General features: G+C 39.8%; 2 protein-coding genes across 2 annotated transcripts; one reads left to right on the forward strand and one right to left on the reverse strand.

The window, feature by feature from the left end:
* Window positions 1–18,095: 18,095 nt before the first annotated feature.
* Window positions 18,096–21,304, reverse strand: rps28 (ribosomal protein S28). Its single transcript, XM_057857650.1, has 4 exons — window positions 21,192–21,304; window positions 20,863–20,910; window positions 18,331–18,453; window positions 18,096–18,223 (listed from the first exon to the last, which is right to left on the reverse strand). Exons 1-3 carry the CDS (start codon window positions 21,228–21,230, stop codon window positions 18,331–18,333), a joined length of 210 nt encoding a protein of 69 aa, XP_057713633.1. The 5' UTR covers window positions 21,231–21,304; the 3' UTR covers window positions 18,096–18,223.
* Window positions 21,305–24,826: 3,522 nt separating this feature from the next.
* Window positions 24,827–40,330, forward strand: si:rp71-39b20.4 (potassium voltage-gated channel subfamily V member 2). Its single transcript, XM_057856564.1, has 4 exons — window positions 24,827–25,525; window positions 30,509–31,142; window positions 36,000–36,125; window positions 39,812–40,330. Exons 1-4 carry the CDS (start codon window positions 24,999–25,001, stop codon window positions 40,127–40,129), a joined length of 1,605 nt encoding a protein of 534 aa, XP_057712547.1. The 5' UTR covers window positions 24,827–24,998; the 3' UTR covers window positions 40,130–40,330.
* The last annotated feature ends 22,817 nt before the right edge of the window (window positions 40,331–63,147 follow it).

The following is a 63,147-nucleotide window of genomic DNA, read 5'->3' on the forward strand; positions in this document are numbered from 1 at the left end:
ATGTGTATTTTGCTCTGGGAATTTGATTTATTTTGATTTGTTATCTCACATTGCTTAACTCTTTAACTGCCATTGACGGCAATAAACATCCAACTTATTTCAGAAGATGAAACAGATTAATTTGTATTTTTTTAAATTTTAGTTTCATTCAAGCGTTAATGCCATGAGCAACTGAATAAAGTCAGCAAACCACACGGATGTCTGTAACTGTCATTTCGGAGTTTAGCTCTGTGTTCAGCTAGGACTTAGCTCCAATGTCTTGGCAAGGACAGTAAATCGACGTATAATACATATTTTTGGATAGTTATTTTGAGATTTGGGGGGTATTTAGGGGTACTTAAAGGGTTAATTCCGATTCAAGCGGAAATTCAGGTTACGTCGCCAGCGTAGGAACTGAACTCGTTCGTAACCCGCGGTCTACCTGTATTTAACTATTCAAATTAGGAACTGTTTTCCCCACTCATGCTCTTTGGATGAATGATGCTTCTTCTCTGTAGATTTGAGAATTTAATGATTTTTTTTGTATTTCTAACATCGTAAACCCTCAGTTAAATACTCATTACTTGAGTATTACTTTCACCAAATACTTTTTTACTCGTACTTGAGTACATTTTTTGGATGATCACTTTTACTTGAATAATATTATTTTCAAGTAACGCTACTCTACCCACCACTGACCACAACACCTACTCTGTGACCTGGGCTGGCATTAAATGTGTTGCACTAATGATTACTTTTGAATAGATATCCACTGTTGTGACCATTGTTCCTGAAAAGGGTGAATGTAATTTCATAAATTACCTACTTGAATGATCACTGCCAGCCCCTCCTAGTCCAAATGGACTGGACATCTATCTCCGTCAATGGCAGTGAATGAGGTAATGGCCTTAACATTCACATCAATAGGGAAATAGGATTTAAGAGTGGTCGGACTTAGGGTTGTCATGAATGTAAAATAGTCATGTCTAAAAATGTACGACATTCAAGCACGCATGAACAGAAAATTTGTTTTTTTTTTCCCATTCTAAACACTCACTTCAGCACCTTGTCAAGGTGCACATGTTGAACATAATGTGCTAATCTTGCCTCAACTTGCTTCAGTTCTTTGAAGCACAGTGTCAAATATTTTTTTAAAAAACTATGTGAGAAAGAGAAAGCAACAACAGATGTGGCAAGATAAGTAAGTGGCGGCCAATGTCCTGTAGTAACCTCCCGAGTGGAGTTTATAAATGGCCTCCTGTGGGCCCCATTTGTACAGTTATGAGACCTGACCCGAGTCATAGCCCAGTTTGGAGGCCTCTCTACCCCTGGAGGCTCCATTCCTGCTGTGCATCCTGTGAGCCAGCATGGGAGAGACAAAGCTTTATAATCACCTGCCAAGTTCCACTCAGTTGTATCAACAAGACAAATATAGCTGGGATATGTCGTCATTGCAAGTAAAAGACTCAACATTGTTGGGTTTGTCTGCTTTTACTCACTTTTAATGGTAACACCTGAGTTAGTAATTTGTAGGCTGATGTATGTGTTGTGGTAGTTAGTAACATTGATCGTAAAAACATCTGTTAAATAGACTAGATTAGAAATCCATGGCAGTCAATGGCAGCCATAAGAAAAGAGAAAACTAGAGGAGCACTCTGAGAGAGCAGATTCCCGCCTAAGCAGCCAAATTCAAAGCATCGCCTTATTTGATACCGTGTGCATGGTAGCTTTGCCCTCATGCTCAAAGTATCATCACTCTTTCTTTGTTCATTATATCACAGCAAATGTGAGTTGAATAGGCTAATCTCTTATCAAGTTAGCGCATAATTCCTTGTCTGACCTCTGTGATCTTTGACCTAATTCCCAAATCTAATCACCACTACCGTTTCATATTTCAGACATATCCTGCAAATTTGATAATAATCCCTTAATTTGTTCATGAGTCATTTTAAACACATACATACAGCATTACAATATTAGTAAAAGAAGACATGAGCTGCCGCAGAAAAAATATGGACCACAGCAAAGAGAACAATGACAAAAGTCTTGCAGGCGAGACTCCAATTCGTTTTTAAATTTTCATTTTTATCACAATTTGATATTTTATCCATAGGTACTGTACATATGGTCGGTGTGAATGGCAAAGACTCCGAATGGACCACGTCCGTCAAGGCTGCGTGCCTGCTCCTGATCTTTTCCACTGCATCATCGACCATTTGATGTCCAGGGTCTGTGAACGGAGTGTCCCTTGGCAGCTACCAATTAACTGACCTAAAGTACGCTGACGACACCATCTTGCCCAGCACATCCCACAGTCTGCTGAATGATGTTCTGGGCAGAACAGTGAAGAGGCAGAAAAGCTTGGACTTCAGGTGAGATGGACAAAAAGTTTCTGTATGGTGGTGATGGATCAGATCCATCTCCCCTTTGGCTTGGCAGTGACTTTGTAGAACCTGTCAAGAACTTTGTTTATTCAGGGTCCACAGTTACCAACAACGGCGACCTAAAAACAGAGATTACCCGCAGAAGAGCCCTGGCAGCCTTAGCGTCTCTGGAAACCACTCTGACGGCACAAGACCATGTCTCGTAAGACGGAGCTCAGGATTTACAACTCTGCCATATTTTATCCTATATGGCTCGGAAACATGGCCCTCAAATAAGGCTACGTTCATACTACAGGTCTTAATGCACGAATCCGATTTTTTCGTGTTTTTCCGACTCGAGTGAGGCATTAATTTGATGGTCTGAACGTGACAAGTCGCATAGAACGGGACCATTTCAAATCCGATCTGGGTCACTTTCGTATGTGGTCTAAATCCGATCTGGGCCACATTTTTCCAGACTGTCGCGGCGGTCTGTACTGTCCAGTCCCGCAAATCGGATTTCATGCAGCAATTACGTCATCAAATAGCGAGAGAGTCGTTACCGTAGCGATGCACCTGTGCGTTATTAGCGCCTAGCTTGCAGTGAACACGGCTTTCGGGGAAGGGCTGGGCTTCACAACAGTCATAAAAAATAAAAATGGGTTGAGGATAAGCCTGAGAATGCTCAGTTTTCTCTGTTACAAGTGAGCAATATTTCAACATTGCTTACACGGCCGAGAGAGAGTCGGGGCAAACTGCCCATATGTGTGTGACGTGCACGGACAGTGCGTGCATGCTATCGATCCATATAAACTTTGAATATAAGCCTAAACGGGGATTATTTATGTCTGTTATTTGTGTCCTCCTTTTGAAAAGCAAAACATGATATCCCTGGAATGACGGATGACGTGTGTCATTTGTTTTGATGCTTCTGCGAATGCGGGTCTTCTTGCTTAGCGCGTGTCGGACTGCGAATTAGTGCGCATGCGTAATACTTGAAAGGTCTCAATGGATAAAAGCAGTCTGAACGGGCATGCCAAAAAAAACGGATATGACAAAAAATCGGATTCGTGCATTAAGACCTGTAGTATGAACGTAGCCTAAGACTCTGGTGGCTAGACTAGATGGCTTTGATGACAGGGCCCTCAGAACCATCGAAAACATCAGGTGGCCCCAGTGAATTTCCAGTGCTCAGAGCTAGAGCATCATGTCTGGTTGGACAGCTCTGCTGGTTTGGTCATGTCCTCTGCCTTCCTCCCGACCATCCCACAAAGGCCATTCTGCAGTTTGACCCATACGTCGCTGGCTGGAAACTACCACGAGACAAGCCTCACGTTCGATGGCTCGATGTCATTGCGGATATCCTCCAACACCATGGAGTTACTCTAGCGGATGCAGAACTCCTGGCTCAAGATCACCAGCAGTGGAAAAAAATGTTTTTTCTGGTCGGCTCAACGCACAGGGACGGGACACCGCCCTAACCGCAAGAGTTTTATTGATTGATTGATTGACATATGGAATTACATACAGTGATCCCTCGTTTTTCACCTTTAATGGGAACCAGAACCTGCCGCGATAAGTAAAAAACCCCGAAGTAGCACTTCCCCCCCAAAAAGTTTTTTTTTTTGTGTGTGTTCAATGTATGTATTCAGATTTAACGTTGGAAATAAGACATGTCTTTTCACTTTTTTTTTTCCAAAGTACATATATTAAAAACTCATGTACAGTGGGGCAAATAAGTATTTAGTCAAAAACTAATTGTGCATGTTCTCCCACTTGAAAATGTTAGAGAGGCCTGTAATAGTCAACATGGGTAAACCTCAACCATGAGAGACAGAATGTGGAGAAACCCCCCCCAGAAAATCACATTGTTTGATTTTTAAAGAATGTATTTGCAAATCATGGTGGAAAATAAGTATTTGGTCAATACCAAAAGTTCATCTCAGTACTTTGTTTTATACCCTTTGTTGGCAATAACGGAGGCCAAACCTTTTCTGTAACTCTTCACAAGCTTTTCACACACTGTTGTTGGTATTTTGGCCCATTCCTCCATGCAGATCTCCTCTAGAGCAGTGATGTTTTGGGGCTGTCGTTGGGCAACACGGACTTTCAACTCCCTCCACAGATTTTCTTTGGGGTTGAGATCTGGAGACTGGCTCGGCCACTCCAGGACCTTGAAATGCTTCTTACGAAGCCACTCCTTTGTTGCCCTGGCTGTGTGTTTGGGATCATTGTCATGCTGAAAGACCCAGCCACGTTTCATCTTCAATGCCCTTGCTGATAGAAGGAGATTTTCACTCAAAATCTCTCGATACATGGCCCCATTCATTCTTTCCTTCACACAGATCAGTTGTCCTGGTCCCTTTGCAGAAAAACAGCCCCAAAGCATGATGTTTCCACCCTCATGCTTCATAGTGGGTATGGTGTTCTTCGGATGCAATTCAGTATTCTTTCTCCTCCAATGACGAGAACCTATGTTTCAACAAAAAAAATCTATTTTGGTTTCATCTGACCATAACACATTCTCCCGGTCCTCTTCTGGATCATCGAAATGCTCTCTAGCGAACCGCGGACGGGCCTGGACGTGTACTGGCTTCAGCAGGGGGACACGTCTGGCAGTGTAGGATTTGAGTCCCTGGCGGCGCATTGTGTTACTGATAGTAGCCTTTGTTACTGTGGTCCCAGCTCTCTGTAGGTAATTCACTAGGTCCCCCTGTGTGGTTCTGGGATTTTTGCTCACCGTTCTTGTTATCATTTTGACGCCACGAGGTGAGATCTTGCATGGAGCCCCAGATCGAGGGAGATTATCAGTGGTCTTGTATGTCTTCCATTTTCTAATAATTGCTCCCACAGTTAATTTCTTTACACCAAGCTGTCGCGTTCTGCTGCTTGTCAGAATTTGTTTTTGTTGCAGAGCCGGCTGTGGGGGCGTGCCGACGTCGCACCTGCAGCTAATCCCTGCTCGTCAGCTATAGCATATAAACGCAGGCTATCCGGGAGAAGAACGCCGAGATATTTCCCTTGCTGGTCGCCATTATCACGTACTGCTTTCGAGTCGCTTCGTATTTGCCTTCTAGTTCGTCGGACGTCTTAGTTTTGTGATCCTCTACCTTGTGCAGGTATTGAGTGTATTTTTGTTTGTCTTTTTGGCTCTCTGCCCTCCGCTCGGTTTTCGCGTTTTTGATCCCCGTCGACCTATTTGTCACGGACCCCTTTTGTATCCCCTTTTTACCGCGTTCGCGTGTTTTTTTATTTGTGATTTATAAATCCCCGAACGCTTCCCCTCTGTTGTCTGTTTTTTGGGTTCAATCTTGTTCTCCGCATCCGCGGATCATAACAGAATATCTCGGCCATAAAATGGACCCCGCAGACAGCAAGCGCATTGCCCAGGCGTCTTCGGACCCGAGGCAGCACGCTATCCCACACGATCGTGTTCTCCATGAGATCATGTCGGCGTTGAACGCATTAACAGCTAACATGTGCTCTCTCGAGGCACGGGTCGACAGAGTTTGTGCTTACCGTGACCGTCCCGCTTCACCCGCTACCGCGGCGTCAGTGCACTTTCCCCCCGTGGCGCCGTCCGCCCCGACTTCCACTCCTTTACGTGAGCCAAACATTCCGCACCCGCCACGCTACGATGGGGAACCCGGCTCGTGCGGGCTTTTTCTGCATCAGTGTTCACTAGTTTTTGATCAACAACCCCACACATACTCCTCCGATAGATCCAGAGTCGCTTTCGTCATGAGCCTTCTTACCGGAAAAGCGGCAGCGTGGTCCATGGCGACCAGCAACCAGTCCCCCGAAGTTCGTAACTGCTTTCCTGATTTCGTCGAGGAAATGAGGAGGGTTTTCGATCACCCCATTCGGGGTAAAGAGGCTGGGAGTCGCCTGCTAGACTTAAATCAGGGCAAACTTTCCGTCGCAGACTATTCGGTGTCCTTCCGCATTCTCGCAGCTGAGAGCGGCTTTGATGACGCGGCTTTACGCTGTATATTCCGGAGGGGGCTAAATCCGCAGGTGAAGGACGAACTAGCCTCCCGCGATGAAGCGGTGGATTTGGAGGATTTGATTGGACTTTCGGTACGTTTGGACAATCGACTTCGGGAGCGGGAGCGCGAAAGAGGCGTGGAGTGGCACGGCCGGTCAACAGGCGCAGTCATCAGGAGGGCTGCCCCAGCGGCGCGCATTGCGGTCTCCCATCCGGCTTCCCTTTCTTCGTCGGACCCTGAGTGGCAGCCACCGACTGAGGAGGAGCCTATGCAGCTCGGCGGGAAGAGTCTCACCACAAGGGAGCGTCACCGACGCATGGCATCGCGGCTCTGCTTGTACTGCGGTGAACCCGGCCATCACGTCGCTTCCTGTCCCACGAATCCCCGTGCAGCCCCCGGCGGCCATCTTGCCCAGGTACCGACGTCAGATAGTGGCCACGCAGCGAGGCACTTCCCCTCCAGTGGTACACCACCGCCTCAATGTGAGTACTCACACATGGCTACTAAGACTGCCAAACCGCTCAAGAACACAAGACTACAATTGCCTGGGATTATTACGGGAGGGAAACGCAGTTGTAAGGTAACTGTTTTGGTAGACTCGGGGGCTGACGACTGTTTCGTGGATTATTCTGTTATAGATACACTTGGTGGTTCCCTGATTAAATTGAAGGAGCCTCGGGAGGTACGGGACCTTAACGGGGACTTGATTTCCACCATAACACATGAGACCGACATTCTCACCTTGGTGGTATCTGGTAATCATAGTGAGCGTCGGCCATTTTTTGTCATGCCCACCAAACTGGCTCCGGTTGTTCTTGGTTTAACCTGGCTAAAGCAGCATAATCCAGACATTGACTGGGAGGTCCCCAGGATAAATAATTGGAGTGTCCATTGTCACTCGCATTGCTTGCGTGCAGCCTCATCTTCCTCGGGAGCGTCTGTGACTCGTAAACCACATTCGATTGACTTGTCTTTAGTGCCCACTGAATACCATGACCTCAAGTTGGTTTTTAGCAAGGACCTAGCACAGTCGCTTCCACCACATCGCCCCTATGATTGTTCTATTGATCTGATTCCCAATTCTAAGATGCCCTCCTCTAGACTGTATCAGGTGTCCAAACCGGAGCAGGCAGCCCTGAACGAGTATATAACATCGTCTATTGCGGCCGGGCTAATCAGACCATCCAAATCCCCTGTGGGGGCTGGTTTCTTTTTCATTGATAAGAAAGATAAATCGCTCCGCCCATGCGTTGATTATAGGGGCCTTAATGAAATAACTGTTAAGAACAAGTACCCCCTACCTCTCCTGGACGCGGCATTCGCACCTTTGCAGTCCGCAACGTTTTTCACGACTCTAGACTTGCGCAACGCTTACCATTTGGTGAGGATAAGGGAAGGGGATGAGTGGAAAACTGCGTTTAACACCACTATGGGCCATTTCGAGTATTTGGTTATGCCGTTCGGACTAACGAATGCGCCGGCGGTGTTCCAAAACCTGGTTAACGACGTGCTCAGAGATATGATCGGCCGGTTTTGTTTTGTATACCTTGATGACATCCTTGTTTTCTCCAGAGACCTCGATGAGCACAGACAGCACGTTCGGCTGGTCCTACAGAGGCTGCTCGAGAACCGCTTGTATGTTAAAGCTGAGAAGTGCAAGTTTCATGCTCAGTCGGTCCAGTTTCTGGGGTTCATTGTGGAGAAGGGCCAGTTGAGAGCAGATCCAGCCAAGATCCAGGCTGTGGTCGAGTGGCCTTCTCCGACAGCAAGGAAGCCCTTGCAAAGGTTCCTCGGGTTTGCCAACTTCTATCGGCGCTTCATTCGTAACTACAGTCAGAAGGCCGAACCTTTGACAAGGCTTACATCCATCAAAGTTCCGTTTGAATGGACCCCAGAAACTGAGACTGCTTTTATGGCACTAAAACAGGCCTTTACGCGTGCCCCTGTTCTCACGCACCCGAATACTGATTTGCCGTTTGTTGTTGAGGTGGATGCCTCAGATTCAGGAGTGGGGGCGGTCCTGTCACAACGTTCCCCAGTCGACCAGAGGGTTCACCCTTGCGCCTTCTTCTCACGTCGTCTCAGTCCCGCCGAACAAAACTACGACGTTGGTAACCGGGAGCTGCTGGCCATCGTCCTGGCGCTACAGGTATGGAGGCACTGGTTGGAGGGAACGTCAGAGCCATTCCAAATCTTTACAGACCACAAGAACCTGGCATACATCAGGGCAGCCCAACGGCTGAACTCCCGTCAAGCGCGCTGGGCCCTCTTCCTCACCCGCTTCAACTTTACCATTACGTACCGCCCGGGGTCTCGCAACACAAAGCCGGATGCCCTGTCAAGGATCTTCAGCCCTGTTCACCACGAGTCCGTTCCGGAGCCTATTGTGCCTGCAGTCCAGGTGGTGGGAGCACTACAGTGGGAGGTGGAGAGGAAGGTCGCCAGGTCGTTGCAAGACGGGGCTGTACCAGTCGGGTGCCCCAAGGACAGACTGTTCGTGTCTCAGGAACACAAATCAGAGGTCCTACAATGGGGACATGCCTCGAAGGTAGCCTGCCACCCAGGGGTCTCACGGACCCAATTCCTGATCTCCCAGAAGTTCTGGTGGCCTGGGATGAAAGACGATATCCGGGCATTTGTTGTTGCTTGCTCAGTGTGTGCCCGCAACAAGGCATCCCATTGTGCCCCCTCTGGTCTCCTGCGCCCACTACCGATACCGTCCCGTCCATGGTCTCACATTGCGTTGGATTTCGTCTCGGGTCTTCCTGTCTCCCAAGGAAAAACCGTGGTGCTGACTGTCGTCGACAGATTCTCAAAGATGGCACACTTCATACCTCTGCCTAAGCTGCCTACCGCTCTAGAGACTGCAAAATTACTCGTAAGGCATGTCTTCCGCATCCATGGCATTCCTACGGACTTGGTGTCTGACAGGGGCCCGCAGTTCGTGTCGCAAGTATGGAAGGCCTTCTGCAAAGCCATGGGGGCCACAGCAAGCTTGTCATCTGGGTACCACCCTCAGACGAACGGCCAGACTGAGCGGGCAAACCAAGATCTTTCAGCTGCTCTTCGGTGCGTGTGCCACCAGCACCCGTGTTCCTGGTCCTCCCACATCCCCTGGGTGGAATACGCACACAACACGCTCGTCAGCACGGCCACAGGTATGTCGCCTTTTAAGACCGCATATGGCTACCAGCCTCCTGTGTTCCCTACTCAGGAGTCGAACGTCTCCATTCCGTCGGTGCAACAACACCTGAGACGAGCCCATAGAGTCTGGCGGGACGCTCGTGCAGCACTTTCGAGAACAGCAGTGCGCAACCAGCAGTTGGCTGATCGTTTCCGGAGACCGGCCCCTCAGTACCAGCCGGGGCAAAAGGTGTGGCTCTCGACTAAGGACTTGAACATCGCTGGGGTCACCAAGAAGCTGGGTCCCCGTGTCATTGGACCGTTTGAGGTGGAAAAGGTTGTCAACCCGGTGGCCGTGAAGTTAACGCTCCCTCCGTCCATCAAGATTCATCCGGTCTTCCACGTCTCCCTGCTGAAGCCTGTCTCCCTCAGCCCTCTATGTCCCCCGGAATCACCTCCTCCACCTCCACGCCTGATCGACGGTGACCCGGTCTACACCGTGAGGTCCATTTTAGACTCCAGGAGGAGGGGCAGGGGGGTTCAGTATCTGGTCGACTGGGAGGGCTACGGCCCTGAGGAACGTCAATGGGTCCCCCGCTCCTGGATCCTGGATCCCTCAGTCATCCGCGACTTTCATGCGCGCTGTCCCGGGAAGCCAGGTGGGTCGCCAGGGGGCGCCCTTTGAGGGGGGGTACTGTCGCGTTCTGCTGCTTGTCAGAATTTGTTTTTGTTGCAGAGCCGGCTGTGGGGGCGTGCCGACGTCGCACCTGCAGCTAATCCCTGCTCGTCAGCTATAGCATATAAACGCAGGCTATCCGGGAGAAGAACGCCGAGATATTTCCCTTGCTGGTCGCCATTATCACGTACTGCTTTCGAGTCGCTTCGTATTTGCCTTCTAGTTCGTCGGACGTCTTAGTTTTGTGATCCTCTACCTTGTGCAGGTATTGAGTGTATTTTTGTTTGTCTTTTTGGCTCTCTGCCCTCCGCTCGGTTTTCGCGTTTTTGATCCCCGTCGACCTATTTGTCACGGACCCCTTTTGTATCCCCTTTTTACCGCGTTCGCGTGTTTTTTTATTTGTGATTTATAAATCCCCGAACGCTTCCCCTCTGTTGTCTGTTTTTTGGGTTCAATCTTGTTCTCCGCATCCGCGGATCATAACACAAGCGTTTTACCTATTGCAGATTCAGTCTTCCCAGCCTGGTGCAGGTCCACAATTTTGTCTCTGGTGTCCTCCGACAGCTCTTTGGTCTTGGCCATAGTGGCGTTTGGAGTGTGACTGACTGACTGAGGTTGTGGACAGGTGTCTTTTATACCGATAATGAGTTAAAACAGGTGCCATTAATACAGGTAACGAGTGGAGCCTCGTTAGACCTCATTAGAAGAAGTTAGACCTCTTTGACAGCCAGAAATCTTGCTTGTTTGTAAGTGACCAAATACTTATTTTCCACTCTAATTTGGAAATAAATTCTTTAAAAATCAAACAATGTGATTTTCTGTGTTTTTTTTCCACATTCTTTCTCTCATAGTTGAAGTTTACCCATGCTGACAATTACAGGCCTCTCTAATCTTTTCAAGTAGGAGAACTTGCACAATTGATGGTTGACTAAATACTTATTTGCTTCACTGTATTTTAATAAATAGTTTTTAAGCACTTTAAATTTAATAATTATGATAAATGCTTCATTGAGTGAGTCCACTGAAATCCGCTCAAGCTGTTCACTTACACACAATGAGTTGCCACAGCAACTGTTTATTAAGTTATACGATGATTGACGCATGCTGCGCCTTGAAATTTGCTTTTCTGGTAAGATCAAACATCAACGTCTGTCAATCATTTTTTTTACCTTAATAAGCAACTCCAGTGCACTAACTGCCTGACCAACAAAGAGCAGGGAGAGGAAGGGAGGGACGGAGGGAGAGTGAGACTACGCGATGTTTGCGTTTGTCTTTGTTGTAAAGCACTTTGAGGATCTTACGGGTTTAGTAAAGGCTAATCTAAATTGATTGATTGATTGATTGATTAGCTCGGGAAAGCTCATCTGTATTTTTTTTAATTCAATCGAAAAAAAAAAAATCGGCGATGGACTGACGGCGCGAAGTGTGCAGCGTGAAGTAGCGAGGGATCACTGTATATTAGTACTTCTATAAAACATATGTGCGCTGTACGTATTGTATTTATATGTCATGGTCGGTGGATCGGCATCTTCCTAAAATGTCCGGCCAGTTTTCCATATAGAAGAATACACACACTAGTTTATACCACCAGTCTTTAAAAAAAAAAAAAAAAAAACATCCACGCACTGACGACACGGTGGCCTTGTTTTTCTGTTATGAGGAATAATGTTGCCGATAAGCGTGTGAAGACATGTTTCACTGCTGTTGTTTTCTAACTAGTTGAGTCTGACCTTGGTGGCCTGGAGACAAACAGGGAGCTGGCCTTGCTTTCTTTGAGGTAGAGGGTGGATGATGAAGAATGGAATGAAGAAGATGACATAGTTCGGACATGTTTCTATAACTTATCAAAAACCTGTTAAATAATGGTAAAATACTGTAATGGCAGCTCTGATTGGCAGAATATTACTGTTAAAAGAATATTGTAAAATAAAAACATAAAAACAATGTAGTGCTTCAGTAACAGTACATTTTACGATAGATTTTTTAGATGCTTTTAACTGAATATCATGGAAGGAAAAAAAATGCATAGACTTCCTAATATATTGATGGGACATGGAGTGCAGGATGGATGAATAGGGGGCCTATCTCCGTCAAAGCTGACCGAGTTTTGCGTTGAAAATCCTTGTGAATAAATGCTTGCTATAGAATTTGCTATAGACATGGACGTAAAACAGTCTCGATTCTTGGTTAAAAGCAAAAAAAAAAAAAAAAAAAGGGGCAGTTAGCATTTATTTTACTTAATATGTTGAATGTGCTTCTAGTCTTTAAGCCACTGTGGCAAAGGAGAAAAGGAGTCCAATACTTTTTATATCTATATCTTGTTCAGTGCGATAGTCAAAATACCAATGGCAGCCATTGAGAAATAGTGATTGGGATCCCAATAGCTTTCAGATTATGACCAAGTTCAATGTTAACTTTCTCATGATCATCCTCACTTCAGTTCTTACAGTTGTGCACATGAGAGGTCAAGCAATGGCGTTCTGTGCTTTAATCTGCTGTGTTCAGGACTCTGGAGTCCAGTCAAGTTCATCCATACAAATTTATCCCATCCATGTCGTTAAGGGCCTTGCTTTGTGCATTGGTGCATAGTTATGTTGGGACAGGATGTGGCCATGCTCATAGTGTTCCCACAAAGTTGGAAGTATGTTATTCCCAAATTTTTTTTTCAGTTAAAGGACCTCTGAATGCTTCAGTTTACAAAGAGATTTTGGACAGTATAAACAGTTTGGGAATGTCCCATTCTTGTTCCAACATGACTATGCACCAGTGCACAAAGATATAGATGGGAGAGTTTGGTTTGCACAAAGTCCCAATCTCCACCAAACGGAGCACTTCGGGATCCATCTATTCTGGAGTGTCAGGTGTCTACATTACATGTGTGTTGATTTACTGTTATGCCAAGTTATCACGTGGCAGGCCTGGGCTCACTTATCGGCTGTTGACTGGCATTTCTTTGTTGGCTTTTTTTGGAGTGGGCATAGCAACGGGTCATGTTTACTGGCTGTCTGAAAACATAAGCGAAGGTATCATATCGGCATGTGCCAGTATGACATTCTGACGGTATGATAACATTAAACCAAAATATCACCGTTTCACGGTATTGCAATTACAGCTCTAACGAGTGTTACTTTGAGATACAGTATCTGGGTTAAAAAAAAAAACCTTTCCCATTGAGCAGGATTTTTATTTTTCAAAACATATTAGTCAATTGGAATTTAAGTATAATGTTAAGTTAAAATATTTTTTTTCAAAAATGACAAAAAATAACTGAAATATTCATAATAAAATCAAAAGAAATGCAGACCTTTAGGTGAACCTAAACCCACTGCAGCAGCTCAACATTACTACCATCAGAACACAAATACTTGAATTATTTTCCATAAAAAGGACGTATGTATCAAATTTACATTATACACACACTCACTTTTTCAACACATTTACACCAGAGAGAAAAAAAACACGTTTTACCACCGCCAGACACACTGGAGTTAACTCGACGTACCCGGTGGGAAACGTTGATGACAGTGTTTACTAACCTTTAATTTTGTATATAAACAAAATCATATTGGAGGTATTGCCTCCTCGGCGTTCACCCTCTGCAAACATGTTTTACATGTCGGTTGGCTGTCTGTAAGTTTTCTGTAGCCGAAATATTCCCCTAGAAGCGATTTTTTTTTCTTCGATGGGGGAAAAAGTTCAGGAGTTTCACCTCCTCCAGCCATCGTGTAGCACAGCTGACTCAATGACACTGACCAATACCGGTGGGGGAGGGTTGAGCCTTGGAGCTGCAAGCAAAGGATTTCTCCCTGCATTTTTGGGACATAAAAAAATAGCTAATACCGTAGGGACGGTATGACAGAAATTTTTTGCGGTTTTGAAACCGTGACGTTTTCATACCACGGTATACCTTAGGTGTCAGGAACCTTTTTGGCTGAGAGAGCCCCAAACACCACGTATTTTTAAAATGTAATTCTGTGAAAGCCATACAATATGTTTAAAACTAAAAATACTAGTAATATGTGCATTTCATGTAATTTTAACACTTTTAAAGTACAATAAGTCTCTGAATTATTTTTAATGACTTATATAAATAATAATTAAATATAAATAATAAATCATAATTAAATAATATTAAAATAATTATTGTAATATTTTGTAGTTGTAGTGTCGACAGATAGATTCACCCTATATTTAAAATCTTTCATCTTATTTTGTTGTGTTCGTGGAAAATATGCACACAAGTTTCAGCCTGAAAAGACTGTTGTACTTATGGATTTAAACCAGCAGGGGGAAGCGTTCGCTTCTTGGCGTGCATGGGCAATAAGTGTTCGCATTTTAGAGCGAATAAGAAATAAGCTGTCTATACAGCAATGCGAGACGGACGTCGTTGTTAAAAGTATTTTTTTCTTGTTTCAGGCGAGAAAAAGTATAATTTGAGTGTGTGTATTAGTGGATCGCTATATTTCAGGATAATTGTGATGCGTACTGTGTGCTAATATAGTTTAGAAATAGGTTCATCGTTAAGAATGTTTATGTATGACTGCAGATGTGTTCGTAATGGCGAGCAGACGACGAGTGAATGCTAGTCTAGTTAAATGTCACAAAAACTTGTTTATTTTTATATATTATTTATTTATTATAGTATTTGTTTATTAATATAATTATATAAGAATTCGCATTTTAGAGCGAATAGGAAATAAGCCATCTGTGCAGCAATGCGAGATGGACGTTGTTTTTTTCATGTTTCAGGTGTACAAGAAAAATGGAAAAAAAAAAAAAATTAAATGTGTAGCAACAGACTGAAGCATTTAATTTCTCCTAGTGTCCTTTTCTTTACATAACGAATTTTTTTTTTTTTTTAAATACTTGAAGATTTGTCTCCGAGTCAGATGCAGCCGTCAAAAGAGCCATAGCTTGCCGACCCCTGGTATACCTTGAAACCGGTAATCAGCACATGTCTAGTATCATGTTAACTTTTAAAATGTCCAGAAAACAAACATTAAAGACTTGCAATCAGCATAGGCCTATCTGTCAAGTGTGGCCTGTTTTGCACTTAAAAAAAAAAAAAAAAATCGTTGCTGAAATGTGTTCAGGCCAACATTAACTTTATTATTCAGGTCAATTTGAAAGGAAAGATAAAACTTGTACAAACTGGAGTTCAGGATTTTGTCAACAACACACAAGTGAAACTGACCTGCTTTCCTGTTCAAACAGCCACTGGAATCCAAATACATTCTTTCATGGTGAAAAACAAAACAAAATGCGCAGAAGCCTACAATGTCAAAAATCCATATACTTGAACAGCGGTTATGCATTAAAAACAAACAGTGTGAAGAAACATGACACGGACCTTTTATCCTGACTACCAAGCCTAACTAATATTAAAGGATGTTGAATAAAAGTTTTCCAACATTGTTTAACTTGTTCAGAGTATACAGTGACTAATGGATCAATGTCACTCAAAGCTGAGCTAAAGTGCTGGCATAGAAAGACAGTACTCCTGTTCCCACAGAGAGTAAATAGACATTTTTTAGATGGTATGTTTGTGGATAACCGCAGCCAGACAAGCCTTGAGTTTGATGGTTTGGCAAACAAGCAAGAAAAGACGAAAAAGGATGAAAGAGTTGTGGTTACATATAATGCACACGAGGTCTTGTTATAACAGTATTATATACAATTGACTTATTACATTAACTCTCTGGCTAGACGTCGCTATCAATGGTCATGCTCTGTTTAATTAATTGAGGGCTTGTGAACGTGTTCTTACAGCGTCAGAAAGCCATTGGTAGTTTTACTTGATATATTGGTCCTCCTAAAAAAAATTGCATATTGTGATAAAGTTCATTATTTTCTGAAATGTACTGATAAACATTAGACTTTTATATATTTTAGATTCATTACACACAACTGAAGTAGTTCAAGCCTTGTATTATTTAAATATTGATGATTTTGGCAAAAAAGAAAAAAGAAAAATCCCTATCTAAAAAAAATAGCATATCATAAAAAGGTACTCTAAAGAACCTACTAACCTAATCATCTGAATCAACGAATTAACTCAAAACCCCTGCGAAAGATTCCTGAGGCTTTTAAAAACTCCCAGCCTGGTTCATTACTCAAAACCGCAATCATGGGCAAGACTGCCGACCTGACTGCTGTCCAAAAGGCCATCATTGACACCCTCAAGCAAGAGGCTAAGGCACAGAAAGAAATTTCTGAGTGAATACGCTGTTCCCAGTGTGCTGTATCAAGGCACCTCAGTGGGAAGTCTGTAGGAAGGAAGAAGTGTGGCAGGAAACGCTGCACAATCAGAAGAGGGGACCGCACCCTGAGAAAGATTGTGAAGAAGGGCCGATTCCAGACCTTGGAGGACCTGCAGAAACAGCGGACTGAGTCTGGAGTAGAAACATCCAGAGCCACCGTGCACAGGCGAGTGCTGGAAATGGCAGGAGCGCCTGACCTGGGCTACAGAGAAGCAGCCCTGGACTGCTGCTCAGTGGTCCAAAGTACTTTTTTCAGTTGAAAGCAAATTTTGCATGTCATTCGGAAATCGAGGTGCCAGAGTTTGGAGGAAGACTGGGGAGAAGGAAATGCCAAAATGCCTGAAGTCCAGTGTCAAGTGATGGTCTGGGGTGCCACGTCAGCTGCTGGTGTTGGTCTACTGTGTTTTATCAAGGGCAGGGTCAATGCAGCAGGCTATCAGGAGATTTTGGAGCATTACATGCTTCCATCTGCTGAAAAGCTTTATGGAGATGAAGATTTCATTTTTCAGCACGACCTGGCACCTGCTCACAGTGCCAAAACCACTGGTAAATGGTTTACTGACCATGGCATTACTGTGCTCAATTGGCCTGCCAACTCTCCTGACCTGAACCCCATAGAGAATCTGTGATATATTGTGAAGAGGAAGTTGAGACACCAGAGCTAACGCTGTGGATGAGCTTAAGGCCGCTATCGAAGCATCCTGCCTCCATAACACCTCAGCAGTGCCACAGGCTGATTGCCTCCATGCCACGCCACATTGAAGCAGTCGTTTCTGCATAAGGATTCCTGACCAAGTATCGAGTGCATAGCTGATAATTAATTGAAGGTTGACTATTTTTGTATTAAAACTCACTTTTTTGTATTGGTCGGTTGAAATATGCTAATTTTTTGAGATAGGAATTTTTGGGTTTTCTTTTCTGCCAAAATCATTATTAATAAAGGCTTGAACTACTTCAGTTGCGTGTAATGAATCTAAAATATATCAAAGTCTAATGTTTATCAGTCCATTACAGAAAATAATCAACTTCACAATAATTTTTTGAGAAGGACTAGTAATTTAAATTTTGTCAAAGCTGCTGGATTTCTTCATAAAAGCAATATTGACCTCTGCTGGTAGGAAGGAGAGCTACATTATTTATGTCCGACACTTTTTTGATCGTATTTGAATTATTTTAGAACTTGAAAGTTCCTATTTTCTGCATTTAAAGACGTTCTATTACCTGATCACATTTGCAATTTTGCCAAATTAAAATGTAATCCCAGTATTCTGTGAAGCCACATAATTGTCATCTTTGCTTATTTTTTTTTTTAGAGCACTTGAATATATTCATTGCCACCAATCGTTACGTATTTAAAAACGTGGCTACTTCTTCCATAACTCTTCAAACTTTAGCAGCCCACTAGCATTTTAACGTTCTGAACAAGTAATATTTTTCTAATAGGCTTGTAGTGATCGTGTGCAGTTCAGTATTTTGTCCCACTACAAGCAGTGCCACGTCTTTGCATCTGAAGTTCATTTTAAAAAAAAAAGTTGAATACACATAAAACTCTTGTTTTGAGGATTCTAAAACAGTTATGTTTAGAACCAAGTACAAGAAATTGTTCTTGAAGTATACATACAGGTATAACTGACAGGTGTATAAGTTTAAAAAAAAATCTTTTCATAACCTAGTGATATCAAAAAGTGGGAGAAAAAATGAGAGGTTTGCACGTTTCTCTCATGGACCACATTTATTTGAAAAACATTTTAACAAGGGAGATGTCAGCCTTGACGTGTGAAACATGAAAATCAGCTTCACAGCATCTGGTCAGCATCACAACTTCAGTGGGCTCTGGATGGGGGAGAAAAAGGAGCATTTAGAACATCATCCGACATTTCACTTGATGTATTTCAATACAAGCGAGAACTTCTTTACTGCATGCATCTAAGTGAGCTCACCTATCGCAGCCTCCTAGCTTCTCTTTCAGACTCAAGAAGCGTTAGAACATCTCCTTCCCTGACTGGGCCCTTCACGTTCCTGATGATGGAACGGTTGCTGTCGTCCATGAACTCAACACGGACCTATGAAGAAGACGGCACATTCATTACACATTTTGTTGCTGCTCCCAAATCGTGTAATGACTTGCTGTTGTGCATCAGACATACATGCCTGACGTCATTCAACAAAGAATGAGATTCTGCTTGTTTTATTTGTTTTCATCCTTGTTACCCAATAGCATATTTTTGCACCCAAGTCAGAGTCAACTGATTGAGAATCTGCCAATCTTGAGTACCAATCCGAAAAGCTTTGTTTTGGGGGGGAACAGAGGTTCCAAACATGTTACAATACTGTTTACAGTACGTACTCTTCCTTTTGTTCCAGGAGTGTTGCAGAGTATAATATGTACAGTATATTTAGTATTTTTGTTTCTTTTGGCAATGCCATCGCGTCACTGGATTCCCCCCCCCCCCTTTTGAGCCATTAAAAAATAAAAAAAAACTGATCCTTTTCACCCAATTTCGATCCTGATCAGATCGGGGACATCACCAGTTTTGTCTGTGTCTTTTAGTTTCTTTTATATCTCTTGCTTTTTTGTTATTGTACAGTAGGCCTGAACGATATTGGAAAACTATCATTGTGATAGAAGAATTTTCAACAGATGAATTGCTCTGTTTGGGATAGGCCTGAATGATTTTGGAAAATTACCATTGGCAAGGCGCCAATCATACGTTTTGCATTGGTTGCACTGGTATGTCAAACTTTTTTTAAAGTGCAGCACAAAATGCAGGCGCACATTCGGGCTGAACAATATTTGAAAAAAAAAAAAAAAAAAAAAAAATCTTACAAAGTTTTTGGGTGTCTTCGATACATTGTGATATAATTTGAAGAATTTTCACCAGATGACTTGAATAGCTGTTTTAACTTGTTTTTCCTCAAGAATTTTATTCTTCATTATATATATATTTTTTTATCTTAGCTTCTGTAATTGTTTATTATCGCATTACTAAGGTGCTTCAATTTACAATTTAATTGTATTTTTGTTTATTATTCATTTAAGAACTAAAAGTGCAAAAACATTGCAAAACCGAGATATACAATTGTATTCATTTAATACAGTTGAATACAGGCTAAAGGGGATTATCTGTGAAATGATGACGATTGCGGTATATACCCTAACTTTCGGACAGTAAGACACTACTTTTTTCCCTTCATTTTGAATCCTGCGGCTTATAGTCCAGTGAGTCTTATTTGTTGATTTATTTGGATGAATACGTAACGCTTTATTTCACAGTGGCGTCATAAGACGGTCATAAATATGACATGACGCTATCATTGGCATTACTGAATGCTTATGACAGATGTCATTATGTGTCATCCGGCAAATTATGTCACTAACTCCATTTATTTCTGGCTCGGATCTTTTACATCCATTCAAAAGTGAGGTAATTTGCCAGATGACACTAAATGACATCTGTTTTAAGCATTCATTGATGTTCATGACAGTGTCATGTCATTAATATGATTGTCTTATGACACCATTGTCAAATAACGTGTTACCAAATACCATAACTAGCTGATAATGAAACAACTGGAACAGTAACTGAGGAAATAATGCGCACAGACCATGAAATTTAATTATTTACATCTGTATCGCTGCAATGCATGCTAGGAGGCACGTTGGGCAACAAAAGTGTTGACAGCAGGTGGCAGCAGAATTTGACCGTCTCCCCCAAGGGAGCAGTGATGACCAAATGAAGCTTCTTTAAACAATGAAGCTTTGCAGCCAATTTGATTAAAGCTTTATAGTGGTTCATTTGGTCTCATGACGCTGCTGTCAAATAAAGTGTTACCGGTTAATATCTTTTGGTGTAAAAATCCCATAATACAATATGAACTAAAGTCGTTTTCGTGTCAAATTTCATGCGTGGCGGCTTATAGCCAGGTGCGCCTCATAGTCCGAAAATTATGGTAAAAGGGATATAGGAAGTCATGCCTTGGCAGACCTGCTGCTTTTATGAAGCAAACCAAAGTTTACGTGTTAAAAAAAAGAATAATAATTGCACATCCTGCAATAGGACTGCTGCGCATGGGCACATCGCGATGGCGATATTCGAACGATGTATTGAAGAGCAGTTTGTATTCCACTTTTTTATTTTTTTTTAAGTGCTTTACAAATAAATTCTGAGTAATCTAATTTTACGTGGCGGGTGTGAAATGGATCCAAATATTGCCAAATAATTCAGTTTTGATTCATATCTGTAATACACGCCACGACTGCAGAATCTGGAAGTATATTTTTAAGGTAAAATAATGAGTTCCAAATAAGGGTAACCGGCATACTTCACTGATAAACGGTTTCGAGCCTAAAAATTTACATCGACCACGCTCTTATTTCAATAATTTCGTGACGTTTGGTTAAACAATACGCTTAGAAGTGCATTTTAAACATTGTAGAGCATTTTTAATACTTTAGCGTCGAAATATTATACCTGTGTACATTGTCCCTGGGAGCCAGTCCTTCCAAGGACCCTGGTAACCTATGAACGAACATACAAACTCATCATAAAATGGTCAATAGAAGATGAAGCAAATGAAAAGACCATTTACAAAGAAACGCCAACTTAGCTTAGCTTCTTAAATTAGCAAGGACCGAGAGGCCCGATGGAAGGAAACGCGAGCCGAGCGGCACTGTTAAACAATCCGACCAACGAGCGTCATTTAGCTCATAGATTTCGACTTTCTTTCAGACATAAAGTTCTAATTTAAATTTATATTCACACTAAACTGACAATTTACGCATCAATATAGCTTTTCTTACTCTTGCGAGCTTGATCGGTTGCACGCGGCTTGCGTCCATGTTGTCAGGTTCGACCGGAAAGGACGTCACAGAAAAGCGGAAGTACTATCATACACCCATGACGCATTCAACTTTGTACTTTTTCTTCTTATTATTAAATTGCCAGGCGTGTAGTTTAAAATGTGTGAATGTTTGTAAGAACGTGCGTCGGATACAAAATATAATAAAATACTTTTAAACAACATTACTTTCGTTACATTCGCTCCCCTGAGGGATGATTCAATGGCGCACCGCAAGCAAAACGCCACTTCCGCTCATTAATTTTCACGAGGTTAACAACTGTTGCTAAGGGGGGACATGCCACCGTTTGTCCCCAATAGGAAATTAATGGAAATCGTGTACGAAGGGGATGTTTACAGAGCTAAACCTACCAATTCTGTCCGGAAATGATGTCCCTGTTGCCAAATTCACTGGCAAAGATGTGGGAGAACATAAAAATGTCCAGTTAAAGAGATGGTTTGAGTGCCGTGGGCTGAAAAAGACGGAAAAAACACAAAAAAACAAAACAAAACAAAAAAAAAACGAGCCAACCTAAGCATAGCCTTAGCTTTTTTATCGACACCTTTTTCTTACGCGACTGACAATGACATTCTCCTGTTTCAACAAGCTATCCTTTACCACCAGCTCTGTCTTTCTTATATATTATATCCTCTGGTTGTCCTACTTCTCTGACCTTTCTTGGGGGTAATTTATATTGTTAGTTTTGTGTAGTGATCCCAAATGCTACTCAGTGACAGCCAACGAACACTTTTAATTTTTTCCTTAATAACAAATTTTAATTATATAATTTATTTACACTTCCTCCTTAGTAAAGTTTTTTTTTTTTTTTTTTTTTTTAACAACAGAAAAGGTAACAGTGACAGTCAGATACCATTTTAATTCTTTTCAGGTCATTCATTGTCAGACAGAAGCAGCATGGCACAACGTTACGCTAAAAAATAAGTTAAAAATATAAAAATGGCTTACCTCTTTGTACTCTGAAAGACCATGCCAACCCAACAAAATGTTTACTGCATATGAAATGGGAATGGATTCACCGAGCTGGCGTTAAAAGTTTGCGCAAGTTGATTCATTCTTCACATTGTTTCGTCCCGAGTTTTTGGTTTCGGGAAATGTATAAATAAAAAACAACCTTCTTATGTTGTAATGTCTAGAGTCGTTTCTAAAAGCAATATTTGATCGGCATGTTTGTTTTTGAAAGATTACCGGAGAAAAGTTGCAGAAATAACATACCTTCTATGCGAGGACGGGTCTACAACGTCCCACTTCCGCTTTACTTCCACTTTACGACGCGACGTCACGGTCTAAAAATAGCATTCCTGCAGTATGCTATTTTAATCAGAGGTGGGTAGAGTAGCCAAAATTTTACTCAAGTAAGAGTATCGTTACTTCCAAATAATATTACTCAAGTAAAAGTAAAGGTAGTCATCCAAAAAATGTACTCAAGTACAAGTAAAAGAACACTAAAGTAATGAGTAACATTGTGAGTAACTGTTTACATTTTCGTTTGATTTATTTATTTATTTTTTCAAACAATGGTATGTTTTTTTCTGAGTACAAAGTTAGCTATATGAACTGTTGTTATAATGATACTGTACAATAACCCATTACATAACCACATTAAGCATTAATTAAAAAAAAAAAAAAATCATTGAATTCCGACAAGAGAAAAATAATTACATGAATGATGCATTATTCGTCCAAAGAGCATGAGTGCCCTCTAGTGGAGAAAATAGTTCATAGTTTTAATAGTGAGTAGTGCCCTCATAATTTATATTATAAAATTACACGGATCATATCTCCGTTTTTCCGTGGTCAGCCAAATAAAACCTGGACGAAAGATTAAAATCCACGCTTTCCAGTCATGTTGAGGGCAGCACTCTATGTCAAATACTTTATTTGTATTTATTTATTTATTAGGGACAGTGCACATTGATGAACATCTACAGTGGGGCAAATAAGTATTTACCGTAGTCAATCACTAATTGTGCAAATTTTCCCATTTGAAAATATTAGAGAGGCCTATAATTGTCAGCATGGGTAAACCTCAACCATGAAAGACAGAATGTGGAAAACCCCCCAAAAAATCACATTGTTTGATTTTTAAAGCGTTTATTTGCAAATCATGGTGGAAAATAAGTATTTGGTCAATACCAAAAGTTCATCTCAATACTTTGTTATGTACCCTTTGTTGGCTATAACGGAGGGCAAACGTTTTCTGTAACTCTTCACCAGCTTTTCAAACACTGTTGCTGGTATTTTGGCCCATTCCTCCATGCAGATCTCCTCTAGAGCAGTGATGTTTTGGGGCTGTCGTTGGGCAACACGGACTTTCAACTCCCTCCACAGATTTTCTATGGGGCTGAGATCTGGAGACTGGCCAGGCCACTCCAGGACCTTGAAATGCTTCTTACGAAGCCACTCCTTTGTTGCCCTGGCTGTGTGTTTGGGATCATTGTCATGCTGAAAGACCCAGCCACGTCTCATCTTCAATGCCCTTGCTGATGGAAGGAGATTTTCACTCAAAATCTCTCGATACATGGCCCCATCCATTCTTTCCTTTACACAGATCAGTCGTCCTGGTCCCTTTGCAGAAAAACAGCCCCAAAGCATGATGTTTCGACCCCCATGCTTCACAGTGGGTATGGTGTTCTTCGGATGCAATTCAGTGTTCTTTCTCCTCCAAACACGAGAACCTGTGTTTCTGCCAAAAAGTTCTTTTTTGGTTTCATCTGACCATAACACATTCTCCCGGTCCTCTTCTGGATCATCCAAATGCTCTTTAGCGAACTGCAGATGGGCCTGGACGTGTACTTTCTTCAGCAGCGGGACACATCTGGCAGTGCAGGATTTGAGTCCCTGGCGGCGCATTGTGTTACTGATAGTAGCCTTTGTTACTGTGGTCCCAGCTCTCTCTAGGTCATTCACTAGGTCCCTAGTGTGGTTCTGAGATTTTTGCTCACCGTTCTTGTTATCATTTTGATGCCACGGCGGAGATCTTGCATGGAGCCCCAGATCGAGGGAGATTATCAGTGATATTATATGTCTATTTTCTAATAATTGCTCGCACAAAACCTGCGTGTGACTCAAGACCAAAACAGGAAGTAACTATGAGCGGTTACCACGAAAACGAACGCGTAGTGGGACTCTTTCTAACATTTTCTATTCAAAATGCTCTTTATACATGACCACAATATTCTTCGTTGTACATACGTTAAGAGGCAATAATAAAATGGTAATGCACAGACACGAAGGATACTAATCAGATTACTAGTTTGGAAAAATTAACACGCTAGATTGCTCGTTGCTGAAAGAAAGTAGTCAGATTATAATAACGCGTGACAACACAGGCTACAAGTGATGAAGTAGTAAAGTCTGCTTTTATCGTTGAAGTGGACTTTGATAGTTCACAACTTGGTTAGTAATGCATCACCATCATCCCTACACTCTCGTTGCCGTCAGAGCTGCAAGCCTTAAATCACAAGACTAATCCCTGTGAACAGTATTTTTAACTTGCGTTTGGACAGAAAGAGCAGCAATAGGATTAGAGAATCAGTGAGGCGGCTGAATCCTTAACTCATGCAGATGATCTTCTTGCATGCTGAGAGGAGAGCACTACAGCTTTTTCAACCTGTAAGCATTTTTGTCCGGAGGACGACATCCGTTCTAAATGGGGATTCTGTGGAATATTGCTGTCATTCATTGATTTCACCAATAGAGTTTTTGTTGTTTTTTTTCTGGTTTTGAGCAACTTGAGGAGCCGCCACGATGGAGAATATAAAACCCAAGTTGAAAGTGCTGAAAAAGCGGCGCTCAAGTCTTTTTGCTACGATAAAACGTGACAAGAGCTTTACACAAAGCATAGAGGACCAAGAGAGTGAATTCCCCTTTTCTCAAGACAGTTCTGTCAAATTATGGACATCTATGGACAACCTGGGCACGCCGGATGAGAAGAAAGCACCGATCAAAGACACATCAAAAGTGAGGAAACCAAACATTGTCAACCTCAACGTAGGCGGGAAGGTGTTTCACATCCCCAAACATCTGGTCCTCCGACATCCCAAAACCAGGATTGGAATCCTGGCCCTGTGTGAAGATCCAGCCAAGCGTCTGACGCTCTGTGACGATTACAACGTTCTGAACAATGAATTTTTTTTTGATAGGGACCCAATGTTTTTCCACTACATCTTCCACTATTATTGCAGCAATGTGTTGTGGGTGATGGACAGTCTCTGCCCAGTCAACTTTGAAGAAGAGATGTCTTTTTGGGGGCTGAAATTGAAGGACACGCCGAGGTGTGGTATTCATTGTGTTGTTTTATTACAATCATTGCATTTGAAAAAACAGAATCCGGATCATATAATTTGTAATGGAAATTATTTGTTTGAAAATTAACTTCAGACCTTGCTATTCAAATTAGATGGCTAAATTGAATTTCACTTATTCAGGGAGACAAATCTGGGTTCTTTAAGAAAAGCAGACGATGGCAGATTACAGAGATCTTGTCTTGACCAATCAGTATCTTAGTTTTAGGGCACGTGACACTTGCTCTTCCAGTGCATGTACAGTATATTGAACAATTTAAGTATTGTTCCAGATGATAACGTGTTTTTTTTTTCAATTTCAAGTGTGAAAAGATGGAAACAAAGCTTGGAAGATGTATGGTCTCTGTCCAAGATTCGTCCCCGATCTGACGACACATTTATGCTCCATTAGGTTGAAATTGTTGAACTGTTAAACCACTGACGACCATTTCTCCTCAATGTGGTGACACATAGCCGTGATGCCAGAAATGATCCTGCAGGGATTTTTTTTCTGTGGTAAAATGCTTTTCCTGATGTAACCAGAAGTGTGTCACTACAAAACTGAAATTGGAATTTGCTTAAACCTGAATGCAGAAAATAATAGGATATCCGCAGGGTCTTAAAAAGTCTTAAAAAAAAAAAGTCATAAATTCAATAAAATGAATTTAAGGCCTTAAAATATCTGAAATCCTCCTAAATCTCATTAATCTTTAATACAACCGTGAGTGGTCTTATAAAAATCTATTGGCTTTACTTTTATTGTTTGTTTTTTTTTTTTGAAGTTTTATTTAACCTTTGTTTAACCAGGAAGCGTCTCGTTGAGATCTTTTACAAGGGAGTCCTGGCCAAGACAGGCAGCAGCACAAACACAGAGTTGCACAAACAAACACAATTAAAAACAAAGCACAAAACAGTTCACAAAATAATAATAACCCAAAAAAAAAAAAAAAAAAAAAAAAACCGAAAAAACCAAAATCAGCAGTCATAGAATCTACAGCCAAATGCACTTTCTTCCAAGTCTTTCAGAAGAACCTTGAAAGCATCAAGTATCACCAGATCCTGTAATTTTAGAGTTTTTGCAGCTCATTCCATGCAGAAGGGACAGCATAGAAGAAACCCCTGCTCCTTAGTGCAGTGCGGACCCTTGGTACGGTCAATAAAAACCTGTCCTAAGACCGAAGGTTCTGACTTCCAGTGCTTTTTTGAGTGAGATAATTCCCCAAGTAAGATGGAAGCAGGCCAAGACTGGCCTTATAAACAAAGACATGCCAGTGAAAGAGTCTACATGGTGGACAGAGTAGACGATCCAACCCGGGCATACAAAGTGCAGTGGTGAATAAGAGATCTGAGGTTTGTAATAAATCTCAGTGCTCCATGGTAAAAAATATACAATGCATGAAGACAATGAGCAGATGAACGTAAATAAAGGAAATCGGCATAGTCAAGTACAGACATAAAAGTTGATTCAACAAGCTTCTTTTTAGAAACGGAGGGAAAAGAGAAAAAAAAAACATATTTAGAACATGCACAAACTTCGGCCTTGCTTTGTTTATAATAATAAATGGTTTTTAAGCACCGCAAATGTAATAATTATGATATAAATTAAGATATACAGTCATGGTCATTTCCAGAAAATTCAGCATTTCTGACAGAAATTAATGCAATTATGAATGTTTTCAGTATGAATGTGTTTATATCCTGGATGTGCATTGGAAAAACACAAAAACGCTGAAGGAAAAAGCCAAAACGTACACAATTCTACACAGAATGCAAAAAATGGGCTGGACAAAATTGTTGGCACCCTCAACTCAACATCTGATTGCACATCCTTTGGAAGCAATAACAGAAAGCTATCGCTTCCTATAACCATCAACAAGTTTTGTGCACCTCTCAGATGGAATTTTGGACCACTCTTCTTTTGCGAACTGTTCTAGGTTTCTGAGATTTGAAGGGGGCCTTCTTGCAACAGCAATTTTGGGGTCTCTCTAGAGGTTTTCAATGAGATTTAGATCCGAATTCATCGATGGCAACCTCAGAATTCTCCAGCGCTTTGTCTCCAACCATTTCTTGTTTTTTTTTGAGTTATGTTTTGGGTCATTGTCATTTTGGAACACCCATGACCTCTGACGCAGACCCAGTTTTCAGACAGTACAGCTTATATTGCAGCCTAAAACATTTTTGATAGTCTCCAGATTTCATGACTCCTTGCACATTGTCAAGGCACCCACTGCCAGAAAAAAAACAATAGAATAATAGAAAGAATAGCCTACAAAGAATAGAACACAGTGCCTATAGTCAAACATGGTGGAGGTTCAATTATTGTTTTTGTGTTGTTTTGCTGCCTCTGGCATTAGGTGCCTTGACAATGTGCAAGGAGTCATGAAATCTGGAGACTATCAAAATGTTTTCGGCCGCAATGTAGGATGTAGTGTCAGAAAACTTGGTCTGCGTCAGAGGTCATGGTTGTTCAAACAAAACAATGACCCAAAACATACCTCAAATAGCACCAAGAAATTGTTGGAGGTGGCCATCGATAAATCCAGATCTAAATCCCATTGAAAACCTATGGAGGGATCTCAAAATTGCTGTTGCAAGAAGGCACTCTTCAAATCTGAGAGACCTGGAACAGTTTGCAAAAGAAGAGAAGTCCAAAATTCCATCTGAGAGGTGCACTAGACCTGTTGATTGTTAATGGAAGTGATTGCTTTTTGCTATTTCTTCCAAAGGATGTGCAATCAAATATTGAGTTAAGGGTGTCAACAATTTTGTCCAATTTTTGCATTTTATGTAAAATTGTGTACATTTTGGCTTTTCCCTTTGGCTTTTTTGTGTTTTTCCAATGCACATCCAAGAAATGAACACATTCACACTGAAAACATTTGTATATGCATTAATGTCTAGGAGAAATTGTATATTTTCAGGAAAAATTCCAGGGGTGCCAATAATTTCGGCCATGATTGTATATGAAAGAAAACAATGATTTGTACATGTATACATGCATATATCTTCACATTTTTAACTAAAATACTGCACTAGTCCTTCTGGAAAAAAAATTAGCATATTGTGATAAAGTTCATTATTTTCCGTAATGTACTGATAAACATTAGACTTTCATATATTTTAGATTCAGTACACACAACTGAAGTAGTTCAAGTCTTTTATTGTTTTAATATTGATGATTTTGGCAAAAAAGTCAAGAAAAAAAAACAAAAATCCCTATCTTAAAAAATTAGCACATCATGAAAAGGTACTCTAAAGAAGGTACTAACCTAATCATCTGAATCAACAAATTAACTCAAAACCCCTGCGAAAGATTCCCGAGGCTTTTAAAACCCCCCAGCCTGGTTCATTATTCAAAACCACAATCATGGGCAAGACTGCCGACTTGACTGCTGTCCAGAAGGCCGTCATTGACACCCTCAAGCAAGAGGCTAAGACACAAAGTAATTTCTGAGCAAATAGGCTGTTCCCAGAGTGCTGTATCAAGGCAGCTCAGTGGGAAGTCTGTGGGAAGGAAAAAGTGTGGAGGAAACGCTGCGCAACTAGAAGAGGTGACCGCACCCTGAGAAAGATTGTGGAGAAGGGCCGATTCCAGACCTTGAGGGACCTGCAGAAAAAGTGGACTGAGTCTGGAGTAGCAACATCCAAAGCCACCGTGCACAGGTGTGTGCTGGAGCCACTTTTGAACCTGAAACAGCGGCACAAGCGCCTGACCTGGGCTACAGAGAAGCAGCACTGGACTGTTGCTCAGTGGTCCAAAGTAGTTTTTTCAGATGAAAGCAAATTTTGCATGTCATTTGGAAATCAAGGTGCCAGAGTTTGGAGGAAGATTGGGGAGAAGGAAATGCCAAAATGCCTGAAGTCCAGTGTCAAGTACCCACAGTCAGTGATGGTCTGGGGTGCCATGTCAGCTGCTGGTGTTGGTCTACTGTGTTTTATCAAGGGCAAGGTCAATGCAGCTAGCTATCAGGAGATTTCAGAACACCTCATGCTTCCATCTGCTGAAAAGCTTTATAGAGATGAAGATTTCATTTTTCAGCACGACCTGGCACCTGCTCACATTGCCAAAACCACTGGTAAATGGTTTACTGACCATGGCATTACCGTGCTCAATTGGCCTGCCAACTCTCCTGACCTGAACCCCATAGAGAATCTGTGGAATATTGTGAATAGGAAGTTGAGAGACACCAGAACCAACACTGTGGATCAGCTTAAGGCCGCTATCGAAGCATCCTGGGCCTCCATAACACCTCAGCAGTGCCACAGTCTGATTGCCTCCATGCCACGCTGCATTGAAGCAGTCATTTTGGCGAAAGGATTCCAGACCAAGTATTGAGTGCATAGCTGGTATAACTAATTGAAGGTTGACTTTTTTTTGTATCAAAACACACTTTTTTGTAATGGTCGGATGAAGTATTCAAATTTTTTGAGAGCGGGATTTTTGGTTTTTCGGGACTTTTTTGCCATAATAATCAATATGAAAACAATAAAAGGCTTGAACTACTTCAGTTGTGTGTAATGAATCTAAAATATATGAAAGTCTAATGTTTATCAGTACATTACAGAAAATAATGAACTTTATCTCAATATGCTAATTTTATGAGAAGGACTAGTAATTATTATTATTATTTTTTTAATTGAAAAAAATCCGTGATGGACTGAGGGCGCGAAATTTGAAGTGCGATATAACGAGGGATCATCCTATTCAAATGAAACAATAGAATTTCAAATGCTCTTATTCAAATTCATATATTAAATCCAACCAATCACGTTTAGCAATTCAAATTCAGTTTCTGGCAACACACATTCTGCCAATATTTTACAACTATTGTCGAATTATTGCCCATTATTAAAACTTAAAACTGTTTTGTTGAATGAATGGCAATAGATGTACACCCAGGATAATTGTACTAGCTGTTTTATTGTTCGATCAGTACGGTGTAATAATATGTAGTTTCTTCTTGCTCTCTATAGATGCTGCCGAATTCTGTTTGAGGAGAAAGTAGATGACATAAGAGATCAACTGAAGGTCAACCAGGAGCTGATCGACGAGATCAAACCTCACCAGGACGATGAGGGCTACAAGACCATGTTCCTGGGCACCTTTCGGAAGATTCTCTGGGACTTGATGGAAAACCCTTACTCTTCCATGCCAGCCAAAGCCTTTGCTGTGTTTTCCAGTCTTTTTGTGCTCATCTCCATCGTTTCCATGACAATGAATACGGTGGGAGAACTCAGGCAATACAAACTGGCCGGTAAAACCTACATGGAGTGGGTGGAGATTGCCTCCATCCTTTTCTTCACCTTGGAGTACTTCCTACGCTTGCTCACTACATCTAACATCAAGCATTTTCTCAAGAGCGCCCTCAATTTTGTCGACGTAGTGGCGGTCATGCCCTACTTCATCCAGATCATGTTTGAGGTGTTTGTGATCGATTCAGAGGACGTCAGTGCGCAACAAGATTTGAAGGCCATGGCCAGGGTTAGCAAAGTCAGCAAGGTGCTCAAAGTTGTCAAACTGATGCGCATCTTCAGAATCCTCAAGCTCGCCCGGCATTCTACCGGCATGAGGGCGTTTGGTTTCACTATTCGGCAATGTTCTGAACAGGTGTGATTCAAATTCCTTTCTAGATTTTCTAGGTTGATCAACTACCTTGGATTTCAGGTCATTTCCTGTTGATTTTGGGGCATTTATGCCTGATAAATGTTATGTTGATTTCAATTCGCTTCCTATTGATTGCAGGCATCGTCACTTTTTGGCCATTTTGCATGCGGGCGGTTTGATAAACATCATACAGTGTAAGCTTACAGTCAACAGAGTGCCCCCTTTGAAATATCTTTGAATTACTCAATATTTAAACGGCTTGTTTTTTCATAAATGTCAAAGATGCAATCCATGAACTACATACTTAAAAGTATTTATAAAATTTTCGTCCAACATTCAGCCTGACTCATAATTAAACGTTTAGTATATTTTAGGGGAAATTTAGAAAATCACATTAGTTCTGCTACAATAGTGCGAAGAGAAATACCCTGATGCAAAATGGCCGCCAGTTACCTAAAACATAAAGCCTTATACATATATACAGTGGTACCTCTACTTACGAAATGAATTGGTTCTGGAAGTAGTTTCTTAACTTGAAAATTTTGTACGTCGAGACATGTTTTCCATGTAAATGGCATAATCCGTTCCAAGCCCCCCCCAATTCAGACATAGATCTTTTATAATGCATAAAAATGCACAAAAACATGTAACAAATACATGTTACAATTAGATAATTGTAGCTCGCAATAAAAATGTTAAGACACTCATGTAAAGCTGTCGGAACACGAGGGCGAATGAAGTGGATGCTGGGATACACACATACAGATACAATAGAGGTCCCTCTTGCATACAGTGGGGCAAATAAGTATTTAGTCAACCACCAATTGTGCAAGTTCTCCTACTTGAAAAGATTAGAGAGGCCTGTAATTATCAACATGGGTAAACCTCAACCATGAGAGACAAAATGTAAAAAAAATAAAACAGAAAATCGCATTGTTTGATTTTTAAATAATTTATTTCCAAATTAGAGTGGGGAATAAGTATTTGGTCACCTACAAACAAGCAAGATTTCTGACTGTCAAAGAGGTCTAACTTCTTCTAACGAGGTCTAACAAGGCTCGACTCGTTACCTGTATTAATGGCCCGTGTTTTAACTCATTATCGGTATAAAAGACACCTGTCCACAACCCTCAGTCAGTCACACTCCAAATTCCGCTATGGCCAAGACCAAAGAGCTGTCGAAGGACACCAGAGACAAAATTGTGGAAAGACTGAATCTGCAATAGGTAAAACGCTTGGTGTAAAGAAATCAACTGCGGGAGCAATTATTAGATAATGGAAGACATACAAGACCACTGATAATCTCCCTTGATCTGGGGCTCCATGCAAGATCTCACCCCGTGGCGTCAAAATGATAACAAGAACGGTGATCAAAAAATCCCAGAACCACATGGGGGGACCTAGTGAATGACCTACAGAGAGCTGGGACCACAGTAACAAAGGCTACTATCAGTAACACAATGCGCCGCCAGGCAATACTGCACTGCCAGACGTGTCCCCCTGCTGAAGAAAGTACACGTCCAGGCCCGTCTGTGGTTTGCTAGAAAGCATTTGGATGATCCAGAAGAGGACTGGGAGAATGTGTTATGGTCAGATGAAACCAAAATAGAACTTTTTGGTAGAAACACAGGTTCTCGTGTTTGGAGGAGAAGAATACTGAATTGCATCCGAAGAACACCATACCCACTGTGAAGCATGGGGGTGGAAACATCATGCTTTAGGGCTGTTTTTCTGCAAAGGGACCAGGACGACTGATCTGTGAGGTTTACCCATGTTGACAAATACAGGGCTCTCTAATATTTTCAAGTGGGAGAACTTGCACAATTAGTGGTTGACTAAATACTTATTTGCCCCACTGTACCTGTCAACCCGAGGCCGTTGGCAATCTTACAAATAGTGACGTATGCCCTCACAAATTGGTGACTAATCTTACGTTTTATATAGCATGCAATATGAAACAAAAATAAAACTCAATTTTTAAAAATAATAATAATTTATTGGTAATATTGTCACATGTAACCTGGTGCAATCAAAGAACAATCAATATCTTCAGCTACATCATGATTACTAAAATTTAACAGTGACTTTTCTTATAATTGTATGGAGCACTTTTGGCAATTTCTATCATGTCTTTTGATGGCGGCACTTTATGGCACTTCAGCTCGCAATTCAGCTTGACTTGAAGGTAGTTTGTTAGTGTGTCCAATTATAAATGAAAAAGGTCAATTGATAAAATGAACGTACCGATGCAATCTCTGAGTCAGGGAACATTTCTTTTGCTAATTTTGAGAAGTGATCAGCAATAGTTGCATGCAAATTGTGTTCGGCGACAAATTGGCAGAATAAAATCTTTGCTTTCGTCACAGCATAGCTTTTCATTCTGCAGACTGCATCTTTATGACCAGTGTTGTTAATCTTAAAAAAAAAGGAATTAATTACAGTTACAAATTACTTCTCCCAAAAAAATAATTGAGTTAGTAACTCAGTTACCTGAACGTAAGAGTAATTAGTTACTTGGCAAAGTAACTGGTGTTACCTTTCATGTTTTTTTTTCTTCATTTTTTCAAAAAAAAAAAAAATTACCGTAATGTTGTAAATCAACCGTTAAAGTTGTTAAAATTGCTCCCGTTTTTGCATTAATTCCCTTCCGTCTACTTTCGACATGTGAAAGTTTTAAAACTGTTTCATCATTTAAAGATAGACTCAAGTCAAGATTTTGCCGATTTAGGAGTATTTTAGATAAAAAGTTACCAAGGTTCGCTCGGAAGGTTCAGTACAACAGAGCCTTTCTTAGAAGTTCACTGCTTTAAGATGGCGGCTGTTTACCAACGCCGGCAAGTGTATCATTTCACATCTAGTTCATATACATGTGATATCAAGCGTAACATCATGTGGGCGTAGTTTGTAGGCTGTTGGCTCCAAGTCAGGTATTATTGGGCTCCAATAATTGTAGCCACCTAGCCTAGCATCGCGTTTGCAACGGCTTCACAACTCCCTCTTTCCCACTCCTGCTGTTCTCTTTCCGTCTCTGACTTTTCTCGCGTCGTTCAACCAACGTTGTAACGCATAGTAATGCACATTGTCTCGTTGCCGAAACAGTGACAAAATCCGAACGTAGAAAAAAAAAAACATAATGCACGAAAAACGTACAAATTTTAAATGTACGGCGTACACATTTAAAAATCAGTGCTCACTTGTACAAATTACGCCGAAACCGCAAACAGCAAAACAGCAAAACCCTATCTGGAGGTGAGAGTACGCGAGAGCAGAATTACAGACGCCATAACTTTAACGAGATATTATCACGTACTTACCTTGTTTCGATCCAAAAACTCCACGTAGCATGTATTACTGAGTGTCAAGACACAGCTGTGAATGGCCACAGCTGGATTTTTGGGGGATTTTATGGGTGAAACATGGTCATATAACAAGGGTCGTGATGCAGAAATCGCAGACATCAAGGAGTGGTCGAGATTTTCATTTTTTTCCCAATTTTTTTTTGTTTGGATCAATTATTTATCATCTAACATATCGGAGAAAATGCGACAGTAACAAAAAAATACAATTAAGCGATAGTTATGAGGTAAATATCCGGGACTTTTTTACAGACGCCATTTTTTTCATTGTGACGTAATTTGTTTAAAAGTTTAAAATATGCGAATGAATAATATTTTAGAGTAATTTTTAAAAAACGAAATATTAGACATCAATTAATGGTTCTAAGCTAAAAATGATAGACATTAAGAATAAAAAATATTAATTAATTACCTTATTTTTATGGCTGGGTTGAAACAAAAGCGGTTGCGCGATGTCTGTAAATGGGGGTTTTCAGGGTAAAACGGGCAAATTAAAAATATTTTGGGGGCTTAATGAATCTGCTATAGCAGCATACAGACATATCGCTCTATCAAACACAACAGTTGTTTTGCCGTAAAATACAGCAGTTTCTTTTAAAGAGGAGTGCAAGAGCAGAAACTGCTTTTTCAGTCTTGTCTGTGTTTTCCGCCATATACATATGTATTTGCAATCTCCTCTGTATTAACAGTCCTCCCTGTTCACTTCGGTCTTCCTCTATTCTCCACCTTTCCGGCCCCTGTGTCCGTCTCTCCACCTTCGGTTCAGTTTAGTCACTTGGGCGTCATCTGTAGGACCATGGCACCCAACAAAATTTTTACCGGATATGAAGGTGAATGACTTCACTTTACTGGCGTTAAACTGGTCTTTTGGACGTCCGCACAAATTGATCCATTGTTCACATTTTTTCCTCTTTTTTGGCTTCGGGAAACGTATGAAGAAAGCATCTTTCATATGTCGTAATGTCTAGAGTCGTTTCTACAAGTTCCATAGCAGCAGTGTTCACTCGGCATGTTCTTTTTTGAAAGATTACTGACAGAAAAGCAGTAATAACATGGGTTTTATGCAAGGTTGTGTCAATGTTGACCCACTTCCAGGTTACGATGGCGACGTCACGGTCTAAAAATAGCATTTGTGCGGTACGCTATTGGGAAATCCCTGAGTGACAACGGGGTATTAAATGAGCAATATCAATGTGTTAGGTTGAACCTGCCTTTCAAAATGAATGGGGCTGTTTTCTTTTTCCAAAATACATGGGCTTTGGAGAGAACAGTCAACATTTTTGGTAAAAAAAAAATACAACCTGCGTTGTGTGAATTTTTGGGAGTTTAGATTTGGAACAGCATGACTTTGTCGAAGCATCCCGCAACAAGATACTGTAAATCTTCCCCACCTGTGGGAGACTTCCAATACATTTGAAATGGGAGGGTGGCAGCGATCATATGGATTGGAAGTCTATGGCAGTTAACGAGTTAAAATGAATGTCATTGTGTGCTTATCTTTCAGGTGTGTTGTCTGTTTCTCTTCATCGCCATGGGAATCTTCACCTTCTCCGCTCTCATGCATTCAGTGGAGGTGGACCAGCCTGGAACGCCATTCAGCAGCATTCCAGATGCTTGGTGGTGGGCAGCGGTAAGACTGACGTTATTCATAGCTTTGCAAAACGTTAGTTGTTTTTTTTTGTATACATACAATGTTTGCATGAGATGGTAGATATATTTATTTTTTAGTCTTTCCCCTCTTGCATTTTGGGATTTTTTTTTTTGACCCGGGTGACAGCTGTTGATTTATGCAGTGTGTGTGTGTGTGTGTGTAATCCATGGTAATACAGTCTAGTCTGACTCAGTGATTACATTTGAGGGAATTTGCAACTCACCCCTAAAGAGTTCCTCAATTAATAGACTTGACAAGCTGACTTGAAAAACTTGGATCGTAGATTGGTTCCCACCTCCCACTGATCCGCTTGGTCACCTTGGCTGCTCTCGCCACACCCTCACGGAATATCATGGCAATCAATTGAGTGCAGACTGAGACAGCAGACGCATCATGGCAAGTTCAGCAGCGCCAGTTCCCAAAGCGATTAATTTTAGTGAAGGCCTTGACTAATGGGTAACTCCACTTGACAAGACAACCTTTTTTTTTAAACCTGTCCTGTTCAGCAGCTTGAATCGGAGAATGGAGTTCTGAGTGCCCGATTGATCTGAACAGTTTTAATGTATTACATAGGAGTATGACATACATCTATTGTGATCATTCAACATACCTCGTTTATTAGGAGAAAGCAGCGAACAGGAAGGGGTTATGGGGTAACAAAAGAAAAGAGGGAGGGACAGAAAAAGCACAAACAACAACAAGAAATATATTAATCGCCTACACTAACTAACTGTGAATAGGTTGGTGCTATCGTTAGCTAGTTGTATTTCTGGTTGACCCCGAGGGGTTGGGGGGGCTGATAACCAAGGAGGGGGGGGGTTCCTGAGAGCTAAGTTATTGGAAGGGGTGAAGTGTACCTAAATCATCCATGTGGTCTAGAACACAGTATTTGTGTGAATCCCTTGCGAGTGTGAGTATGTTGGCATCCTATTCTATGCTGTCTCTTCACTAATCCTGAAATTTAGGTATCCTACTTGAGTGTGTGTAATTTCACTTGGTCATGCTTGAGTCCCATCTAACATGTGATAGTCCCGCAGTCGAATGGAGATGTCGCGTGGGTGCCACCCCAGGGCCCTGGCCCTCACCCAGACCATCCGGGAGACAACCTTTTGTCTTGACGCGACTTGTCTTTACAACCTTTGACTTGACACGACTTGCCTTTAGAACAGGGGTGTCCAAACTTTTTGCAAAGGGGGCCAGATTTGGTGCGATAAAAATGTGGGGGGCCGACCTTGGCTGACGTCCTTTACGTAGAACAATATAAATTAAGCAAATTTTAGCAAGCCATTCTGTGTGTCACATTTGCTTTATTATTTTTTTAATTACCGTATTGGCCTGAATATAAGACGGCCCTGATTATAAGACGCCTCTTTTTCAAGACTCAAGTTTGAAAAAAGACTTTTTGAACACCAAATTAATTTTTATACAGAAAATAATGATAGTACATCTGAAACCAATGATTATAACAATATATTTGAGAGAAAAAGCATGTTATTTTGCCTCATTCAAATCTTAATATCTGAACATTTAAATATGAAAAACTAAAGTGCAATCACATTCGTAAATGAATGGCTTCTGGTTTTTGAAATGTAAATAAACCAATCTATTGTGATAAAACAACAAAATTGCAATAACTGCATTAACCATCAAAGTGAGGTCTAACTGTAGCTGTAGTCTTGAAACAAAACTGAATAAGAAAAAACACTGCAATAAAATAATGCAAACTGCTTAAACTTAAGAGTAGCTGAGATCAGTCATGACATAACATTACTCCTCAAGTTCAGCATTCGCTTCAATGATATCTGGCGCCATCTAGCATTGTGAATGGGTATAATGTCTAGACCCCGAATATAAGACGACTCCCACTTTTTCAGTCTTATTTCAATGCAAAAAACACAGTCTTATACTGGGGCCAATACGGTAGCAATTTCAACAATCTCACAGCTAGCCTTTGTGGCGTTCTCTTTCGACTCTCGGGCTCTTGCGAAATACTGCTGTGGAAATAAGTTAGCTTCAAGTTGCTTCAATTTCTTGCTGTGTATCTTCCTTGTAATTTTGTCGTACATGTCAGCGTGTCGTTTGGTAATATCGCCTCACATTGAACTCTTTTAAAACGGCGACTGTCTCTGCAAATGAGGCTGACACAGTTGTTGCGTATTTTAGTTAACAAATAGTCAAATTTCCACCTATCCTTGAGGCGTTGACCGTCGCAGTCAACTTTCTTTTTTTTGTTGATTGTCGCCACTTTAGAAAATTGGAAGTAAAGGGTCACATGGGGTAATTTTGCTTGGAGTGCTACTGCCTTTTAGTGGGTAAATTTAGAGTGTAAGATACTTCATATGCTGGTAGCAGTACTGCTGACCAATTTAACAGGTCTGTGTGCGGGCCAGAAGTTATTGATTTTATGACAGAAGCTGGGGGCCGGATGAAATTTGACCACGGGCCGCATTTTGCCCCCGGGCCTGACTTTGGACATATCTGCTTTAGAACCTTGACACTCGGCTGAACTCGACATGACCTCGAGACTCCACTTGACTTGACTTGACACAACCTTGTGACTCAACTTGACTTGCCAGCAACAGGTAAGACTCAGGACTTACTTGTGACTGGGATCATAGTGACTCGTGCAATTGTCTGTTAAAAGGACCGAGTAGTAAGTATTTTTGTTTAGATTGAGTCTTATTTTACATTTTATAACCTCGAAATAGTTTTGGCGTGTTTTTTCACACGCATCATTTTTGGTTCCATTGCTCACAGATAACTTGGATCTCTATTGCCGTCAAAGAGTTAACATGTTCAGACTTACGGCGAGCTTTAACTTTGTCAGGTAGGAGAGACACCTTGTACTTATTCGGAGCACAGATGGGGAGCCAATGTAGTGCACGCGGCGCTTGTATTTCTGCAGTCTCATCAGGATCTGAACAGCGATGTTCTAAATATACGGTACTGCAGCTTTGGGATCCCGTAGAGAAGTGCATTGCAGTAATCTAGTGTGAAGGAGACTATTTGACCCCCAAAGACAAGTTCAAGCTGAGAATCAATGGTAGGATTTTCACACTAAGTACCAGTGCAAGAGAAAAAGATGGCATATTTTGAGCTGTTGGAATAGCGGAGAGGTTAATGCTACAAGAATGTAAAAGTGCTGTAAATGGGTTAGGTTTAAAAAATTTGTATTTTGTACTTCCGAGGAAAACAAGTTGTAATAGTATGAGAAGATTTTTAGATTTTCCAAAGAAAATGTGAAATCTGAAAAGCACAAAAGTATTTTAGAATTTACTAGACTTATTTTTTCTCAAAAACTATTTTTTCCACACTGCTTTATGCATAACATTGATCAAATAGAGTCTGTAAAATGATTTAAATTTCACTGCAAGCCAATGTATATGTTTAGCATTCACAGAGCATGTGTTGTGGTAGTTAGTAAAAGAAAAAGAAAATATATTAACTCATTGGGTTCATTCGTTGCCAGCCCTCTCAGTTCAAATGGATTGGACGTCTACTGGTGATAAATTTAAATTCACAGCGGAAGGATGAATAATTGGACATCTATCATCATCAATGGCACTGAAAGAGTCCAAATATTCAATAGCATTGACCTACTAGTAACCCGGGAACCTCAAACCGATAAGAAATTTTGAAAAAAAAATTGTATCCTTTTTGTCCAGGTGAGCATCTCCACCGTGGGCTATGGCGACGTGGTCCCTATCTCCTATCTGGGCCGCTGCGTGGCCTTCGGCTGCATCTCTTTCGGCATCATCCTCAACGGCATGCCCATCTCCATTCTTTTTAACAAGTTTTCTGACTACTACGCCAAACTGAAGGAACAAGAGTACACCTTTTCAAACACCGAGCGCACCTTTCAGCTGAGGAGACGTCTACAGAATAAGTGCAACAGCTGCCTCCAGCGTCAAGTCGAGGACTCCGATGATGAGGTCCACTATCGGCCCGGCGGGAGGCAGGCTGCTTTTGAAGGGGAAGATTGACAAGCGGCCATATTGCAACCTCACTAACACTCGACGGCCTTAAGACGCAAGGGTTTCAAAAGTGGAAGACCTCCATTCCGCTATCTTAGCCAATACTCAATACTGGTGCTTCATCTAAGGAAGCGCCGACCTGTATGTATGTAAATAGTAATAAAGACATGCATAAATTGTCATCACTGAAATATTATTAAAGAAGTCATATAAAAGCCCAAAAGGTTTGACTGTGTTTGACGAAAAAATGCAATTCAACAAATTGGTAACCATTCACAGTGCTAAAAGTCCAATCCATTTGAACTGCGAGAGGCAACCATTATCAGTTAAAATGGATTGGACTTCAATCTCCGTCAATGGCAGCCTATGAGTAAAAGAAGGTGCTTTCCATTTTAATGATGAAGCTTTTTTATTTCGAGCATGTACAAAAGAAACAAATACATTAGTTCAGGATAATTATTTGCATTCGAAAGGGAGTGGGAAGAAGAAAAACGAATTTAATCCCACCCCTGATCTCATCGTCCAGCATTCTTATTTCGTGGAATACTCCTGTCCTTCGACTTTAAAGTGCCTGTGAAAGCATTCTTTTTTTTTTTTTTTTTTTAAATAGCATTATTATGTGAATTAGAATCATATTTTGAGACAATTCGACTATATACAACAATTTGGCAAAGCGCAGAAGACGAGAAATTCGTCTTTTAATTTGCCGTTTAGCCCTGCCTGTCGTTATAACGCTCTAGCGTTCCCAGCTGGAGGATGACATTGCCAGGGTCATGATTTCATCTGATTTACAACTCAGCCCATTGAGGGGGAATTATTCAAAACGAGGAAAATGCGACAAAAAGAGCTGCAAAATGTCATTTTTTTCAATCTCTCTACTCCAATATTTTACAGGATATTCTTTTTATCTAAGTATTTTCCCCCAAATGCTAAATAAGTGGTATGGTCATGACAAATAACAGTCTTGTGCTAAATGGAATATGAAGTACTCAAAATGGATTTATTCAGTACAACATGGCAAAATTACCCCATAATGGTCAAAACTGTTGACTTTTTGCACCTCCCGAACAGTATTTTATGCCACAGGAGTTAGTACGGCTTTTGTCATCTCCCTGGCCCGGCTTCGGACAGCGTAAACAAACCAGCAGGCTTGACAGCTAGCTGCCATGCTAACCCGAACCAAGCGGCATTTCCAAGTCTCATTCTCGCCTTTGGAAGCGAAAAGTCACCCAAAACTACTGTGGATCATGTCACACAGTAGCGGGGGTTGTCGATTTATGTCTTCACCGATCGGCAACCCCCCCCGGCGGCAAGCAAGTTACAGCTCGTTTGCCATGGAAGCAGCTGGTGAATGATCGCCGGACAAACCGGCCGACGTCTGAGGAGCGCTTTGCTGCCCGAGCCTAACCCGAGGATAGTAGTCTATTGCCGGGCACACGAAGAGGGCAAATGGGTCTGGAAGTCTGGATGATATGGAGAACTGCCCGAGCATAAGACGAGTATCCTGCGCTCCCAGCAGGCACGCGAAGAGGACCGAGGGGGGTGTGCGACAAGCTGCCGGTCGTCGGCCAAGTGGCCTTCTCGGTGGACAAGGAGAATTGTCAGCCACAAAATGCGAACCACCTCCTTATTGAAACGTGTGCCATGATCCCATTATTTGACATAATACAAAACACGATATTTACTCGCTTCCTCGTAAGTCCAATGGTCCCACAGTTGTCGGACTTGTTTTGGCCAATCTCCGCGGTCAACGGGAACTTTTTGAAACCAAAAAAGTCTCACACGCCTGTCCCTGTTGCAGTGACAAAACCCTGCAGCACATTTGGCTGGCGTGATGCGAAAAATAGACAAATCAATCCGCAAAATCACCTGAATCCGCAGTCCATCTGCATGCTATAAAGCAATGCTGCATTGTGAGATGCTTAGCCGGGTGACGTCACATTCGCATTCCTCCTCAATCCAGGAAGTCACTCATTTTCATTCAAAAAATTGAATATATAAATTGATCACTTTCATACACATTCAAGCGGTCCATTTCATTCAGGAGCATAAAATACCACGTGAAATATGAAATAAACATGCTTTTTGCTGTCATAGGCACTTTGTCCACACAATGAAAGTGAGAGAGAGCGTGAGAGAGAGAGATAGAGAGAAAACAACAACAACAAGAAAACAAATAAAAACAACTAAACCAATAGGCAACCAACGGGACCAAACAATTCAGAGTTGGCTCATTAATAATATTTACAATTAAAAAACACCAATTGTACAAAAACTGCAACACACATTGTCAGTAAATATCATTATACTTTTACCAGACCATATTTTTATGCAACAACTTAAATGTTTAGATATGGCGGAAAACACAGACATGAATGAAAAAGCAGTTTCTGCTCTTGCACTCCTCTTTAAAAGAGCCAAAACAACTGTTGTGTTTGAAAGAACAAGATGTCTATATGCTGGCATAGCAGATTCATCGCGTATTAAGCCTCCGAGCTATTTTTAATTTTACCCTTTTACCCTGGAAACCCCCTTTAACAGACGTCGCGCAACCGCTTTTGTTTCAACCCAGCCATAAGACGAAGGTAATTAATTATATTTATAATTCAAAATGTCTGTCATTTTTAGTTTAGAATCATTAATTGATGTCTAATATTTTGTTAAAAAAAAAAATAAAAAAAAAACGACTTTAAAGAATTATTCACTCGCATATTTTAAACTTATAAACAAATTACGTCACAATAAAAAAATGGTGTCTGTAAAAAAGTCACGGATATCTACCTCATAACTTTCGCTTAATTGTATTTTTTGGTTACTATCGCATTTTCTCTAATATGTTAGATGATAAATAATGGATCCAAAGAAAGAAAAATTGAAAAAAAAAAAAAAACGTTTAAAAAGGTAAATATATGACAAAAAAACTCTTAACCACTCCTTGATGTCTGCGATTTCTGCATTGCGACACTTGTTATACTACCATATTTCACCCATAAAATCCCCCCCAAAAATCCAGCTGTGGCCATTTACAGCTGTGTCTTGACACTCAGTGATACATGCGACATGGAGTTTTTGGATCGAAACAAGGTAAATACGCGATAATATTTCATTAAAGTCATGGCGTCTGTAATTCTGCTCTTGCGTGCTCTCGCCTCCAGATAGGGGGTTTTGCTGTTGATTTTTTTTTTTTTTTAAAAACCCTCCTGTTCAAAATGTTTCTCCCCCCCCGAAATTGGATATTTTAAGCTTTCCAGTGATGTATCACACATGCATTTAGGACAATTTTGAAAGTTGGCCAAATTGGGGGTCTCAGAGCGGAACTTCAAGTCATCTGAGTGTTCCGCCATATTTTGACAATGCTTGAAGTGATTGCCTAAGTTGTTCCAAAGTTTCACTCCACATTCAAACACACAAAAATGTTCGGAATCCGGGTAACACAAAATATCCAGAACCTCGCAAACTATGCATACTCTTTTAAATCTTAAAAAGGTTTCGCATATTACATGGCAGTGGTTTATTATATGCTTTAAATAACATTATAGATGTATAATAGTTGACAAGATCTTTGATTTTTAATAGTTTTGAGTCAGTAAATACAGTGGATAAATGTGATGTAGAAATCCAACCTTATGTATCATCCGTACCGCTCGTTTCCGCAATATGACTAATAGATTATTGGTAGATTTGTAACCGTTTCCCCACATTTCAACACAATATTTGAAATATGGGAGCACCCGGGAACAGTATAAAGTGCGGAGTGCACTACCGTCACAGTATGATTTCACTTTATTAGTGAGAAGTTTTTTTAGTTTTGATGTATCTAACATGGGCTTTCCATGATAATTTACTACAAGGGCGTAGGTTTGGTCTCAACATTGGTAGGGATGATATAACAGCATAACCTGCATGTACACTTTTTGCTGGGGACAAGACATTAATAAGAGCAAACAAATTGGGTGAACAGGGATCTGGGCTACATTTCTCACGAATATGAACCTAATTAATTGTTAGCCTAAATGATCAATGCAAAATAAATTTTTAAATCTTAAAGTATATTAACATACATAATAAATAAACACTTGTTAATAATCTCTGACCTATCAAGAATGCAAAAAATAAAGTGCCTGTGACAAAAGAAAGCATGTTTATTTCATATTACATGCTGTATTTTATGCTCCTGAATGAAATGGACCACTTGGATGTGTGCAGAAGCGATCGATATGTTTATTAAATTTTTTAAATCCCGCGCTACGAAAATGAGAGACTTCTGGCCACGGTCTCGGGTTGAGGAAAAAGGCGGATGTGACATTAACGGGTGACATCATCTTTACTATACAGCCAACGACGAGCCGAAATTTGCTCACTGCTGGGGGCTAGCTGATCGGTGAAAGCAATCGCCCCCGCCACTGTCTGTGACATGAGTTGGGTTAGTTTTTTTGTGATTTTTCGTTTTCGAAAGGCGAGGAACAGACTTGGAAGAGCCGCTTGGTTCGGGCTAGCATGTAGCCTAGCTCTAACGGCTGTCACAGGCACTTTAAGACCACTCAACATTGTCTAAATAAATAAATATAACTTGAAAAAAATGTCTTAGTTAGGGCATAACAAAAATAAATAAAAATGGAGACTTCCTTCAGATAAAACTACTGCTTTTGTCCACAAGCACAGCTAAACTCAACAAAATTGAAACATTTTTGCCTCGACTATGATCAATGTATTATATTATCTGAAAAAATATCTGCATCGACTGCAAAAAAAAACAAAAACAAAAAAACTTAAAAGAAATAAAGTCAAAAATAAATAAATACATTTTAAATGAATGCAAGTCATCAGCCAATCAAATGGGGAAAAAAATGGACCGGGACATTCATCAAGTGAAAAAGGGTAAATGTAAGTCTGAACGTAATGAAAATAATTCACTTAATAATGGTAGGGTTAATGCTATCCTTACAGCATATTGGAAGACAATCTAAATTACCTAAATAACTGAACTCATTCTATAATGTAAATATGGTTGCTTAAAAGTTGGTGGGGACAATTTGATTATCCTGAAAAGTTGGTATGCTAACCTACACCTACATGATTTACTATCTATAATAATGGCTAAAATCTTTTATTTCATTCACATTACCGATGTGGACCCCATCTATCACTATCTGTAAAGTTATATTTAAGGTTACTAAACACAATTATTTTTGTCTTATTTAAAGTTAAATGATTATCTAATAATTTCCATCCATTTATTTCCTTTACCTAATTCCTCATTTACAATAGTTACCAGTTCATTTTTATTTTCACTACTACAGAATCAGGGGTGAAAGTGGCTCGAATTTCTTGCCAGAACTCCCCGACGTGAGGGTCGCCAAGGAGCCAGAAATTGTATTTATTTATTTATTTATTTATTTTCTTTATTTATTTGTGTGTGTGTGTGTGTGTGCGGGGGTCAAACCTCTTAAACTATTGAAATGCAAAGAAAATGGTTTTAGCAGTTATTTCTATAACACATAAAAAAACTTATTTTCATTCAAAATTGTATTTTTTTCAATGATTTGCAAAATAAAAGTTAACAAAAACAGCAATAACCCCAAACTCCATCTCCTAATTTTTATTTTCCCTCATTTCCTCACATACTAAATGCCAAATCTCAATTTTAATTACTTAAGAACATAGGATGAATATTAAAATTGAAGTTAATGTAAACATTTTTTTTTTTTTTAAATAACAAAGATATAAGTAACATACATTTAGAAAAATAAGTGCAAATGACTTATATTATGCAGAGTTAAATGGAATATATTCTGAAGATCGCGCAAACATTTACTCTTTTAAATCATAAGGAAATGAATAAGTAGCCTAACATATATGAACAAATATGTCATTATAAGTGCACATCAACAGCTAAGATGTTCTGAACCTCCCCATCAGGGCAAATAAAACTAAATATGATAAATAAGCCTCCTCATCTCTTTCGTTGCTCTTAAGGATTTGATCCATTTTATGTTGCATTGCCCTTTTTTTGTCGCATCTATTCAACCTTTTTTTTTTTTTTTTTTTTTTTGCTGTTCCAGAAAACATGCACATTTGAACCAATCAGAGCTAACTATCTCTGCTGATCACATGTCAGTATGTCAGCCAATTGAACTGATAAATGAGTCCAGGTGTTTTGACGTGACTCACCATCGTCAGACTGAAATAACTGCAGCAGCTTGGGAAACGTCCATGCCGTCCGGGGAATAAAATAAATAATAAATATTGGTGGAAACGGCTTACGCTACACAAGCACTTTATTATGCTTGTTGTTAACACTTGTGTATGTAAATCTGATGTTGGTAGATTGTTTTCTTCTTGGAGATGAAAATGCATGTGTGGCAGCTTAGCATTGTTTTTTTTTTTTTTTTTTTTTTTTTTTTTACATAGTGTTTTGAGAGTTGCCGTAATATTTTCGGAATCAAAGCACTGTGTACAGCATTCCAGCCCTGAATCTTTCTTTCTTTAGGATCGATTAAAATTCCAACTGCATGTTTTTTTTAATCCATTGCATTTGTGACTTCCTTTATTGCATCGGTGATGCCATGGGTGTGGTTGTCTTTGCTCTAAAACCATACTGGCTCTGGGTAATTACATTGTGTTTATCGGTAGAGAGTTAAATAGTTTTTCCAGGAATTCTCCTTTAAAAAAAATTTTTTTTCTCTTTTTATTTTAGAAAATTGTGGGAATAGATATATCAGTTTGTTATTTGTGTAACTGTGTTCACACACACACATTTTCTTTAAGAAGTTGTACATGGTAATATTAAACCCAAAAAATGTCCCTCTCACCCCTCATTGGGTGGTAATTGCGTCATCCTAATAATAAAAAACCCAACCAAAATAAGAATTAAAATAAAAAGAAAACTAAAGCAACTATAAACGTCTTATAAAAATGAAATAAAAAAATAACAATACATGAAGTGCTAAAAGCAAAATTTTGAAAGAATTTTTTTGTTTTACAAACTTGCTGTAAAACGAATTAAAACAAACTGAATTCAAGAAGCATTCCAAAACAAAAACTAATCTAGAAGCCCAAACTTTTATAACGCAGATTGCAGCAAAATTCCCCCTCACCGTCCAATACAATCTACACATCCAAATATGTGTGACAATAACATTTTGGCATCCATGTCATGTGTCCTAAAGTGCGCTTAGTGTACATCAAAGTGGGAGTAGAGAAACAGCAGGTTGTGTGAGTGTCACCAGCCGTCAAGTCAAACAGTGTAATTTTTGCTGTCAAGGATTACAGGGATTTGGACTTGCACCTCCCCCGTGGCCAGACAAGGACAAAGCGTAATCATGAGCAGTGTTATTCTGGAAGCATTTGTCATGTGTCTTATCAAATGTTCACTTAAATTTTATTTTGGCTTTTTTTGGCATATAAACTCTTGACTTGGACTGGAGTTTTTTTCAGTGTTACTGACCAGATGGTAAATGATGCAGTTGACGTGTAAGTAGTTGGCATAATCCCAAGGTGCTCCATATACAATGGTTCTTGCCGAGGTGCCAACAGTGAGTGGGGCCAACACCTTGCGCTCCACTGTTTGGCTGCGTTACTTCCTCTCATAAGTTCATTAAGCCACTTAGTTAGCCAAAACACACATTGTGTCATTGAGCAAAGATGTGCTACCATCTGCTTGTCTTCTTGGCCACGATGGCACTTTCTCATGTCAGACACCTCACAAACAGGAGTTAATATGTGACCATGCTTGTAAGTTCTCCCTTTACAGCAGGGGTGTCCAAACCTTTTGCTCCGAGGCCTGCTTTTAGAAAAATCAAAGGATGCTAGGGCCAATTTAAAATGCTTCCACTTGCGTTTTGAAGGGAATGGTATCTTTTCTCGTATTTACTGTTGACTGTTTGTATTGCTCTAACACAACCAATATAAAATAGATAGCATTTATATCATAGTTTAAGAAAAACAAGCAGAATATATTTGATATTGTGAACAGTTGGACTTGAAATTATTAGAATTTGCAGCAGCAAAACAACGGGCATACAAGGGCAGAACAGATACACGACGCTTTCTGACCACAGAAGCCCAACGTGCGGGTCATGCAGCTGACTCAGCAAGATTGACGCTGAAAAGCAGTTGATAGGCAAGATATTTACAAGCCCACGTCTGCACCACCAAATCCCACAATCAGCTCTTCTAAACAGTCCAAAACAAATGGCAGGACATCTTGTCTTGCCACAAGGAACATCTGATACGGAGGAACCCGTGACTGAAAAGTGAATATTCAGCACTCACGTGGCTCTGAGGATGGCAAAATCCTTTACTCTCATTGCCCTAACAACAGTAACGCCCGAATTCTCCTGTCCAACCCACAACAGACAAGAATCCTAAACAACGCCCAAACACACCCTTCTTCTGGACCACAGCCCATCTCACCAGAGCCTTTAAAAGACCAATGTTTAACTAATTTTGGTCATTTTTCTCGGGAATGTTTGATTAACTTGTGATATGGTGACCCTGGATCCAGTTTGCCTCCTCGCCTGGGTCTCTCTGTGCTGTATGACTGCTGCCGACTTGGAATAAATTGTCAACTTGTGTTTCAAAGCCTTTTTCAGCTTTTGAAATGGAGTCAGTACAAGGCGTTAAGACTAAGGTGAACCCGCGGAGTTTGGCCTTTTGGCTGGGTTGTCGAGTTTCCACTGGCCCGGGTCGTTGGAATTGCGGTAGTCCGGTTTCCGGCGGTTCGGCTGGCGTGATTCCTGCAGTCTGGCTAAAAAGTCAGATTCCTTCAGTTTTTATTAAAATTGCGATTTGAACGGCAGATGAAGAGTTTGTCGGATTTCGGTGTATTTTGACGACTTTAAAGTTTGGACGACTTTGTCGAAAAGACTGTCATTTCTCACGCGTAACTGCGAGTAGAATTTGCGTTTTTTTAAAAACAGTTTTTAGCACTCCGTCAATACTGCCATTCCAAATCAGGAAGTGACGTCATTTACAGAAGGCAACAGAAGATGTGACGAACATTATCCATAGCAGCACCAGCAATAGTGATATGTCCAGCGAAAGTAACCTTTTAGAAACACTTTTTCGTGACGTTAGCGATGATGTGGGCTCCCAGGAAAGATTAGCTACAATTATCCTTACACGTTTGAACCTGAGGCGTCAGATGTCGACGATTTACTCGGCACAGCAGACGGTGGTGATGACGCCGATTGGTGGCTTGACATTTCACAAAAGTAGGAGTGGTAAGCCTATGTCAAGCATCATGATTTCTCTCTGAACCTTTCTTTCCCCAGTCGTTCTGTGATATTATTGTCAGTAATTGCAAAAAAAGATAAGTAGTTGTATAGATCTAGTAATAAATGTATCAAATTCAAATGAATGGATGACCTGTCAGCTGTCCTATCGACTTACGACAAGCCAGAAACAACAACAAAAAAATACAGGTCGCACTTCAATGAAAAGCCAGTAGGATTTGCCCTCCTATATCAACAGAACTGCATCCAATTTTAGAACTAAAAAACCCAGTAAGGGTATACTTACGTCTTTGAAAAACCTACGTTGTATACTCCTAGGCTTTCAAAGCTGTCATCACTGTAATGTAGAAAACAAAGAAGAGATCAAGGAGCTGGCGAGAAGGTTTTTTCGGACACTGATAGAGTCTTGAGCCTTTGTGATATGCAATTAATTGGTACACATCGAGATGGTATGATGAATCTCAAGAGTAAAACCCAGAAAATCTTTGCAATATATGGCGAGGATAGCATAGTGCTATACTTCTGCAGTGTTGGGCACGTGATTTTAAAAAGTAATTAGTTATAGTTACTCACTACTTCTTCCAAAAAGTAACTGAGTAACTGAATTACTCTATAGTAAAAGTAACTAGTGACCAGGGAAAGTAACTATTTCCGTTACTTTAAAAAGTTGTTGTATGTCAAAGAATTTGAAATTTTCTGAGCAGTATTCGAGTCAGTTGAATAGAGAAGGACAGACAGGTAGTTGTGTTATAGAACCTTGTAATATTTATTGCACCTCACCAGCAACAGATTTACCCTACACTTGAAGTGCAACAAAAATAGACAGATTTGAATTGCTTACCACCAGTGTTGTTAATAACGGCGTTACAATATAACGGCGTTATTTTTTTCAGTAGTGGGTAATCTAATTAATTACTTTTCTCATCTTGGCAACGCCGTTACCGTTACTGAGGACGGAAAGGCATGCGTTACTATGCGTTACTATATTGGTCGAAAAGTCTGAGGGAGACGGACTCAGCGAGACGACAGAGCAGAGCAGGAGTGCGGAGGAGGCAAGAAAGTTGTGACGCCGAGCAAACGCGATGCTAGGTAGCTCCAATAATACATGTTGTAGCCGATAGCCTACAAACTATGCCTGCATGCTATGGTAGATATGGTAGACATGGTAGATATCACATGTACTGTATATAGATATAACTAGATGCAAAATGACAGACATGGCACTAAATGCGTTAGTAGACAGCCGCCATCTTAAAGCAGTAGACTTTTTAGGACGGCTCTGTTGTAGAGAACCTTCCTAGCGAACCTAAGTAACTTTTTATCTAAAATACTTCTAAATCAGCAAAACTTGACTTGAATCTATCTTTAAATGATGAAACAGTTTTAAAACTTTCATATGTCGAAAGTAGAGAGAAGGGAACTAATGCAATAATGGGAGCAATTTTAACAACTTTTAACAGTTGATTCAGGGTAAAGGGTAAATTAGGGTAAAGAATTGGGCTCGGGCCAACTGTACCAAAAACCTTCACAAAAAACTTCACATAGTGTGGCCAATGTTTTTTTGTTTTTTTTTTGAGGGAAAAAAAAAAAAGTAATTATCACCAATTACTTTGCCAAGTAACTAATTACTCTTACATTCAGGTAATTGAGTTACTAACGCAATTACTTTTTGGGAGAAGTAATTTGTAACTATAATTGATTACTTTTTTTCAGTAAGATTAACAACACTGCTTACCACAGATGTCGACAAAAGCTTTGCCCCGGGACATAAATTACACTTTAGATGCAGGTTCTTTCCTTTAATTTCGACCAACTTGAAATAGTGTTTATACCTCCACTTCGTAATGGACAAATTTTCCTCTGAATGCTCTGCCATCATATCCCTCTGCATCTGTTTTGCGTGTGTGTGTTTGCTGCACGCGCTGTTCCGGTTTGTGGGTGAAAACACCGTGCGCTATAGGCTCGAGCGTTTACGCCACAGAATGGGGGATCACGTGAGATTTGACAACAACGCAGCCATATTGGAAGCAGGTCTGGCTCGCGGGACATTAAACTTTAACTTGCCAGTTCGATAAAGAGACAAACTCATTACTAAGGCGAAGAACAGATATGTGATCAAACTTAAGGATGTGAACAATGTTGACCCTTACGAGCAACCCGAAGACAAATGGAGTAGAGATGTCGACGGGCTTCCGCAATTACACGAAATGGACATTCTGCTGTATTTATTGTTTGGTGTATGTTACTAAACTCAACAGCAGGGGTGAAAGTGGTTAGAATTTATTGCCGGAACTCCCCGACGTGAAGGTCGCCACGGAGCCAGAAATTGTATCTTTTTTTGGGGTGTGGGGGTGTGGGGGGTGTGTCAAAACTACTGCAAATGCAAATGCAAAGGAAACTGTTTTGGTCAGTTATTTATATAACACATACAACATTGATTTTCATTCTAAATTGTATTTTTTCAATGATTTGCAAAATAAACGTTAACAAACACAGCAATAACCCCAACCTCCATCTCCTAATTTTTATTTTCCCCTAATTTCCTCACATATTACATGACAAATCTCAATTTTAACTACTTAAGAACATAGGATGTATATTAAAATTGAAGATAATGTAAACATTTCTTTTTTTTTTTTTTTTTTAATAATAAGGATATCAGTAACCTACATTAAGAAAAATACGTACAAATGACTTATATTATGCAGAGTGAAATGGAATATATTTTGAAGATCGCGCAAACATTTACTTTTTTTTTAATCATAAGGAAATGAATAGGTAGCCTAACACAAATTAACAAATATAAGCCCAAAGTGCACATTGACAGCTAAGATGTTCTGAACCTCCTCATCAGAGAAAATAAAAAGAAATATGATAGATAAGCCACCTTAGCTCTTTCCTTACTCTTAAAGATTTGATCCATTTTCTGTTGCATTGCCATATTTTTTTTTTTCTTTTTTTTTTTTTTTTTTTTTTGCTGTTTCAGAAAAATTGCACATCTGAACCAATCAGAGCTAACTGTCTCTGGTGATCACATGTCAGTATGTCAGCCAATTGAACGGATAAATGAGTCCAGGTGTTTTGCTTTGCCTTGTGGATTCGTCAGACTCAGATAACTGCAGCAGCTGGGGAAACCTCCATGCCATCCGTGGAATAAAATAAATAATAAATATCGGTGGAAACGGATTACCCTACACAGCACTTTATTATGCTTGTTGTTAACACTTGTGTATGTAAATTTGATGTTGGTAGATTGTTTTCTTCTTGGAGATGAAATGCACGTGTGGCAGCTTTGTATTCCTGCCCTGAATCTTACCCGGAACTGCGTTCCAGCCCTGATTCTTATACCGGAACTGCGTTCCTGACCGTTCCCGCCCACTTTCACCCCTGCTCATCATCGATTCCGAAATTACAAATCACTTCAAAGCTACGAACACTTTTGTTGCGGATGGGTGCAGGACCTGCACATTATGACTGTATCAAACGACAACTCCATCGTTCTTGCAAAGGTGGTCTATGTGTGTTTACTATTTTCATTGCCATGAACCTGAACACACCCCAAGTCTTGGATGACAAATAAACAGAGCAGAGTAGACTCGCTACGGCTGGTAGCTTCTTCAATTTATTCAAAGTAAGTAACACACCGCTTTTGACCGTCAGTAATGGTAACAGCGTTGTAACGGCAGAAAAAAGAATTAGTTACATTACCCCGCTACTGAAAAAATAACGCCGTTATGTAATGCCGTTATTTATAACGCCGTTATTCCCAACACTCTACTTCTGTGTTGGAGTGCTGGTGAGGTGTTCTGTAAATTATGTCATTAGGTAGCAGCCGGCAGCGAGACGCCTCACTCGTTGCTAAGGTGTTGCTATTGCAGTAACTCAAAAACTACACGGTCAATTCCAATGTATTTTTTTTGCAAAATGAGTTTTGACACAGTGAATAATGCATTCTATACAATTTAACCGGGTAAAATGCTCAAGAATTAAACTCTTCATCTGCCCTTTAAGTAACTGATTTCCCCCTCTAAAATGGATCCTTCAATGAATTCATTTTATTCAAATTATATATGTCTATTTTTTACTGCCTGTCGCAAAAATCACATCTAAGAACTAAATATATATATATATATATAATTCATGCACTGAGGTGGATAGTACATTCACTCCGTTACATTTACTTGAGTAACTTTTTGAGAAAAATGTTCTTTTTAGAGTTGTTTTAGTACGCCATACTTTTTAATTTTACTTGAGATTTGTGAAGAAGAAACACTACTCTTACTCATCTACTTTGGCCTGCACTACATTTTTCCTCTTTATTCTACATATTAGATTTTACTTATTTTTGCCAGAGATATTACCAACAATGGCTCTACCAGTTTCACCGATGACATGTCGCAACAATAATCACATGACTCCATTATACCAATCAAACTCAAGTTTGCCGTTCTATGATCACGCCGCCCTTTTTAATCACGTGGCACCTTTAAAGAACCGTAAAAAAAAATAAGTATTTGACATATTTTAGTAAGTATTTTAACCTCTCTCCCAGCTTCCCGGATTGACCACGAAAAACCGTAGATATGAAATTTCCTATTATGAAATTAAAAGTATGCTTTTTCCACTAGAGGACACTCATGCTCTTTGGACAAATGATGCTTCATTTCTGTATTTTTTTTTCTCTCGCTGGAATTCAATGACCCCCCTTTTGGCTTAATGTAGTTATATTATAGGTTATATGTAGTATAGTAAGGGTGTAGAATGCGCTCCCTGTGGGTGTGGTATTACTGTAGAAAGACATCAAATGCCATTGTTTAAAAAAAAAAAATAAAAATCCGACATCGTGAGCAGTTACTCACAGGGGGCACAGAGGGCACTCATGCTCATTGGATGAATTCTGCTTCATTCCTGTAGATTTTTTTTCTCTCTCCAAACTTCACAGATTTATTTGTATTTTTTTATTTGTTTTTGTAGTTCTTTGACTTAATGTAGTTATGTTTAGGTTGTGGTACAGTATAATAATAACCGTTCAAAGAGATAACTTTGTTCTGAGGAAAAAAAATACCATTGTTTGAAAAAAAAAAAAAAAAAAAAAATCAAACATCGTACGCAGTTACTCACAATGTTACTCGTTACTTAAGTATTATTTTCACCAAATACTTAAAAAAAAATTTTTTTTTAACTTGTACTTGAATACAGTTTTAGGATGACTACTGTTACTTGGGTAATATTATTTTGACTTAACGCTACTCTTACTTGAGTCAAATTTTTTGCTACTCCACCCACCTCTGTTCATGCATAAACGTTATGAGATACAACTTATTCAACTCACCACTGCAGACAATAAAGTACCTTGTGGAATGAGTTTAAGTGAAGCTTTTCCATATATTCTAGTAAATGTGTTCTCACGGGCCTTTCCAACAGGAGAACTCGGATCATTTTTTTCTCCCAATGAGGACTGGAGCCTTGAGAGGAGTTTCATCACACTCAATCGTGCTGGGTCAGAACACGTTTTTCCTTCTATCAAGGCTGAATACATCTTTCAGACCTTGTGTGACCTCAGCATTTTGGAAGCCATCAGTTCAGGTCGAGCACATATATTGTATATAAGACCCCTTAACCCCTTCATTAGTCATCTCATCCCGTATTACACTCCCCGAGCCCTCTAACCATCTGAATCTATGAGGTGAGGAACCGTGCTGCCATCAAGTCTTTGCTGATGCTAGCGTTTGTGTAAGCACAGGAGAGGATTAAGATGTGTGGGAGAGAGCTAAAGCCAACCACAATTGAGTTCTTGCAATATTTTTTTTCCTCTACACTTTAACTCGTTGGCTGCCGTTGACAGAGGCAGACATCATATAGCATCCCTGACAAGGATTAGCGTTTTTGAAAATGGATGGACGGTAATAAGAACAAAATGAATTAAATTTAAATGAACAAAAATAGATATAAACTGGTTATGGCCCCCAATAACACTCTAAATTCGATTTTTAAATTTTTTATATTTTTAAAATGTCATTGTACTTTACGATAGACGTCCTTTGGGAGGACTGGCGGATGTCAATGCTCATCTTTCAGCGCTGTTGACGGTGCGAGACGTCCAATCCATTTTGACTGGGATCGATTATTCACTGCCAGTATATCTGAGTCAAAATGGATTGGAGGCAAGGGCAGGGTTTGGTGTCATCATTGTTAGGGACGATATAACAGCATAACCTGCATGTACACTTTTTGCTGGGGATGGGACATTAATAAGACCAAACAGATTGGGTGAACGGGGGTCAGGGCTACATTTCTCAGGAATATGAACCTAATTAATTGATAGGCTTAATTATCAATGCCAAAATACATCTGTATTGACTAGGGTTGTTCCGATCATGTTTTTTTGCTCCCGATCCGACCCCGATCGTTTTAGTTTGAGTATCTGCCGATCCCGATATTTCCCGATCTGATTGCTTTTTTTTGGCTCCCGATTCAATTCCGATCATTCCCGATAATTTTCCCAGATCATATACATTTTGGCAATGCATTAAGAAAAAAATGAATAAAACTCGGACGAATATATACATTCAACATACAGTACATAAGTACTGTATTTGTTTATTATGACAATAAATCCTCAAGATGGCGTTTACATGATTAACATTCTTTCTGTGAGAGGGATCCACGGATAGAAAGACTTGGGACTTTGTGTATTGTGACTAAATACTGCCATCCAGTGTATTTGTTGAACTTTCAGTTCAGATACTGCAGCGTGCCCCAAGGCATGATGGGAAAGTGGAACCATGATTGGAAGTAAAGCCATGACTGTGAGTCATGCTAACAATGGATATACCATCTGTGCTTTGGGAAATATGTTTCGAAGAAAAGATAGTGATTTGATGTAACCTTGCATCCCACGTTGCTTCCCATGACATTTGAAATCATAGGGAGAGAGTTTGCAAGGTTATAATTAAATGTGTGATGGTTTCAAATACTCCCAAAATTAACCCTGCTAAATAAACGCTAATTTTATCTCTCTTTGTAGGTAAAACGGCGTCACAACAAATTGAGTGCGACTACGAGCATAAGGGTCGTACAGCGGAAATATTACTAGTTTAAATTACTTTAACGTCCCTCATTTATTAATCAAATAATTGCCGCCGTTTTCGGGATTTTAATGATAACCCTATACTAAGCTGAAACTAAAGACCTTGGATGAGTGTAACATATTATTATGTCTGTAACGTTAAATACAATTAGAAAACAATTTAATTAAAAAAAAAAAAAAAAAATATTAAAAAAAGGCATGGCCGATATTTTTTTGCCGATTCCGATACTTTGAAAATGACGTGATCGGATCCGATCGATCGATCGGGACATCTCTAGTAGTGACTATACTTAAACTTTCATATGTATTGGTTCAGAAGATACAGTGTTCCATTCAAACCTTTGTTTTCAAAAGCTACTAAAGAAACAGTTTGAAAACTTCCAGAATAAATGTCTGAATTTAATTAGCAAATTCATATTTCAATACTTGAACATACATTATATTAAAATGCACAATAAATACAAACGTGTTACTAATATCTTAGCTATCCAGGAATGCAAAAAATAAAAAACTGCCTTAAGACCACTCAACACTGTTGAGAAATGTATATAACATACTGTATATATAATACATAAATATATCAATTTAATATAACTGGAAAACCTCTTAGTTAAGGAATAACAAAAATAATTAAAAACTCAGCCTTCCTTCAGGTAAGGCACTAATATTTTAGTCCAGAAGCACTCAAAACTCAACAAAAAAAATGAAATCTCCTTTAGGCTGCCTTAAAACCAAATAAATAAAATGAAAATAGAAATTGGGGAGAAAGGGATAAACCTCGGTTGACTACATTTCTCACTGTTTAATTAACGTTGACAGTAGAAAATACATACAGGAGGACACGTCTCTCTAAGCAGCTTCTTACTCAAGTTTTGCAGGTTTGCAAATTCACACAGTTGAATGTTATGCTAACGCTGATACAGGTCGGACTTTCAGTAGCAAAATTAGTGGTGTGTTCCCCAACTCCACAACATTGATGTCTTTTTACATTACCTACAGTGGCTTCAGCTTTCTGCTGGCTGAAAAAAAAAAAAAACCTAATATTGAAGGGGGCGGAGGAGGCGGCATGGGGCTGGGGCTGTGAGTGCGTTTGTCTGGGTCAAGTCATCAGCCAATTAAACGTGCATTTGAGGGGAAAAATGGACTGGTGCACTCAGCGGTGAAAAGGGGTAAATGTAAGTCTGAACATGATGAAAATAATTCACTTAATAATGGTCGGGTCAATTCTATCCTTACAACATATGTGAATACAATCTAAATTACCTATATACTGAAATCATTATATAATGCAAATAAGGTTGCTTAAAAGTTGGAGGGGACAATTTGAGCATCCTAAAAAGTTGGTAGTGTTATGTCCCTACCGTCCCTAAGCAAACCTTCGTCCTTGATTGGAGGTCTAGAGCAATCAATGGCAGCCAATAAGTTAAATGAATACAAAAAAAAAAAAAAAAAAGCAACAATCAATTATAATGAAATGAATAATAAATAACATTATAAGATGAAAATAAAATAAAAATAAAATAATACATCCAACTTTTTTGGACACTCAAATTGACAGCAATAGACGTCCAATACGTTTTGACGGAACTGGCAGCTTGCAAAATGTACTGAACGTCTACTGCCGTCAATGCAACACAATGAGTTTACGCCTGTATTCCTGGTTACGTTTATGCACTTTACCTTTTCACCAGCAGAGTGTGCTACATATCTGCTATAACTATCACAACATGCCACCCAATGTCAATTAAGGCTCCTGCTTAGTATTGATATGAAATATCAATAAGAAAATAATATTTCAAATATTCCACTCTCTGCTGTTCCTTCTTAAATTGACGCTCACCTCTCGTTTCTCTTTCTCTCCTCCACACAAAGAGGGGAGACGCCTCAAAAGGAAGCTCAGTGGCATCAGCCCATCTTGAGCTGACAAACACACGGGCGGCAAGGGGTCTCTTTGATGGTCCTCTCACTGTTTGTTGGAAGAAAAACACTACAACAACAGAAAATGGACTTAAAAACCCTCCATGTCCACTTTTGAGGGAACAGGAAAAGCAGCAGGAGATAATAGTAGCTTCAGTGAGGGCCAGCAGAGCTCAAACACATGCTGCAGGCATGCCAGGCAAGTGTGTGGTGGACTGGTGGGTGTCAATTTGCATGTAAATGAAATGGCTCCCAGTGCTCTCTTACTAGCAGTAAATGCACCAATGCTAAAGATGCTATATTTGGTATGTGCGCTATTTCGACACATGGCACATACGCTTTTTCCATTGGCCGACCATCAATTTTGATACATGGACCTTCAGTGGGAATTCCATCCACCACTATCATTACGTGATAGAAATCATCATCAGCCCCCATAAAAGACAGCCATTTTAAAGCATTGTGACTTTTTGCGATTATGTTAAATGAATATAAACTCTGCATACAAAATACAGTGGTACCTCGACATACAAAGTTAATTCGTTGCAGGACCTTGTTTGTAAGTCGAAATGGTCATATGGCGAGCAGGATTTTCCCATGAGATACATTATAATTCCATTAATTCGTTCCACAGCCTAAAACCCACACTAAAACCTTATTAAATGCTGCTGGTACAATTGCAAATAGCAATTACACAGAGCAAAACAAATAAATTATGAATAAAAATTGGAATAATAATATAATAATAGTAATAATCTAATAATAATACAGTGAGCCCTCGCCACGATAAGTGAAAAACCACCACCCCATTTTTTTTCGTGTGTGTGTTCAATGTATTAATTCAGATTTGGCATTGAAGAGAGATACATGTAAGACATAGTTAAAAAAAAAAAAAAAGAAATATATATATATATTTTAATGTTGTTGTTTTTTGAGCACTTCAAATGTAATAATTACGATCCCACCGAATTATTTTTAAACAAGAATAAAGTAGTAGCAGAAAAACGCTTGGATTTATTAAATGCATCACTGAGTGAGTCTACTCAAATCCGCTCGGAGCTGCTCACTTACACACAATGAGTTGCCACAGCAACTGTTTAACAAGCAAAAACGATGATTGACGCATGCGGCGCTTCAGAAGTTCGTGACTCTCGCAAGATCAGACACAATCATCTGTCAATCATCGTTAACTTTAATAAACAATTCCAGTGAATGCGAACTGCCTGCCTGATGAACAAAGAGAGGGAGACTGCGCGATCGGCTCGGGACAGCTCATTTGTATTATTATTAGGGCTGTCAAACGATTCAAATTTTTAATCGAGTTAATTATAGCTTAAAAATTAATTAATCGTAATTAATCGCAATTAATCGCAATTCAAACCATCTATAAAATATGCCATATTTTTCTGTAAATTATATACACTATATATTCTGTAAAATAAATTGTTGGAATGGAAAGATAAGACACAAGATGGATATATACATTCAACATAAGGTACATAAGGACTCTATTTGTTTATTATAATAATAAATCAACAAGATGGCATTAACATTATTAACATTCTGTTAAAGCGATCCACTTGTAGTCTGTGTGACAAGTGTGACTTGTAGTTCTTAAAAGATAAATGTTAGTACAAGTTATAGAAATTTTATATTAAAACCCCTCTTAATGTTTTCGTTTTAATAAAATTTGTAAAATTTTCAATCAAAAAATAAACTAGTAGCCCGCCATTGTTGATGTCAATAATTACATACACAATGCTCATGGGTGCTGAAGCCTATAAAATCAGTCGCACCCAAGCGCCAGCAGAGGGCGGCAAAACTCCATAAAACACAATTAACAAGTGGGCATTTCACTCTACTGACATTTAAATCTGTCTGAGCGGGACATGTGCGTTAATTGCGTCAAATATTTTAACGTGATTAATTAAAAACATTAATTACCGCCCGTTAACGCAATAATTTTGACAGCCCTAATTATTAATATTTTTTTTGGATTGAAAAAAAATCTGCCATGGACTGAGGAGGGAATGTTTGAAGTGCGAAATAAATAGGAATCGCTGTACCTGTAGTCATGAAACGAATTGGGTTCTAATGCGGCGGACGTGTTTTGCGTGGTGTACCTGAACGCACCGTGTGGCTGACTTGACAGAGTGAGGGAGGACTTTTTACTTTCACTTTGTTCAGCTAAAGCGGACAGTAGGCATGTTGTGTTGCACAAGTTCTGAAATAAATGATTAAAAACCTGACGAAGCTGGCGATTTTTTGGCAATGTTGCCACAATAATAATTGCCACCTTAACTTATAAAGACTGGCGAACAGAGGTCGGAGGAGGACCGTCGAGATCGTAGACATTCTACAGCTGTATTGTTGAGCCAGTTCACAGGCTAGCACACCATGCTCACATTTTCCCAATATTCCCATCTACATTTCAATGGCAAGTGTCACCTTTTTTCACCGCCTGCACTAACATTCTTGGAAGCCATGTTGATTTCTCTCACAAGAAAATCCGTCGTGCGTCCTTCTCGCGGGAAATCAAAGAAACTGCGGCGCTGTCATAAATCGTCGTATTTCGAGCATGTCATTGGATGTAGAAACAAATGGCGAGTCAAATTTTATGTCGGATGTCGCAATGATCATGTATCGAAGCGATTGTATGTCGAGGTACCACTGTATAACCAATTAACTCAATTTAGTTTTAAATATAAGAAGAGCAACAAAGTGATACACATAAACCCAATTGGAACACAAGCCAGTATGACATAAGGTACTTTTGCATACTTCTCAATGGAAATGAATGGGTTAGATATACTTATCTGTGAAAATTTCTGCAAACGTTTACCGATAGACAAACTTGGCTTGAAAAACTTAACCCGTTATATCACATTGTAACTATTTTTGGTTAATTAGGAATTTTAAAAAATCCCTTAAAGACCTGGGTATCACATTTTGGGTCAAATAGGCCACACGATTAACATTTGATTTACATGTGTGACTTACATGACCCAAAATATCATGTCCGGTCTGAATTATATATGGCGGAAAACACTCAGGTGACTTGAAGTTCCGCTCTGAGACCCTCAATTTGGCCAAATTTCAAAATTGTCCGATATGCATGTGTGATACATCATTGGAAAGCTTAAAATCTCAATTTTCTGGGGGAAGAAAATTTTTTAAACAGGGGGGCATTTAAAAAAAAAAAATTCAAACAGCAAAACCCTATGATGAGGTGAGAGCACGTGAGAGCAGAATTACAGACGCCATGACTTTAACGAGATATTATGGTGTACTTACCGTGTTTCGATCTAAAAACTCCATGTCGCATGTATCACCGGGTGTCAAGACAAGTCTGTGAATGGTCGTTGTTGGATTTTTTGGGATTTAAGGGTGAAACATGGCAATATAACAAGGGTCGGGATCCAGAAATCGCAGACATCAAGAGTGGTCGAGAAATTCTTTTTCATATATTTACCCTTTTAAACGTCTTCTTCTTGTTGCAATTTCTCTTTGTTCGGATCGATTATTTATCATCTAAAATATCGGAGAAAATGCGACAGTAACCAAAAAAAAAAAAAAAATACAATTAAGAGATAGTTATGAGGTAGAGATCCGTGACTTTTTTACAGACGCCATTTTTTTTCATTGTGAAGTAATTTGTTTAAAAGTTTAAAATATGCGAGTGAATAATTTTTTAAAGTTGTTTTCATTCTTATATAAGACATCAATTAATGATTGTAAACTAAAAATGACAGACATTTTGAATAATAAATATAATTAATTACCTTGGTTTTATGGGTGGGTTCAAACAAAAGCGGTTGCGCGACGTCTGTAAACGGGGGTTTTCATGGTAAAAGGGACAAATTAAAAATAGCTTGTGGTCTTAATGCGCCATGAATCTGCTATTGCAGCATATAGACATAATGTTCTATCAAACACAACAGTTGTTTTGGCTCCAAATACAGCAGTTTCTTTTACAGAGGGGTGCAAAAGCAGAAACTGCTTTTTCAGTCTTGTCTGTGTGTTCCGCCATATACCACTATATACAGTTTTATATTCATAATTTGTTAAATGTTTAAAAAACAAATAAATAAATAAAATAAAATGAATTAATAAATCTTAAATGACAAAAACAAAAATACACTCTGGTTGTAGCCACCAATAACTTTTTTTTTTTAAATAATTTTTTAAAATCTATTTTTAAAATCATAATATTTAACTCATTGCTCGTTCAAGTTTCAGTCCCATTGAGGGTGCTGTACATCCAATTCATTTTGGCTGGAAGGGTTGGCAGGGATCGTTCGCTGCCAGCATCCCTCAGTCCAAATGGTCTAATGAGTGTAAAATGAGTTAAATAAGGATTAAGTTCTTGTACTAAAGTTATGGAGGTAAGAGAAAAACAGGAATTGAAACTAATATAAAATTAAGAATGGAGATTGCAAGAAAAGGTCAAGTTGAACCCTTTTTATACAAATACAAAAATATATCTAATTTGTGATGGCAGTATTGTGGAACGGTGGGAGATTTCACTCATATTTTTGGGGATTGCCCAAAGATAAATCCTGGAACATCATTCAGATGGAAATAAAGAGAATTTTTGCAGCTTGATCCTTTTCTTGACATACTAGGAAATTTGCCAGAAGTTAGTGGACTGTGAACACAGCTATTTATAAAAGATTATGTTTTTGGTTGCAAAGAAAAACCACACACCACTAACACAACTCAACGAAGAAACCGAATAAACAAAGTGTTCATTATGGAAAACAACAACAACACTGAGAATAAAA

The sequence above is a fragment of the Corythoichthys intestinalis genome, chromosome 14, assembly GCF_030265065.1.
Source record: "Corythoichthys intestinalis isolate RoL2023-P3 chromosome 14, ASM3026506v1, whole genome shotgun sequence".
Classification (NCBI taxonomy): Eukaryota; Metazoa; Chordata; class Actinopteri; order Syngnathiformes; family Syngnathidae; genus Corythoichthys; species Corythoichthys intestinalis.

Coding starts and splice junctions, on each gene's coding strand:
- si:rp71-39b20.4 (XM_057856564.1), top strand. CDS start 24,999: ATGGAGAATATAAAACCCAAGTTGAAAGTGCTGAAAAAGCGGCGCTCA. Junction 31,143..35,999: donor TTCGGCAATGTTCTGAACAG/GTGTGATTCAAA, acceptor CTTATCTTTCAG/GTGTGTTGTCTGTTTCTCTT. Junction 36,126..39,811: donor ATGCTTGGTGGTGGGCAGCG/GTAAGACTGACG, acceptor CTTTTTGTCCAG/GTGAGCATCTCCACCGTGGG.
- rps28 (XM_057857650.1), bottom strand. CDS start 21,230: ATGGACGCAAGCCGCGTGCAACCGATCAAGCTCGCAAGA. Junction 20,911..21,191: donor AACCGATCAAGCTCGCAAGA/GTAAGAAAAGCT, acceptor GTTCGTTCATAG/GTTACCAGGGTCCTTGGAAG. Junction 18,454..20,862: donor CCCAGGGACAATGTACACAG/GTATAATATTTC, acceptor TCTTCTTCATAG/GTCCGTGTTGAGTTCATGGA.